Below are 72,089 nucleotides of genomic sequence, written 5' to 3'. Positions count from 1 at the left end.
ATGATTGGAAGCTGCTCTGACCTGCACTGCTAACAACTTGTCCTGGTTTTGTTAAAAACAAGTTTCTCTTTTAGTGAATTTGCCTGTCAGCTAAAGCTTTCACATTAGCTGCATTTTCCTGGAGAAATAGATACATGTTTTGGTAAACATCGCAATGGAATGCAATCTTATTGATAAGCACGGAAGTAATCATTATATAACAAGAAACTGGACAATGATCATGATGATATTGTGTGGTTTGTCACTGGTTTATTTCATTATACTGCAGCCGCTAATGAATTTCTACTCGCTTCTGCTTTACCTTGAAAAGCCTCCAGGAGAGATTAAAGAGCAGTACGGCTCTGTGTTTGCTAATTGGTCAAGCGAATCTTTAGAAAGTCTGACTAACAATACTTTCGTTTTTCCCTAGGACAGTTAGCAAATGGTTTAGAGAGTTTTGAATATCCTTGGAGCTTTGATAGAACGGTGATGGTGTTATCTGGTTTGCTGAATGTGTGTCAGTTTGTGTTACTCTTAAGAGAAATGGGGTTCAACAGGAGGTTTGCGTCTCTTTTTTTGTCCTGAGATTTGTGGTGCGTCTTCGGAAGCTTTAGCAAAAAGCACTCCTGGCCGCTCGAGAAAGAGCAGAACAGCGAAAGCTGCCGCTGCAGCCACTGCCCTGCCAACGTCTGCTTCGCAGGCTGAAGCTGCAGCTCCTACGCAGAGTTCCTCTGCCAAGGTCACTGCAGATAACATTACTTCTCCAACATCAAAGGCTAACAAGGCAGCCCCCACTTCCTCACACACTGGTGACTGTTGCTGCTGTAACCACAGTAATCACTGTGACAGTCATTCAGACTCTGGAAGTGAATCAAATGATGGTGAACCCATATCAGCATCAGTTGCCGGTTGTAAGAAAGTCACACTTTGTAGCTACTGATGAATTTAATAAGAGAAAGAGGTGAGAATCCCTATGTCCTCTTGTCTTCCCTCTTCACCAGCCATGTGTCCCAGGCCACTGTGGCTGGAGGCAGAACGACCAGCAGTGGATGTGGATCAAGTCAGGGGTCACTGGAACTAACACAATCCTCTCCAGTCTATGGGACAGCAGGGGCAGCATCCCAGGAGCTGGGACAGCAGGGCCATGTCACAGTGAGGCCACTCTCCACCATCTTGGAAAGCTCATGGAGACTGGGGGGACTCCCTGACCACTGGCAGCTCACACACAGTGTGTGCACTTTTCAAAATGGCCAATGGGCGAGCAGCAGAACTAAGGGCTGTGCCCCAGAGCATGTCCACTGGGACCCCATTTCGGGGTGTCTGGAAGAGAAGGTGACGGGGTTTGCCCAGGGCAGGTTGTGCCTGTCCATCCTCTTTGCTTTCTGTGAGGAAAGGACAGGGTTGTGGACGTGGGCAGGGCTGTGGTGGTCTGTTACCTGGAAGTCAGCAAGGAATCCAGCATCATCCCCCACAATATTCTTGTGCCCAAGGTAGGATATTATGGTCTGTGTCAATGTGCAAGTAGATGGGTAAAAAGCCATCTGGATGGCTGGGCTTGGAAAGGTGCTGTAGAAAGGGAGAAACTTTCCAGTCATGAGGACAGTCCAGCACTGGAAGCTGTGTCCCAGGAGTGCGCACCCACTCTGTCCCAGAAAGTGACCAAGATGTGTTTGGATAAAGCCCTGAGTAATGTGGTCTGACCCTGCTGTGAGCAGGAGGTTGGTCAAGACACCTCCTGAGGTCCCTTTGAGCCTGAATGACACTGTCCTTCCTTCCCCTTCATGTTTTCAGATTCTCCCTGAGCACATAAATCATTCACATGAGGTGCAGGGCTGCTTTAACAAGTAATCGTAAACAGTTCTGACCACATCTTTTGCATCCCTTTTCTTTTGCCCCAACCCAGCATCTTTTTTGCTGTCCTAATACCCTTGCAGAACAAACACACCACCTTGTTCCTCCTTTCAGAGCAGGTTGTTCAAGAGGTGTCAGCCTCCATGTACAGAGTCTGCACATCAGCCAGGCAGCAAAGCCACCGTTACAGAAATGGAGACAAGACACTTGATCAGCTCTTTGAAGCCAGGAATCAGCGTGACATGTCTGCTGAGATTCCAGTGAACCCCTAAACTTGAAGAGCAGTACATGTGAGTCCTCCTTGGGAATCCTAGCTCAAATTCTGACCCTTATGGTGCTTCAGGTTTTGAAGAGAATCAAAAGCAACTTTTTGATGGGGTTAGTTTATTTTACATGTGTCACACAGGGCAGATGAAGAGAGCTCGCAACTCCAATCTCTGCTGCACTCTAAGGTTTCATACCACATCCATAGGGATATATCTAAATGGTTCTGATAAAGTGTGGTCTTGCAAAAGTCACCCTTTGTGTCCCCAGGTGCATGGACACTGCTCATGTGCCTCTGCAGAGAATGACAGAGACTGAATCCCTTTCTCAGGAGAAACTCCTTGCCAGAAAGATACAGCTATGGGGCTGGCTCAGCCAGGTTTTATTGCATTTCACTTGGTATCAGATTTTTATATATTGGATGCTTTTCTGTGGTAACACCTGCGCAGTTGATCACAAAAAGACGGGCAGCTTTGGCATATTTTCTGCATCCATGGACAAGGTTTCTAAATTCCTCCTTTGCAGCTTCCCCTGCTTACACCTCCTGTGTGCTGCCTTTGTCCCCTGCAGCTCCATCGGTTCAGATCAGCAACCTCATGAAATAAATGCTTCTGTTCTTAGGTACTTGAAGAGATCATTCTTGTGCTTGGAGCAGCCTGTCCTGTAACGCTGATCAGATTTCCTTAGCAAATTCACCCTTCACACCTACTTCCGTGTCACCACTTTGCCCACCATCCCCCATTATATCCAAGCCTTCTTCTCTGGAGTCGACCAGCCTGTGCTCTGCTGCTGGCCTTCCTCCCTCCCCTCTGGTGCCAGGCACCCCACTGTGTCCTGGTCACAACAGCCAAAGTGGACACTGATGTTCACATCCCTTCCCAGCTCTTTCTTGTTTCCCAGTTACAGATTCAGGTGAGCATCACCCTTGTTGGCCCACCAGGCAGCTATGTTAAGAAGTTGTTCCAAGATCTTCTAGAATGTTGGCACCTACAGCTTTGACTGGTCAATGAATGCCAGGGCAATTACAGTTTCCCATAGGAACCTGCTCATTGACTGCAGAATTCTTCAGGTTGCTGACAGAAGACCTTTCCATTTCTTCCCCATGATCAAGTAGTTTGTAACACCCAACATGTAGTCACCCTGTACCTGGTTTACATGGCAAAGTCTTGGAACTGGGAGTGAGTGTGGGTGTGCTACAGTTGTCACCTCTCTGAGAAGACAAGAGGAGTTTGACCGATGTCAGACAGAGCCAATTTCAGCTGCTCCAAGATGGACCCACTCCTTGCCAAATCTGAGCCACTCAGTGATGCTGGAAGCACCTCTGGGATACAGTATTTGAGAAAGGGTAAAAAACGCTGCAAAACAGCAGGTGGGACAGAAAAGGGAGGAGATGTGAGAGAAAAGCACTGCAGACACCAAGGTCATATCCCACAGGACCCAAGCAGCTCCCTCAGCAGGCCAAATCCTGCTCTCCTGAAATCCTGCTCTTGGCCTTGTTCTCATCTCCCAGGAGCCTCAGCTCCACTTTCCCATCCCTGACTGTTCCATCCTGACCAACTCTTTCTGGTTTGTAAGTGTGAAGTCCCACAGGGCACCTCACCCCACTGACTCCTCAGTCACTCGTGTCAGGAAGATGTTGTCAATGAGCTCCAAAACCCGCCTTGTCCCCAGCCAGGAACCTGGGAGGTGTGGGACCATAGTCCTGCCCTTGGCCTTGCACAGCCCCACATCACACAGTCCAGGGAAGGGCCCTGGGCAACGTGGGAGGGACAGGATCTGACTTCCCAGGGCTAGGGGTCAGGACTTGGCCCTTTGGTTAATGAAACACATCCAAGTTTTCTCAGCATCAGAGAAACCTATATTTTTCTTTTCCTGACCTGTCATCTCTGCCTCCAGTTTTCTATTCTAACCAGCACTGGGGATGGTTTCTCAGTTGTGTCCCTCAGTGGGACCCATTAACCTTACAAGAAACTTTGGAGTTTGAATCTGAGTTTGACTTCCTGAGAAGATTCATCAACTTCCTCCAGGGTCTGAGGTCCATGCACTCAGCACCAAACCCACTAGAGGGGTCATTAAATCGCCTTGGGCTGCTCCTGTGATAGTGAGCTGGGCTGGGCTCCTGGGACACAGGGAGCTCATGGCAGCGGCAGCGCTGCAGAGAGACAGCTCTGCCCAGGAGCAGCTCCTCTGCACACGCAGCAGGGCTGAGGGCTCTGCCTGGGGATCTCAGGAGATGAGCAAGGCAGGGAGAGATTAAAGGTGGTTAGGACTGGAGGATGACTGAGAGCTCACTGGAGGAGAAGCCTTTGCAGCCCTTGCCATGGTAAGTCTCTGGTGCAGGGCAGTGCAGCTGTAGCTCCTGGAGGCATCTCCTGAAACTGGCACAGGCACAGCTTGTGGGATCTGTAAGGACGGGGCTCTTGTCAGGCCATGTTGAACAGCTGTGAAGCCGGGTGAGCACCCAGGGGTGCCCAGGGCTGTCCTGCAGAGCAGGGTCCCTGCATCCCAGGGCTGTGCCGGGCAGGGACTCTGCCGCCTGCCAGGGTCAGCGCTCAGCCTGCCTGGGAGATCCCATGGCAGCAGCTGTGGGGGGAAGGAGAGACCCCCGGCAGGGCAGGCAGGGAGCTTGTGGGGTTGAAGGGGGCTGTGTGGGTCAGGGCTGCTCAGAGCTCCAGATCCCCCCACAGACATGGCAGAGGGTCCTTCTGAACAAGGACATGGAGACAGGAACAGCCGCAAGGGAAGGAGTCCGTGCTTTCAGTTTTCCACTCTTGCGCGTCAGGGTGTGCAGTGGGAGATGGGGATTTATTTCTCTCTTTGGAGAAGACACTGAGACCCCAGTTCTCGTTAGGACGTGTCTGAGCTGCTCCTGAGCCCCTGCACACACAGAGCTGCCCCTGGGCAGTGCCAGGAGTTGTGAGGAGGACAGAGCTGAGCACACAGCGGGTGGGACGGGGTCTGTGACACTGACAGGGAGCAGACCAGGGAGAGACACACAGCTGCAGGCAGCACAGACATGGGCAGGGAGAGGAAGATGGACAAGAAATGCTGGGGAGGGGATTCAGGACCCCCCTGTCATCCCCTGCAGTGCAGACACATTTCCCAGTGCAACCCCTGGTCTCCTCTCCTCCCCAGCAGACCCTCTGCCCCAAAGCCATGGGCTCCAGGTCACGAGCCTCCACCTCAGCAGCTGGACCTCCAGGTGAAGGGTTCCTGCAACGTTATACACAAAAAAGGTGCTAAAAGTACTTGCTCTACAGTGCCATTATGTGAGTGGCAGCAGCACAGCCGGATCAGGAGAAGGTTCCTCAGCATGCCCATCTGCCTTTCTGTCCGTGCTTTATTTAGTGGTAGCACTGCAGTGTCCTTCCCTGTTTCTCCACCTGTCCCTGATGCTCTTGCTCTCTGAGGTTGGGGTGGGAGTGTGGGTCAGTTTTTGTCCTGACACCAGCACAGGAAGTCTTGCCCCAGAGGTGTGTTCATGGTATCTAGATGCCCAAGCTGCATTTTGAACTGTGATGAACTGTTTTCTTCAGCTGGTAGAAACAGAATGAGCGGAAACATCCCTCCATCGAGGAGGGGGTTTTCCATGAGAAACAGCATGTTTATTTTCCTAAGAGAAGTGTCCCCTGATGTGCCACTGTCTTTTTCTCCTATGACAGGTCCTCATGCTCATAAGCAGCAAATGTCCAACAGCAGCTCCATCACCCAGTTCCTCCTCCTGCCGTTCACAGACACACGGGAGCTGCAGCTCTTGCACTTCTGGCTCTTCCTGGGCATCTACCTGGCTGCCCTCCTGGGCAATGGCCTCATCATCACCACCATAGCCTGGGACCAGCACCTGCACACCCCCATGTACTTCTTCCTGCTAAATCTCGCCCTCCTCGACCTGGGCTGCATCTCCACCATTGTCCCCAAATCCATGGCCAATTCCCTCTGGGAAACCTGGAACATCTCCTATGCAGGATGTGGTGCCCAGCTCTTTTTTTTTTTTCTGTTTAATCACAGCAGAGTATTCTCTTCTCACCATCATGTCCTATGACCGCTACGTTGCCATCTGCAAACCCCTGCACTACGGGACCCTCCTGGGCAGCAGAGCTTGTGTCCACATGGCAGCAGCTGCCTGGGCCACTGGGTTTCTCAATGCTCTGCTGCACACGGCCAATACATTTTCACTGCCCCTGTGCAAGGGCAATGCCCTGGGCCAGTTCTTCTGTGAAATATCCCAGATCCTCAGTCTCTCCTGCTCACACTCCTACTTCAGGGAAATTTGGCTTACGGTGGTCAGTGCCTCTTTAGCTTTTATGTGTTTTGTGTTCATTGTGGTGTCCTATGTGCAGATCTTGAGGGCCGTGCTGAGGATCCCCTCTGAGCAGGGACGGCACAAAGCCTTTTCCACCTGCCTCCCTCACCTGGCTGTGGTCTCCCTGTTTGTCAGCACTGGCATGTTTGCCTACCTGAAGCCCCCTTCCATCTCTTCCCCGTCACTGGACCTGCTGGTGTCTGTTCTGTACTCGGTGGTGCCTCCAGCAGTGAACCCCCTCATCTACAGCATGAGGAACCAGGAGCTCAAGGATGCCCTCTGGAAACTCATATCTTAGTGATTTCTGAAGCAATAAACTGCCCAACTGCTTCTACATAGGAGTTTTAGTGTAACTAATTACAGGCTCAGCCTGTCATCTGGATTTTCTGTTGTTGTTGGTAGTTTTTTTATTGTGATAATGTTGTCATCTCGTTTCTAAATTCTCTGTCTGCTTTTCTGTTATAACCACTGGCTGTGTAAATAGGGAGCCGTGTTCTCCTTTTCTTTACGCAAAATAAAGGGCTCTTTAGTGACTTGTTCTTCACTATATCCTTCCTGCAAGGCCTTATGGAGCTGCAGGAACAATTTCTGTGTCCATGGTTGGAGGAGAAAAGAGTCCAGCCTGGCAGCACTACCAGGGAGCAGCAGCGCTTGATCTTCCAGAGCTGTTCTGATTCCACTCCCACACTCTTTTTCTCATCCCTTGTGTTGATGCAAGGCCTAGGAGAGGACAAGTTGTCCTCATGACACTGGCCCTCGGTGCCTCCTTGCAGCCCCATGGGGATGCTGGAAGTTGTTGTACTAGTGTTGTCCTTCCCTGGGTCTTGCACACCCACATCCCACGGTCCCAGGAAGAGCCCTGAGCCGTGTGTGAGGGACGGGATCCCCCTTCCTATTGCCTGCAGGTCATGGCTTCTCCTTTCTGCTTAAGAAAGCAAACCCAGGGGTTTCTGAACATCAGAGCTGAAGAAAAGACTCAAAGGAGACCTCATGGTGGCTACAGGTTCCTCACAATGGGAGAAGGAAGGGAAGTTATTGATCTCTTCTCACTGGTGACCAATGACAGAACCCGAGTGAATGGCAGATGTACAAGGGGAGCGTCTGTTGCACATGACGAAAAGGTTCTTCCCCCAGAGGTGCTGGACACTGAACAGGCTCCCCAGGGAGGTGTCACGGCCTCAGCCTGACAGTGTTCAAGAAGAGACTGGACAACGTCCGCAGACAGATGGTGTGACCTGTGGGATGTCCTGTGCAGGGACAGGAGTTGGACTCCATGATCCTTGTGGGTCCTTCCAACTCAGGACATTCTAAGGTTCTATGAAAAACTAGGTCAAAAGTCCATGTTTTCATTGTGCAGATGAGTTGTAAACATGCACATCATCTGCATGTCCAGCGTATGCATGTGGTGAGATGAACCCAAGGGAGCACAAACGCCATCAGCTATTCCTTATGGTGCCATAAAGGTCAGTGGGACAGAGATGGTGTTCAGGGGTCTCTTCCAACCTGCGTTATTGTAGGATTCCATGAATCTTTTCCATGGAGAGCTCTTTCACGTCAGAATAGACAGAGGAAGAAGAAAACAAAGAGGCAGAAGCAGAGATGTAAAATCTGGGGGTGTTGATTGACAGCAGCTGAACATGAGCCCATGTGTGCCCTGGTGGTCAAAAAGGCCATTGGCCTCCTGGCTTGTATCAAGAATAGAGTAGTGGACAGAAACAGGGCAGTTATCGTCCCCTTGTACTTGATGCTGGTGAGGCCACAACTCAAACTCTTGGTTCAGTTTTGGGCTCCTCACTATTGCAAAAGCCTTCAGGTGCTGGAGCGAGTGCAGGGGAGGGGGACAAGGCTGTTGAGGGTCTGGAGCACAAGACTTCTAAGGAGCAACTGAGGAACAAGGAGGTGTTTAGCCTGGAGAAAAGGAGACTGAGGGGAGACCTTCTCGCTCTCTACAACTGTCTGAAAAGAGGTTGTAAAATGGAGGGTGTTGCTCTTCACCTGAGTAGCAACTGAGGCACCTCATGGCCTCCTTGCACACCCCCAGTAAGGCTGGGAACTGTCACACCATTGTCCTTCACTCAGCACTACACAGCCCACATCCCCTGCCCCAGGAAGAGCCCTGAGCAATGTGTGAGGGACAGGATCTGCCTTCCCAGGGTGTGGGAGTCAGGCCTTGGCCTCTCTGCTTCATCTAACTAAACCAGGGTTTTCTCAGCACCTCAGCTGCCTGCACGTTTCCCTTTGTTTATCTGCCATCATGGCCTCCAATTCTCTGCTCTAACGAGTCCCTGGGGAGGTTTTGCTGGTACTTGCCCGCAGTGGAACTCATTAATACTTCAAGGAACTTAGTACTTTTTTCTTCTGGCTTTGACTTCTGGAAAGGTTTGTGCAGTCTCCTCTCAGCACCTGAGTAATGTTCAAGGACTCTGCACCAAATGCACCATGGGGCTCATTACACTCAAGAAAGCTCTAACAAACCATGTCTCTTCTTCTAATGTCTTTCCAATCTTATATAGTTAATTAGAGAGTTTTCTTTGTGTAATTATGGAGAAAGATTTCAAAAAGCTTCTGATAAAAAAGTCTTTCTATTGTAAAGGGTGTATTTTAATACTTTTCAGTTTGGGGAGGAGGTGATTGCAGCATTGTCTGATGTTGACCCAGGGTCTCTCCTAAGGAGGTCTGGACTGGCTGGAGAAGCTGTCCCTTGAGGTCTCACACCGTGTGGACAACCTTGCTCCTCACCTCCCCAACCCCATCGTTTCTCTCATTGGCCCCCTGGGCCTTGCATCCCTTTTCCTCACACCAGACTTCACTGCAGTCTGCAGCTGGATGTGCCAGCTCCTTTGCACCAGCTCCCACCTGCTCTCCTTGGAGACCCAAGTGCACACAGCAAAGAGGGACTTTGCTTTACCCTTGAACAAACAAAATACAACTGATGAGAGTCATGATTAAAAGTAAACAGACTCCTCAACTGTACACCAAGGACAAGCTGCCACCACTGAGGTTCACCTTCTCCAAGGCAGAACCATGCAAGAAATGTTTTAGACAGAAAGGAAATTATAAAATAGACACAATAAAAGAGGTGGCTAAAGACAGAATTAGACAGACTACTGAAAGACAAGGAAGCTTTTAACTCCTTGAAGCTGAAAGCAGCAACTGGGTTGTTGACAAGTGTCTGAGTGATCAAACAGTAAGAGGAAGGGGAACCCAGAGAACAATCACAAGTGTTGTGTGCAGATCAGCTGCTGGAAATGGGACTTCAGACATGGTCAGTTTAGTCAGGGCAGGAGGAAATACCTGGAGGATGAGGGAGATGAGATGCACAGATAACAGAAAGAGTGCTGAGAAGGCAAATGTAGTGGAGTATCAGAAGTTCTCCTCTTGTTCTTAATGCACATCCTAAAAAGTCTCATTTTGATCTAATGGGAAAACAGATATTTAAAATATTCAAAAGAAAGAAAGGAGAATTATAACACCAACAGTGTTTGATGTTTAAAGTTGCAAGAACATATTTCCTTCACTCTACATCTTTCATTTGGTTTCTTTTTCCCTCCATTTATAAAAAAGGTTCTCTAGATTTCTCTCCTACCAAAGCCTCCAGCATTAAGAAAGATAATCCTTGTGCCTTGTACAGAGCCGAAGGCACCAAACAATCCACAGCCATGGGCTGTCAGTGCCACTTTTTACCCTTGGCACACAGTGAGTCATGCTGGAAGCTGTTGGCCACTCTTGACTGATGGAGGAAAGAGGGATAAAAAGGTTAATTGAGCTGTTCTCTTTTTAGATGGCCATGTTGACAGTGATCTCAACAGACCTGTGTTGTCTGTCTTTCTATGTGATCATAAGGAAAATATTATATTTATGTGTTGGTAAATATATAGTAACATGTATAAGTGTGTCCAGTTATATTTCCCACCAGCACTCTCCAAGGAAGAATCTTTCTTCAGAGAAATTGCTGTTTTGATATTGTCTTTGTCACCCATCCCCTGCCCCACTGGCCACTGAGACCAGGGTGCCCTCAGCCGCCTTCCTTGTGCTGACCATATCTTTGGAGAAGCCCTCCTGGGTGCCCTTCCCTTGCACAGCCATTTCAGCCACTGCTCAGCGTTGGCTTTGATGGCTCCATCCCTGCACCCCCAGGCCAGGTGTCTGTCTGTCTGTCTGTCTCCTGGGCAGCCTGTTCCCCTCCAGCCTCCCTGCACGTCCTTCTGCTGTTTGATTTCCTAAGTCAGGAGGTCCCTGTTCATCCACGCTGATCTCTTGCCAGGCCCTGCTGGACTCCCTGGCCATCAGGCTGGTTTCTTCCTGGGCTCTGAGGACATCGCCCCTGAACAGGGACTCACAGCCTGTTTGTTCTCCAGGACAGCCAAAGCAGATCCTCCAGTAATGAAATCAGCTCTCCTGCAGGACTGCACTCTTGTTCTGCAGTTGTCCTGCTTCTCCACCATCTCATGATCACTGCAGCCATGGCCACTGTCATCCTTCAGATCCCCGGCCTGATCCACCTTGTCTGTCAGTAGGAGACCAGCCCTAGTCAGCTCATCCATGTTTGTCTCAAAATGCTGTATTCCACACCTGCAGGAGCCTCCTGGGTTGTTTGTGCCCAGCGCTGTAGCCCTCCCAGCAGACCAAGCCATGGTCCAACTTGCCATGTACTCGAGGACCTGTGACCATGAAGCTTCCTCCGAGGCAAGTCTCTGTGCACACCAGGCTCCCCTCTGCACAGAGCTCATCTCAGCTCCTCATCCACCCGCCTGCCTTCCCGAGGAGCCCTGACCACCCCTGACTGCCCTCCCACCACTAAGCTGTCCCACCAGGGCTCTGCAGTCCCCATGGGGAGCACGGTGCTGCCTGCCCAGCAGAAACGACAGTGCTGGGTGGGAAAAAGGAGAGGCAGGTGCAGGGGAAGTGTCTGGAGGTTGGCTGTGAGGTGACCCCTGGTGCCAGAAGAGGATGGTGCAAGGTGAGGCATCATGGGAAGGAGGTAGATTTTGAAGTCACATCTTTGGAAACAACCCAACTGGGCACGTGGTGAGTCAGGCCTAGTGATGTCACCTGAGTGCTGGAAAACACATCCAGCAGTGCTGAGAGCCTGGGAGATGGGAGATGCAGGAGAAGGGGAAGATGATACGGCTGGAGGTGGGTTGTGATGCCACTTCTATTGCAGATACATGGGGTAGATGTAGGCCAAGCAAACACGGATGCATTATTACTTGTGAGGTCACCTCATGACAGCACTGTGATTGGCCAGAGTTAGGCAGGCATGATGAGGTCATCAAGGACACCAGATGGGAAGGCTGCAGACAAATGCCTGTGCCCCTGGTGAGGCCCTGCCCTGGGTGAAACCACCTGTACTTGCCATGGGAAACTGTGGCACCTGCGTGAGAAGCTGAGGGATGTGAGGAGGGACCAGCAGTGTGGGCAGCTCCGTGTGTCCCAGCTGGGCCTCACAGGCGGCTGTGGATGTGACCAGGTTGGCCAAACGGCACAGACGGGAGCACTTCCCACAGTCTGGGCAGTCAAGTCTTGCAAGGCCATCAGTGCCTGGAGGAGCCACCAGTGATGCCACTGAAGTCCCAGAGGAACAAGGCAATGACATCCAAACTATCAAATTTGAGTAGAAGTGGAAATAACCTGAGGAAAACTGGGGAAAAACTAACTGATGATGGTTATGAATTGGGGAGGAGACTGGAGCAGAGAAAGCTGGATCGTGGAAGAAGCAGCCTGTGGAAGGGGGAGAAGGATTCAAGGGACCAGCTGCCCATGGGGAGGTGGCTGCTCAGTGCTGCTCTGGCCAAGCCCCCTGCCTGATCACCAGGGTCTGTACTGCTTACTAGACTGGTTTCAGCTGGGATAGAGTTACTTATCTTCACAGCAACTTGTATGAGTCCATTTTACATTTGTGATGGAAACAGTGTTGATCCCACCGCATGTTTCAGTCATTGCTGAGCAGTGCTTGCACAGTATCAAGGGGTTTTCTGCTTCTCACACCAAACCCACCAGCATGGGGGCCGGGGACAAGAAATCGGGAGGGGACATGGCTGGAACATCTGAATCAAACTAACCAAAGGGATGTTTCACAACATATGATACCATGGTCAACAATAAAATCTGGGAGCGGAAGGGAGGGGAGGACATTCGGAGAGATGGCGTTTGTCTTCCCAAGTAACAGTCACGTATGATGGAGCCCATCTTTCCTGAAGACAGTTGAACACCTTCCTGGCAATGATGCAGTGAATGAATTCCTTAGTTTTTGTTGACTACATGCATAGATTTTGCTTTACCTATTAAACTGTCTTTATCTCAACCCATGAGTTTTCTTTTGTTTTTCTGATCCTCTGCGTCATCCTGCTGTGGGGCAGTAAGTGAAAGACTGTGTGGTGCTGAGCTGCCTGTCAGGGTTAAACTACAGAACTAATTAAACTGCTCCTGGCTCTTTGCTGTGTGAGTGGGCTCACTAGAGTGTGTGCGTTTGGGGGTGATGGTATGCACACATCTTCTTGGTCAATTCTAAGAGGCTAGCAAGAAGGAGGAGGGCCCAGGATCTGGAGAAACCCAGGATTAGGATGGCTAAATGTGTAATATCTCTTAGTCTGGGCTGACCCAAACCCCAGGTCCACACTGGAGGGACCACAGGAGCGTGTGTGAGACTGTGAGACTGGGATGTACAGACCACTAATGCAACCTTCACACCAGATCAGGGAGAACTGGACACGGTCAGTACTGTTGCTCATGGTTGTGTAAGTGCTGCTGTTGGAGTGGTGGATGTGAAGGTGCTGTTGCCTGTTGGAGCTGGTCTGTGTCAGATTATCTGTGTCCATCTTTGTTTCCCTGCAGATACCTGTTTCAGTGTGACAAAGAGGATTTTTCTCTGGCTGTTTTTGGAGTGAGACTCCTGGGCTTGTTGTTGATATCAGCTTTAAAACAACAGCCAAATCTAGAGGAAATTCAAGGGAAAGAGATCATTTTATTACAGAGAGGCAATGAAAGAAAATAAAGAGGATAAAACAATCAATAGAGTACAGGACTGCATTGGGATACAGTAGAAGTCATTTGTGTAGAGTCATTGAAAGTTTATCAGCATCAACAAACATCCATGAAATCCCTTTCCTAATGGACTCCTTGAGCTCCTGGTTCCTCATGCTGTAGATGAGGGGGTTTACTGCTGGAGGCACCACCGAGTAAAGAACAGACACCAACAGGTCCAGGGATGGGGAGGAGATGGAGGGAGGCTTCAGGTAGGCAAACAACCAGTGCTGACAAACAGGGAGACCACAGCCAGGTGAGGGAGGCAGGTGGAAACGGCTTTGTGCCATCCCTGCTCAGAGGGGATCCTCAGCACGGCCCTTCAAGATCTGCACATAGGACACCACAATGAACACAAAACACTTAGAAATTACACAGACACTAAACACAATAAGCCCAAGTTCCCTGAGGCAGGTGCCCGAGCAGGAGAGCCTGAGGATCTGGGGGATTTCACAGAAGAACTGGCCCAGGGCATTGCCCTTGCACAGGGGCAGTGAAAATGTATTGGCCGTGTGCAGCAGAGCATTGAGAAACCCAGTGGCCCAGGCAGCTGCTGCCATGTGGACACAAGCTCTGCTGCCCAGGAGGGTCCCGTAGTGCAGTGGTTTGCAAATGGCAACGTAGCGGTCGTAGGACATCACTGTGAGGAGAAAATATCCTGCTAAAGCTAAAAAGACAAACAGAAAGAGTTGTGTAGCAGACCCTGCATAGGTAATGACTCTGGTGTCCCACAGAGTTGGTCATGATTTGGGGAGAATGGTGGAGATGGAGCCCAGGTCAATGAGGGAGAGGTTTAGCAGGAAGAAGTACATGGGGGTGTGGAGGTGCTGGTCCCAGGCTATGGTGGTGATGGTGAGGCCGTTGCCCAGGAGGGCAGCCAGGTAGATGCCCAGGAAGAGCCAGAAGTGTAAGAGCTGCAGCTCCCATGTGTCTGTGAACGGCAGGAGGAGGAACTGGGTGATGGAACTGCTGTTGGACATTTGCTGCCTGTGGGCATGAGGACCTGTGCAAGGAGGAAAGTCAGTGACATGTTAGGGGAGTCTTCTCTGAGGAATATAAATATGTTCTTTATCATGACCACTTGCCATGAGCTCCCTGTGTCCCAGGAGCCCAGCCCAGCTCAGCAGCACAGGAGCAGCCCAAGGCACTTTAATGACCCCTTTGGTGGGTTTGGTGCTGAGTCCATGGACCTCAGGTCCTGAGGTGAAGATGAAGAAACCTCTCAAGAAGTCAAACTCAGATGCAAACTCCAAAGTCTCTTGTAATGTTAATGGGTCCCCCTGAGGAACACTACTGAGGAACTGTAGGTCGGGTTACTGTGGAACTGAGGTCAGGTTAGAGATGAGAGGTCAGGAATAGCAAGGTGAAGGTGTTTCTGATGATCAGTAAACCTGGATGTGTTTCATTAACCAAAGGGTAAACCCCTGACCCCAGCCCTGGGAAGGCAGATCCTGTCCCTCCCACGTTGCCCAGGGCCCTTCCTGGGACAGTGTGATGTGGGGCTGTGCAAGGCCAAGGGCAGGACTATGGTCCCACACCTCCCAGGTTCCTGGCTGGGGACAAGGAGGCCATGAGGCCCCTGTGCTGCAAGGACAAGGTGTCTCCTCACAGGCATCAGAGGTGCAGACAACAGCCACAGCCAAGGGGAGAAGGAGCTCATGTCTGGTGGGGCTTTCAGCCTCTTTACATCCCATGATCATCTCCACGACAGCCTGTCCTGTGCTGTGGCATCCCCTGCACCTCTGTCCCTGCAGGCTGGAGACATCCCCCCTGCTGCCCCACCTTGCTCCTGTCTGAGCATCTTCCTTCCTTTGCTGAGATCTCTCCATCCTCCCCAGTTGGTCCTTGAAGCACAAAGCCTTGGGCTGATGCAGACTCCCTCTGCTGACCTGCTCCACCACAGCACTGCCCTTCCATCACATTCCTTTCTGCTCATGGCCAGCCTGGACCTCCCCAGCTGCACTTTGGGCCATTATTTCTTTCTCATGCTCTTTCCCACTATAAAGAAACCTCCATCACCTCTGAAACCGCCCTTCAAGCACTCTCAGGCTACTCCTGCACTGCTGCAGCCTCCCCAGCGCTGCTGGGCCAAAGCAGCCCAGGTCCCTCAGCACCCCACACCATGTGCACAAGGTGCTGAACCTGCCTTGGCACAGCCCTGCACTCTGCAGTTCCTCCCTGCTGCTCCAGACTGGGAAGCCGCACACTGGCACACACCCGTGTGTGTGGGTCACACCAGTGCTGAACCGAATGGGATGAGAACTGCAGGTGTCTGGGTCCCCACGCTCCTCCTCATGCAGCCCCGTGTGCAGCTGCCTTGTTCATGGTGAGCGTGCACCACGGGCTGGTGTGGGGACCTTGTAGTGCCCAGGCCCTTCTCCTCAGGATCACTGCTCAGCGTGTCAGGTCCTGCTCTGTCCTGGTGGACGGGGTTATTCTCCTGTGCCAATACAGAACTGGTCACTTCCCCTTATCAAACCCTAACCTGGGTGAATCCCAGATTTCCTCAACATTGTGACTCTTCCTGGACTGCAGCTCCATTTGCTGAGCTGTTAATGTTTGCACACAGATGGCTTATCCTGATAAGGGTTTCTCTCCCAAGGTAACAGCATGAGGAGCTGCAGGACACTATAAATAGCCCCTACTGGAGAAACTGTGGGGCCTTGGAGGTCTGGTACTTATAATGCCAGAGCTCTAGACTTAGAGGGGAAGTTTCCCTTCATATGGTAGACCAGAAGGAATGTGTGGAGCTCTGCCTGGGGACAGACAATGTCAGCTGAACGTTGAGGAGTCAGCATGAGAGGGCAGAACAACATGGGCAATGTTGTGGTGACTGGACATCAGCTACAGGCCCACTGACGAGGAATAGGAATGAGATGAGCCCTCCTTCAGACAAATGAAAGAAGCCTCATGTTTCCAGGCTGTGTCCTTGTGGCAGACCTGAGATATCCCAATATCTGCAAGGAACCAGCCATCCAGGAGGGTTTTGGAGCCCATTGACAACATCTTCCTGACACGGGTGACTGAGGAGTCAGTGGGGTGAGGTGCCCTGTGGTACTTCACACTTACAAACCAGAAAGAGTTGGTCAGGATGGAACAGTCAGGGATGGGAAAGTGGAGCTGAGGCTCCTGGGAGATGAGAACAAGGCCAAGAGCAGGATTTCAGAAGAGCAGGATTTGGCCTACTGAGAGACCTGCTTGGGTCCTATGGGATATGACCTTGGCATCTGCAGTGCTTTTCTCTCACATCTCCTCCCTCCTCTCTCCCACCTGCTGTTGTGCAGTGTTTTTTATCCTTTCTCAAATACAATATCCCAGAGGTGCTGCCAGCATCACTGAGTGGCTCAGATTTGGCAAGGAATGGGTCCAACTTGGAGCAGCTGAAATTGGCTTTGTCTGACGTTGATCAAACTCCTGTTGTCTTCTCAGAAAGGAGACAACTGTAGCACACCCACACTCACCCTCAGTTCCAAGACTTTGCCATGTAAACACAGTACATGCTGACAACATGTTGGATGTTACAAACTACTTGGTCATGGAGAAGAAATGGAAAATGTCTTCTGTAAACAACGTGGGGAAGTTTCCAGTCAATGAGAAGGTTCCTATGGGGAACTGTAATTGCCCTGACATCCACTGGCCAGGCAAAGATACAGGTGCCAACAGTCCAAAGGATCTTGGGCCAACTTCTTAACATGTCTGCTTGGTGGGCAACAAGGGTGATGCTCACCTGGATCTGGAACTGGGAATCAAGGAAGAGCTGGTGAGGGATGTGAACATCAGTGTCCACCTTGGCTGTCATGAGCAGGACACAGTGGGGTCCCAGTCACCAGAGGGGAGGGAGGAAGGCCAGCAGCAGAGCACAGGCTGGTGGAGTCCAGAGGAGAAGACTTTGACATACTGGGGGACTGATTCAGGTAGTGCCATGGGAAGCAGCTCAGAAGGGTGAATTTGCTAAGGAAATCTGATCAGCGTTACAGGACAGGCTGCTCCAAGCACAAGAATGATCTATTCAAGAACCCATGAAATGAAGCATTTATCGCATTAGGGTGTTTGTCTGAACTGATGGAGCTGCAGGGCAAAAGGCAGCACACAGGAGGCGGAAGCAGGGGAAGCTGCAAAGGAGGAATTTAGAAACCTTGTCCATTGATGTGGTGATGATGCCAAAGCTGCCCTGGAATTGATACATGCAGGGGAGGTTGAGGGCAGCAAGACGAGCTGACATTGCTTCCTTACAGTAAAATAGTAGACAGGGTGAATGTGGGCCTGCTGCTGAACTTCGTAAGAGTAGAATCAGACAGGACTGAGATACTTCATGGCTTCTTTGCCTCCATCTTCACCAGCAAGGTCTCCTGGGACTTGGTTCCCGAAGGCAGGAGTCTGGAGAACACGCAGCAGTGGATGGGGCTCAAGTCCGGGGTGACCTGAGCAAACTCAGACACCATTATAGACCAGGAGGTGGGTCACTTGACCAGCTCCTTGAACACAAGTATCGCTATGCTGTGGCACCTGAGATTCCCAGAAACACCTACCTCTTGGTCCAGAGGAGTGTGACTCCTCTTGAGGTGTCTATCTCCTGATTCACATGGTGATTTAGGCACCCACTTTTCAGACATATTCAGTCTTCATCAGGAGATGCTCCACATCAATATGAACTGGAGGCTGCTGATGCCACCTTTTCTGGAAAGGGAGAGAAGGGTAAGCAGGGAAGGAAATAGAAGAAATTGGGCTTTATTGCTATTTATTATGGAAGTGCTCTCTCTTTGGTTATTCCTAAAATCTCTCTAATAATCCACACCCGGCTGGAAGCCTTTAGGAAAATGATGCACAGAGCATTAGCTTGTAAGAGCATTTTTGATGTTCTACTGCCATGAGCCTGAACTGCAGATGCTGAAAGAATGAACAAAGCTCCAATGAAGTGAAAGGCAGAAGCAAACCCCAAGTTTCTGAGGGTGTTTGGGACCCCATGAAGGGCCATCACTGACACAGCTGTGAAGGAAACAACCAGTGCAGGTCCCTGTCCCTGGAGGCTGGTGAAGGAAAGACATGGAGACACTGGTTCCAGGTGGTGAGGGCCATGTGGAGGTGGCTCTGGTGCAATGTCAGCCCTTGATGCTTGTTCATCACCAGAATGGCTGAGCCCTGACCCCTGGGACCTGGTAGATCTTTCTCCAATGTTTTTCAAGGCTTTTCCTGTGGTCAATGTGAGTGTTTTGTGTTTTGGGGGTGGGTTTTATGTCAAGTGCTGTTGCTTTAACTACAAGGCTCTGGTTTTCTGTGGAGTTGGAAATGCCTGTGAGCTCCTCACAACTCATCCATCTTCTTTCATTCACCTGGCAATGGTGACCAATCACCTTGATGTTCCAGTCCCAAACTTGCTCGAATCTCCTATTTGGATCCATACCCATCACTCCAGGAGGGTCATGGATCTACCAGGTTCATGGATGATTCCTGAGGACCATCCAAGTGTGGGCAGTGTAAGAGAGGAGCAGAGCAGGGTCAGCTCATGGGTCATGACTGAGCACAGCCACCCCAGCAGCAGCCGTTCCCCATCTCCCAGGCACAGCCATGCCCACAGCATGCAAATGGCACTGCCATGCATGATTAGCCCAAGAGAGGCCTTTCTTCCTTCCATATTCCCAGGAAAATCTTCCTCCTGTTCCTCCTCCACCTGCAGACATCAACTGCTTTCCATTGCTGGGCTCAGACATGGCTGGAAGGGTTCACTGAAGCCATCAGCCATCTCATTGCTTCTCCCTGACATGCCCTGACCCTCTCCCACACCTACAATGGCCAATCACGGCTGCTCAGGCCTCCCGCTCTTCAGAAGAGACCTCGAGCTTCTTGGTTCTTCCTGCTGCTTATTATAAACTTCCTCGCTCTCTCCACAGTTCACGGTGAGCTTTCTTGTCCACAACAGCCCTTTATGACCATGTCTTACTAAATGGTTGTGTTTGTATGATCATTTGTGCAGAAAGGGCAGTCACAGGACAGCACCCTATATGTCAAAACTGATGCCCAGTGAAATGCCGTAAAGCCCCGATGAGTTCCCCTGTGTCGGTGTGTCTCCTGGAAGGAGTCTGTCCCGAGAAGGGGATCCAGCTCCTGCCACTCTCTGCAGAGGCACATGAGCAGTGTCCATCACCTGGGGACACAAAGGGTGACATTTGCCAGACCACCCTTCATCTGAACCACTTAGATGTGTGCTTGTGGATGGGGTATGGAGCCTTATAGTGCAAATACCTATTTAATTGTCAATACCAGAGGGGCTGCCACAGATGCAGAGTACTATTTTACAGATATTTAAACATAAGCATATAAAACTGACATTCCTAAACAAATTACACATTTGAAGGACTTTTCGTGCCTTTTAACATGATTATCCACAGAAGTCTCACCAGCTTTGCATCTCAGGAAATGGGATCCAGAGTCCAAGGCCAGGATGGTTTGGGCTCTGTGCTGGGATCTGGAAACTGAAACGTGCTCCCATCTCCCAGCCCCCTGCCCTCCTCAGTGAGGGTGTGAGACATTCTGCCAGCCAGGGCTGAACTCACAGTCATGACCAGTATCTTATGTCCAACTGCAGCCAATGGTGTCCTGCCAGCTCGGGATTGGAGCTTCCATTGCAGGAGGTGTTTTAAAGCTGTGGAGATGTAGCGATTAGGGATATGGTTTAGTGGTGGACTTGACAGTGTTAGATTTACAGTTGGACTCCATGTTCTTAAAGGTCTTTTCCAGCCTCAATGATTCTATGATTTTCTCCTTCTCTGATTTGGGTTGAAACCATTTAAGTTCCATCACCTCCAGCTTCCCTCAGAGGCGGCTGTTGTGTGGCACAACTGTCCTGGCTCTCCAGGCAGGTTGGGCACTGGGTTGGTGCCTGCATTGGCAGTTTTCCCCTTCCTGGGGTAAAAGGCTGTTGAGCAGAGACAGTTGTGGAGATTTGGGTCACAGGGGTTTGCAGCAATCCTGTCAAACTCCGAGCAGGATGAGCTCTGGAGCCCAGGAAAAATGGAAATGCTCTGAAGGATGTTTGTGAACAGTGGTGCTGTCACTAGTAACAGTAACAGGGAACTCCTCATTCTCACTGATGATGATGATAAACTAAACCTCTTTAATTTTAGTCCTAACAGTCATTCTTGCTTTTCCAAGCATCTACTACACCTCAGCAGTTTTGTCTTGAAAGAATTTCTTAGAACAATGCTTTTTCTCTCACTTATTTTTTGTTTTAATAATTTAAAGAGTACACCTCTTGGACAGAATTATCCCAAAATTGTGCTTCTTTCATTACTTTTCTACCTTTAAATTATTTCTTATGTGGTGTGATGTGGAGGTTGCATAGGAGAACAGTTTCTTTTTGAGACAAAGAAGGCCAAAGAACAGATCCCAGGTCAGTGCAAAGGCCCAAAGGAAGCCAGAATCCTTATGTGTGTGCACTGACACACACTGCCACCTGCATTTCCAGTCTCTGCAGTCCCAACAGTGCCGCAGTCTGGAGTTCTGAGCTCCCTCATCTGCCCTGCGTGACACGTGTAAAATGGAACTACCCCAGTCCAATGGCTGGTTTTGATTCTCTTCACAGCCTGAAGCACCACATGGGTCAGGAGACAAGCCAGGATACCCAACCAGGACTCACATACCCTTCACGTAGATTTCAGGTGTTCCCTGGCAATCTCAGCAGACATGTCACGCTGATATCTGGGTGCAAGGAGCTGGTCAAGTGCCTCGTCTCCTTTTCTATAATGATGGATTTGCTACCTGGCTGATGTGCAGACTCTGTACATGGATGCTGACACCTCTTGAGCAACCTACTCTGAAAGGGTTAACAACACAGGCTGTTCTTTCTGGAGAGGCATTAGGACAGCAAAAAAAGAAGACCTTGGGTCAGGGCAAAAGAGAAAGGATGGAAAAGTTGTGGTCAGGACTGCTCGGGGGCATTTGTAAAGCAGCCCTGCACCTCATGTGAATTATTCCTGTGGTCACAGAGAACCTGAGAGCTTTGTCTTAATTGAAAACATGAAGGGGAAGGAAGAACAGCGTCATTCAGGCTGGATGGGACCTTGGGAGGTGTCTTGACCAACTGCCTGCTCAAAGCAGGGTCAGATCAGATTACTCAGGGCTTTATCCAGACACATCTTGGTCACTTGACTTTTTACCCATCTATTTACACACTGACACAGACCATAATATCCTACCTTGGACACAATAATGCTACAGGAGATGACACTGAATGCCTTGCTGACATTCACGTATCAGACCATCGTTGTTACCCCACGTCCACAACCCTGTCCTTTCCTCACAGAAAGCAAAGAGGATGGACAGGCACAACCTGCCCTGGGCAAAACCCCATCACCTTCTCTTCCAGACACCCAGAAATGGAGTCCCAGTGGACATGCTCTGGGGCACAGCCCTTAGTTCTCCTGCTCACCCATGGGCCATTTTGAAAAGTGCACACACTGTGTGAGAGCTGCCAGTGGTCAGGGAGTCCTCCCAGTCTCCATGAGCTTTCCAAGATGGTGGAGAGTGGCCTCCCTGTGACATGGTCCTGCTGACCCAGCTCCTGGGATGCTGCCCCTGCTGTCCCATGGACTGGAGAGGATTGTGTTAGTTCCAGTGACCCCTGACTTGATCCCTATCCACTGCTGGCTGTTCTGCCTCCTTGTTGTTCTGCTTCCAGTCACAGAGAGCTGTGAGACCTTGCTGGTGAAAGTGGAGGACAAGAGACACAGAGAATATCATTTTTCTACCATCTTAAATTAATCAGTGGCCACACAGTGTTTTGTTTGTCCTTTAACTGTTCCTGCACTAGTAACAGCTCATTATGGGCCCCTTGAATTGCCTTACAGATCTAGACTGAGTTCTGATCTGGGCTGTTGCTGTGCTTGGAGGCTGCTGTCCTTGCAGACCAGATGAACTCACTCCTGCCACCCTGCCTGGCAGTTCATTCCATCCGTGTCACAGCTCTGTCTGCAGCACTGACAGCTCCAGCTCCCCCAGTCAGGTCCCTGGCTGAGGACATGGCCTCACATCTGGGCTGAGCCACCCCAGCTGTGGCACCAGCCCAGCTCTGACCTGCACAAGAAACCTGGTACCAAGTGTCCAAGAGCTCATGTGTGCAAAGGCTTTGAATCAGAGCACAGACATGACATGGCCAAAGACTGATGAATGTCTCTCTAGACCTAGGAGTAGAAACCAGAATAAAATGCCTGAACTCATTCAACTGAAGATATTCCTCCCCCAGCTTGGAGGAATTAGATCCTTTGCTGTAATCTTCCTGGTGTCCTGTCTAATGATAGGACAAGAAAAGTTGATTCTCATACTAATTCTTTGTTTAATATAAAGAACACAATGATGTGTCTCTTCAGAGGAGAGAGAATCAATATCACTGATTACTTCAGTTTGTTTGAAAGGATGTGCCCCTGGAGCCCCAGGGACACCAGGAGGAGCCCAGAGGGGACAGAGAAAGGGACATCATGGGCTGCTCCTGTGCTGCTGAGCTGGGCTGGGCTCCTGGGACACAGGGAGCTCATGACAGCGGCAGCGCTGCAGAGAGACAGCTCTGCCCAGGAGCAGCTCCTCTGCACACGCAGCAGGGCTGAGGGCTCTGCCTGCAGCATCGAGGGCACAAGAGCCAAGCACAGGGAGGGGAAAGGCAATGTAGGGGGTTGGTTGTTGAGGGCTCATTGAGAGACAAATCTTCGCAGTTCTAACATGGTAAGTCTCTGGCTGTAGGACAATGCAGCTGCATTTCCTGGAGGGATGTCCTAAAGATGATACATCCCACAATTTACAGGGTCTGTCAGGTCTCTCTCACAGTATTTCTCATGTAGAGGACAAGAACATGGTCCAGACCAGCGCTTCCCTGCTGCACTGTCAGAGGGACGGGGCATGATGGCAGCTTCTGCTGAGGGTGACTGCAGGGGGAGCCCCCAGGGGTGCCCAGGGCTGTCCTGCAGAGCAGGGTCCCTGCATCCCAGGGCTGTTCCAGGAGATCTCATGGCAGCAGCTGTGGGTGGAAGGAGTGAACCCCGGCAGGGCAGGCAGGGAGCTTGTGGGGTTGAAGGGGGCTGTGTGGGTCAGGGCTTGCTCTGACATCAACTCAAGGAGTCTTGCCCCAGAGCTGTGTACATGGAAACCAGATGCCCAAGCTGTATTTTAAGCTGTGATGAACAGTTTTTTCTCACTTGGTAGAAAGAGAGAATGATCTGAAACATCCCTCCATCAGGGAGGGGGTTTTCCATGATAAACAACATGATATTTTCCCCAGAGAAGTCTCCCCTAACTTGTCACTGTCCTTTCCTCCTTGCACAGGTCCTCATGCCCACAGACAGCCAATGTCCAACAGCAGCTCCATCACCCAGTTCCTCCTCTTGCCCTTCACAGACACACGGGAGCTGCAGCTCTTGCACTTCTGGCTCTTCCTGGGCATCTACCTGGCTGCCCTCCTGGGCAACGGCCTCATCATCACCACCATAGCCTGGGACCAGCACCTCCACACCTCCATGTACTTCTTCCTGCTCAACCTCACCCTCCTCTACCTGGGCTCCATCTCCATCACTGTCCCCAAGTCCACGGCCAACTCTCTGTGGGATACCAGGGTCATTTCCGACACAGGATGTGCTACACAACTCTTTCTGTTTGGCATTTTTAGCTTCAGCAGAGTTTTACCTTCTCACCATCATGTCGTATGACCACTACGTTGCCATCTGCAAACCCCTGCACTACGGGACCCTCCTGGGCAGCAGAGCTTGTGTCCACATGGCAGCAGCTGCCTGGGTCACTGGGTTTCTCAATGCTCTGCTGCACACGGCCAATACATTTTCACTGCCCCTGTGCAAGGGCAATGCCCTGGACCAGTTCTTCTGTGAAATCTCCCAGATCCTCAAGCTCTCCTGCTCGGGCACCTACCTCAGGGAACTTGGGCTTCTTGTGGTTAGTATCTGTTTAGCATTTGGCTGGTTTGTGTTCATTGTGGTGTCCTATGTGCAGATCTTGAGGGCTGTGCTGAGGATCCCCTCTGAGCAGGGATGGCACAAAGCCTTTTCCACCTTCCTCCCTCACCTGGCCGTGGTCTCCCTGTTCCTCAGCACTGTCATGTTTGCCTACCTGAAGCCCTCCTCCATGTCCTTCCCATCCCGGACCTGGTGGTGTCAGTTCTGTACTCAGTGGTGTCTCCAGCAGTGAACTCCCTCATCTACAGCATGAGGAACTAGCAGCTCAAGGATGTCCTGAAGAAACTGATGACTGGATGGTTTTCTGAATCATTAAAATGCTCATCTGCATCTGCATAGTTTTTTCAATGTAACTACAGACCCAGCCTGTCATCTGGATTAACTATTGTTGTTAGTAGGGTTTTTATTGTGACAATGTTGTCGTTCGCTTTCCTAATTCTCTGTCTGCTTTTCTTTTATAGCCACTGGTTGTTAAAATGATGAGCTGTGTTCTCCTTGTCTTTAAACAATATCAAGTGCTATTTAGTGACTCGTTTTTCACTATATCCTTATTGCAAGGCCTTTTTAGAGCTTCTGGGATGGTTCCCGTGATGGGTGGAAGGGAAAAGAGTCCATCATGGCAGCCCTGCCAGGGAGCAGCAGCGTTTGGTCATCCAGAGCTGTTCTGGTTCCACTCCCACACTCACCTTGTCATTCCTTGTGTTGGTGCAAGGCCTGAGTGCTCTGGCAGCTTGGTCAGCGTCCTGCTGTGTGTCAGTGCTGTGGGCGCAGGCAGGGACAGGCAATGGGCACTGCTGTGACAGAGCTGGCCCCAGAACAGCCTTTCCAGATAGAAAGGTGACTTCTTCAGTGCAAGGCCTGAAGGTTTGGCTCTTCTTCCAAACCTTCTCTCAAATATATGAGCCAGAAAATGGTAACAGATGAAACCCCAGTGTACAGCTGAACAGTGTGCATGTGCTGGGCTGGCACACAGCAGTGTCCTCTCACAGCCAGGCTCCTGCCAGAGACCTGCAGGACCAGTAGAGCAGGGCTGGGCTGTGCCCCTGTGCACTGGACACCCCATGGAAGGAGCCCCAGGTCAATCACCATGGACTGGCCCCTCACAACCACCATTTCCAGTTCTGACCTCTCACCCCAGCTCAGAGGTCTTTGTCCCTCCATGGAATTACACTGAATGTGCAGGTGAGAGGTTCATGTTTGCATTGTACAGATGAGATATGAACATGCACATCATGTATGTGAGGTGGCATGAACTTGAGTCAGCAAAAACACCATCCTACAATTGCTAACCTAAAATATGTAAATCCTCTCAGTTTTGGTCAGTCTGGTCTGCTAACAAAGATAAAAGTGACGTTTAAAACACCTAATCAGAACCTGCAAAGAATACTGTCCTTGCAGCGCAGACACTCTGGAGCCTGCACAATTAGCTTAGTCTTGTTTTAACATCTGTCTCAAGACGGTTACATACAGTGTCTTTTAGATGAGCTTTGCTCTTTTTACGCTCATTATAATACTAAAACAGACATCCCCAGGATGGGAGCCCCAGACTCAGCCCGAGACCCTCTCTCAACAAGCATGTGTAGTGGTAAAATGATTATGTAACCAATATGCCAATGTGTGAACACTTGGCTCTTTAGGACTGCCGGGGAGGGTCTGAATGTAGCGATAAGATTTGTATATAATAGATGTTCCTTTTCTATCTGTTCTGCTGGTTTCATTTCAGCATCCAGACCTGCACAACTCTGGAATAAACAAGATCTCACCTCTGGGTGTGGGATTGGCTTTGCACTTCAGGTTTCGAATTCACCATGAGCAACCAGGAAGGAGGAAAACAATAAGAAATAAAAGAGGTAGGAGAGGACATAGAAAAGGTTTCAACATTTCACATTCCTGTCAAGAATGCTTCTCCTCTCAGATCTTTAACAGGAAATAGATTTGATCAGTTTGAGAAAACAAGCATAGTTTTATCTAGTCAGGTCACGGCCCATAAAGGCGGGATGGATGGGTGTGGGATTATGATGGTAGTTGAGTCTCTGAAACTCATAATTGAGTGGAAAGATTTTGGCTGTGAAGGGGACAGTGGGGTCAGTTCTGTGTCTGGAGGTGACAGCCCAGCAGCAGGGACATGGCTGGGAAAGAACCTCTGCCCAAGTGCCCACAGGTCTTACTCAGGAAGAGAGATGGGTTGTCATGTCCATCCCACCTGAGAACATGACGGGACATGGGCAGGGACATGGTCGTGTCTGTCAGAGAAGCTGAAAGGCCAGCAGCACTCATGGGATTTAGGAGATCATGGTGAGGTGACTTCTTTCTGGTCAGGTAAAAGACCACAAGAAGCCTAACAGGTTGGGTTCCCTGCATGAAGGACAGTTTATGAGATGGTTGAGCTTTTTTTGATAGTGGGAAGAAGCAGGAAAGAGAAAATGAATTCTATTCGGAAGGTGAGGAATGGATATGAGGAGGAAGAAATGTCACTGGAGGGGAAGTGCTGTAGTGCAAGAGGTGACCCAAAGGGAGCTGGATCAGCCCATGGTTTGTGTTCCAAAGAGCAGCCGGTGAGGGTGCAGACACATCAGTGAAGGTGCAGAAATGCTGGGGTGAGAGCAGGTGGGGAAGCGAGATGGGTGTCTGCAGCCTGCAGGGAAAGAGGGGCAGGGGTAGCACCATGTAGAACAGCCTGTGGTGGAGATGGCAAAGGGCGCTGTAAGGCTGGAAGGGACCCACAGAACCCAGGTCTGTGTCCCCTTGGCCAGGGCAGTTGTCTCTGCCACTGAGGCCCAGGAGAAGACACATTGTCCGCATGGCACTGGGGCCTCGGTGACTCCTTGTAGCCCCATGGGGAAGCTGGAAGTTGTTGTCCCAGTGTTGTCCTTCCCTGGGCCTTGCACACCCACATCCCACGGTCCCAGGAAGAGCCCTGAGCTGTGTGTGAGGGACAGGATCCCCCCTCCCATTGCCTGGAGCTCATGGCTTCTCCTTTCTGCTTCAGAAAGCAAACCAAGGGGTTTCTGAGCATCAGAGCTGAAGAAAAGACTCAAAGGAGACCTCCTGGTGGCTACAGCTTCCTCACAAGGGGAGAAGGAGGGGAAGGTACTGATCTCTTCCCTCTGGTGACCAATGACAGAACCCAAGGGAATGGAAGAAGGGTTTGCAAGGGGAGGTTTAGGTTGGACATGAGGAAAAGGTTCTTCCCCCAAAGGTGCTGGACACTGAACAGGCTCCCCAGGGAGGTGTCACGGCCCCAACCTGATAGTGTTCAAGAAGAGACTGGACAATGTCCTCAGACACACGGCGTGACCTGTGGGTTGTCCTGTGCAGGGACAGGAGTTGGACTCCATGATCCTTGTGGGTCCTTCCAACTCAGGAGATTCTATGATTCTATGAAATACTAGGTGAAAAGACCATATTTTCATCGTGCAGATGAGTTGCAAACATACGCATCATGTGCATGTCCACTGTGTGCATGTGGTGAGATGAACCCAAGGGAGCACAAATGCCATCAGCTGTTCCTTGGGGTGCCATAAAGGTCAGTGGGACAGAGATGGTGTTCAGGGGTCTCTTACATCCTGTGTTATTGTAGGATTCCATGAATCTTTTCCTTGGAGAGCTCTTTCACATCAGAATAGGCAGAGGAAGGAGAAGAAAATCAGAGGCAGAAGCAGAGATATAAAATGCCGCAGAGTAAATACAGCAGCTCCTCTGAGGAACGTTTCTCCACTCAAACCCTTGATAGGAAATCTATCAGATAAATTTGATGAAAGCAGCTTAGTTTGATCTGCTCACACACTGGACCACAAGGAGGGTGATGGTGGGTACGATGTCATGTGGTCACTTGTGTCTCAGGAACTCATAGTGCAGTAGGAACCAATGAGTGTGGAGGGCACTGTGAGGTCATTTCTGCCTCTGCAGGGGATTGGCCAACAACAGGAACATGGCTGGCAAAGGACTGTGAGGTCACACACACAAGACGAGCAATGGGGCCCAATCAGCATGGCTTGATGAAAGACAGGCCCTGCTTGACCACCCTGATCTCCTTCTGTGACAAGGTGACCGGCTGAGCAGATGAGGGAAAGTCTGTCGTGGGGAGTGAATCCGCCCCACAGGCTGTGGGTGTTGTGTCCTTAGACTGCAGTGAAGCCTTTGACACCGTGTCCCACAGCATCTCCTGGAGAAGCTGCAGCTCGTGGCCTGGATGGTGTATGTGCGATGGAGGGCTGGACCAAAAAAATTGTGGTGAACAGATCCAAATCCAGTTGGCGTCCGGTCACAAGTGGTGTCCCAGGGCTCAGTATTTGACTCAGTTCTATTTAAGCTTTATCAATGATGTGGATGAGGGGATTGAGTGCATCCTCATTAAGTTTGCAGATGACACCAAGTTGGGTGGGAGTGTTGATCTGCTGGAGGGTGGGAAGGCCATGTAGAGGGATCTGGACCCGCTGGATCATTGGGCTGAGGCCATTTGTATGAGATTTGACCAGACCAAGTGCCGGGTCCTGCACTTGGGTCACAACAACTCCAGGCTCAGGGAAGAGTGGCTGGAAAATTGCCTGGTGGAAAGGGATCAGGGGGTGTTGATCGATAGCAGCTGAACATGAGCCTGTGTGTGCCCAGGTGGCCAAAAAGGCCACCAGCATCGTGGCTTGTACCAGGAATGGTGTGGCCAGCAGGAGTAGCGTGGTTGTGCCACTGTTCTCAGCGCTGATGAGGTCGCATCCTGAATCCTGTGTTCAGGTTTGGGCCCTTCATCATAAGAAGGACATTGAGGCACCAGAGAGAGTGCAGAGGAGTCGACGAAGCTGCTCAGTGTCTGGAGCACAAGTGTGATGAGGAGCGGCTGAGGGAACTGGTGGGTTCAGCCTGGAGAACAGGAGGCTGAGGGGAGACCTTCTCGCTGTCCACAACTGCCTGAAAGGAGGTTGAACATGGAGGGGGTTGGTCTCTTCTCCCAAGTAGCAAGTGATAGGACAAGAGGAAAGGGCCCCAAATTGCGCCAGGGAAGATTCAGATTGGATATTAGGAAAACAATTCTTCCTGGAAAGGGTTGTCAGACATTAGAACAGGCAGCTCTGGGCCGTGGTGGAGTCACCATTCCTGCAGGAGTTTATATGATGTTTAGACGAGGTTCTTAGGGACATGGTTTAGTTCTAGATTTAGGTTGTGGTTGGACTCAATGGTCCTGAGGGTGTCTTCCAACTGAAAGAATTCTATGATTCTCTATTATCAGCTGGAATATTCTTCTATCACATCTTCTACGTGCAGTTCACATATCTGCCTCTTCACCTACAGTCCTGAAACTTAGCTAATTAGATGCACAAGTGTTGAATACTAATTGTAAATGATGAAAGCACCATCGCTCTATTGGTCTGGTCTGATACCTGCCCGTCCCAGGCAAACACCTCAGGTACACGGGGCCTCTCGAGGTTTGCACTGTGTGCTTATAGTGAGACGATAGAGCTCAGCCCGAAAACCTGATAACTCCCCTCAAAACTGAAAACCAAACCAAACCAAATTAAACCAAAGCAACAACAACAAGAACAAGAAACCCACACTTTTAAAATCAGATTAAATAATTCAATATTTCTAATAAAATGTCTGTGGAATTTCTATCCTTCCAAAATACGAATTTTCAGAATGTATATGGACTGTGGGAGGTGAAACGTTGGCCTTTCCCTGTGCTTGCAGTGCCAGAACTCTGTCTATCACTACATGCATTTAATCCCCTGGACATCCAGGAGTTTCCACCTGTCCTTACCCAGCTCACCATGTCTGAACTCATCTCTTCAGAAGCCTATCTGGACATTTGCACTTTCCATCACTCCCCAGAGGTTCTTCCCCTCTCACTCTTGGCTCATTCAGAGCCTCTCAGCTCTCACTCTGCTTTGAGCTTCAGGCAGGTCAAGTCTTTCAGCAGTTGCTCTCGTACTCCCTATAGGCAACTCTTTAATTATGGCAATGGACCTCACTGGAAACTGCTTAATTTAACCACAGAACTGAGAAATATCATTAAGTTCTATTTTGTTTTGTTTTGTTTTGTTTTGTTTTGTTTTGTTTTTTTTTTTGTTTCCTCTAATTAAAAATTCCCCGGTGCCTGTTTACATCCAGTTCTCTAAGGAAACATGAAGCAATTCCTGCAAAGAAGCTGTAACAATCAGTGCAAACTTCAGTGCAGAATCTGATGGAAAGAAATGTGCTGGAAATCCCAGGGGCCAATGAGCAGAACATGGAGTTTGGGAAGCTGGTTATAGATTTCCTGCTAACAATCTGAGCAGAGAAACATTCTTCGCAGAACTGCTCTGTTTATTTGACACCTTTTAGGTCTCCTCCTCTGCCTGTATTTTTATTTTCTTGCTCCTCCACCTCTTCCTTCTTCCAAAACGTTTCCAAGGGAAAGATTCCTGGAATCACAGATCAAGTCAGGTTTGAACATCATCTTGTCTCGCTGTCCTGCTCAGGGCAGGGTGACCGAGGTGAGGTTGTCCAAGGCCTCTGCCCAGCTTTGCACCATCCACTAAGGAGCTGAAGGTTCACTGCGTCACATCATACAGGGGGAGAATAATGATGTTCAACAGTGTTGGCCCAAGTGCTGGTCCCTGAGGGATCCCACTGGCAACTGGCTCTGTGGGCACTTTGTACCACTGGTGACGTTTGGGCTTCATCATCCAGCCAACTTCCTACTCAGCATCCACTTCTATAGCCCAGAGAGCATTAATCAGATTATAAGGACATCATGGGAAACCATGTCTGACACCTTGTGAAATTCTGTGTGCACAACATGCCTTTCTTTCCCTGACCATTTGGGTTCACTAATCCCTTCCTTGTTTTCCAAGTGTCTGGACATGGCTGCAGGAAGACTTGTCCCATTCCCTTCCCATGGAAGGACACAGGCTGACTAGACCATAATTCTCACAGTGCTTGTTCCTGCCCTTCTTGAAGACAGGTTTGACAACTGCCTTTTCCAAGGACCTCAGAACCTCTCTGATTCCTCTGGCACATCTGAGACCACAATCCAGACTCACGGGTAAGGACAACATAGCAGACAGGAGCATGTGAGATTGATCTGTCTGGGCCAGTGAGGTTTGTTCTGGAGTCACATACAGAAATGTCAGTGTCTGTCAGGTGTCCACATCTGAGCTGGCCTCATGGGCTCCTTATGCACCCAGGGATGTTCAGAGACAGAGTCTGTCCCTTTTACACACAGCAGCAGGAGTCACAGTGTCCCTCCGGCCTCCTGTTGCCACTCCCAAAGGACGGGAGACACCTCAGCCCTGCGGTGTGTCACCTGCTCTGCACTCAGCTGACATGTCCCACGTCACGAGGAATGGACACAGGGACATTGGTTAAAGGAAGCATGTCCCAGTGCTGCATTCAAACAGTTTGCATGCTATGTTATTCCCAATGAGAAATGACCTCGAGACCCTGTCTGTCCCACAGGCCATCATGGAACCCCAAGGAATAGCTGATGGTGTTTGTGCTGACTCAAGTTCATGTCAACTCATGTACCTGTTCTGCATGCTCACATCCCATCTGTACAATGCAAACATGGATTTCTGAGCCACTCATTCAGTGTAATTCCATGGGGGGACAAAGACCTCTGAGCTGGGGTGAGAGGCCAGTGCTGGAAATGGTGGTTGTGAGGGGCCAGTCCATGGTGATTGACCTGGGGCTCCTTCCACGGGGTGTCCAGTGCACAGGGGTACAGCCCAGCCCTGCTCTGCTGGTCCTGCAGGTCTCTGGCAGGAGCCTGGCTGTGAGACAGGCCAACAAGTGCTGCTGCTCCCTGGCAAGGCTGTCATGCGAGAGCTGTTTTCCCCTCCACTCATGCACAGGAACTGTCCCTGCAGCTCCAAAAAGCCTTTGCAGGAAGGATATAGTGAAAAACAAGTCACTAAAGAGCCATTTATTCTTTTTAGAGCTTAGGAGAGCACTGGTGCTCATTTAAGCAGCCAATAGTTATAAAAGAAAAGACGGCAGTGAATTAGAAAGGGGTTGACAACATTATCACAATAAGAAAACAACCAACAACACCAGAAAATCCAGTTGACAGGCTGGGCCTGTAATTAGCTACATTAAAACTCCTGTATAGAAGAAGATGGCCAGTTTATTGCTTCAGAAAACAGAGGGATATGAGCTTGCACAGGGCATTCTTGAGCTCCTGGTTCCTCATGCTGTAGATGAGGGGGTTCACCGAGTACAGAACAGACACCACCAGATCCAGGGATGGGGAGGAAATGGAGGGGGGCTTCAGGTCAGCAAATATGCCAGTGCTGAGGAGCAGGGAGACCACGGCCAGGTGAGGGAGGAAGGTGGAAAAGGCTTTGTGCCATCCCTGCTCAGAGGGGATCCTCAGCACGGCCCTCAAGATCTGCACATAGGACACCACAATGAACACAAAACACATAGAAATTACACAGACTCTAAACACAATAAGCCCAAGTTCCCTGAGGTAGGAGTTTGAGCAGGAGAGCCTGAGGATCTGGGAGATTTCACAGAAGAACTGGCCCAGGGCATTGCCCTTGCACAGGGGCAGTGAAAATGTATTGGCCGTGTGCAGCAGAGCATTGAGAAACCCAGTGGCCCAGGCAGCTGCTGCCATGTGGACACAAGCTCTGCTGCCCAGGAGGGTCTCGTGCAGGGGTTTGCAGATGGCAACGTGGCAGTCGTACGACATGATGGTGAGAAGAGAATACTCTGCTGTGATGAAGGAGGGAAACAAAAAGAGCTGTGCAGCACATCCTTCATATGAGATGGCCCTGGTGTCCCACAGAAAATTAACTGTGACTTTTGGGACAGTGATGAAGATGCAGCCAGGTCGAGGAGGGCGGAGGTTGAGCAGGAAGAAGTACATGGGGGTGTGGAGGTGCTGGTCCCAGGCTATGGTGGTGATGATGAGGCCGTTGCCCAGGAGGGCAGCCAGGTAGATGCCCAGGAAGAGCCAGAAGTGTAAGAGCTGCAGCTCCCGTGTGTCTGTGAAGGGCAGGAGGAGGAACTGGGTGATGGAGCTGCTGTTGGACATTTGCTTTTCCTGAGCACGAGGTGCTGTCATGAGAAAAAAAAAGACAGTGAGAAGCCAGGGAAGAGTCCTCTGACAAAAATCAAACCAACTCCCATAGACCCTCCCCTGTCACACACAGACACTCTTTTTCAGCACAGTGCCTGCAGCCCTGCTTGGTGCTGGAAAATGTGCAACCAAGAGCAGGGGCCTCTGCCCATGGGCTGTCGATAAGTCAGCCCAGCTCTGCAGAAGTGGGGCCATCGGAACAGTGAGGACTGTTCTGCTAGTTCGCGGCTGAGGAAAACATGCAGGCCGACTCAGTGTGAGTGATAAAGCATGATTCAACTTTATTGCCTGAGGATAGCGCGTATTTATACCAAATACCATACTCATGCATACTTGTCTCTATCTAATAGGCTAAGCACTAAAAGGTTACATTCACTTACTCCACCTATTTGCAGTTAGCTAACTATACACATTCCGCACTCTTCTGACTCCTACTTTCTCAAGTTGTTTATCACCTCTTCAAAGGACATGCTGACCCTGCTTTAATCAGTACTTTTCCATTTCTCCTTTTCCCATGGCCTACTAGTAAAGCAATCTAAGGCCTACTTATGTCAACTAGAACGGACTCTGCTCATACAGTTGCTCGATGGACTCATGCCCATGCTCCTTAAGCCAATTCCTGACAATTTCCCCTTTTTCTTTTTGTACGAGAAGAGTTTGTCTCAACGTGCGCTCAAATATTCTCTTAATACAAGATAAAGCACAGCTTAAACACAAAAGCCCAATAACTGCAATAATCACAATAGCTAACAGACTTTGCAAAAGGTCTTCGACCCATCCTCCCAGTCCCAGCCAGTTCGTCAAACGTTCTAGGCCGAAAAACCTCATATTCTTTTGAATCTTTTGGGAGTAGTCCATAAGTTGTTGAATTTCCTTATGGATTGAAATCTATTTATCTTTTAGGTCCATACAGCAGAGACCATCACATCCTTCACACCCATGTCCTTGAGCTAATAACAAAAGTCTCCTGCGACTGTATTCTGCAGTTGTAGCATGTCTTACAGAATCTACGTCTAACAAAAAGTCCACTTAAAGCCTTAGAAGTTCTGTTAGTTTGCTTAACTAGCCAGCATCCTAATTTTTCTAAAGTATTTAAAGCTTTAGTTGTACCAACACCAGATACAAGAGATCCTAAAACCCTTAACCCTGATCCCCAAAAATCTACATTATCATCACATTTTGACTCATATACATGCAAAAAGTGTTTTTCTCGTCTTCCTCTTCTGTGTTCTATTATCATAGGTACATTGGGCATTAAGAGAGTTAATAGTCCAAAATACACAGTCCTCCAACAGCATTAGAAGGAATTCCTGGTCAGGCTCTATCTTCACAGATCAAGAATACACCATACAGGAGGTTTTTGGGGTCGCTGTCCCACATTATCAATGACATCCCTTGGATTCTCCTGTGAAGCATTACACCATCGAGTTTCATTTCTGTAGTCACCAAGGGTAGCATTAACATTTTGCAGTCTTATCCATTCATGTTCTTGTATATTGTTCTGACACTTTTCACAAACCGGCCGGATACAAGCATCCATGGGCATAGATGCCAGCAATTCCAGTTCCTGTGGTTCGATATCTGCTTCCAGGAGAAAATTAATTCCAAGTGCCATGTTGGTATTATTACAGTTTGTTGCAATGCTTCTGCACCGACCACTATTTTGAAACAGTTGTGTGCTGCTGCTGTAGTCATCAAGGGGGATGCCAACCAAGCATGTGTGGAACGGGTTTTCTGGAGTTGCCACAGCTAGACATACAGAGTCTTAGTCAGTCATATTGGCTAAAGTACTCCACATGTTAGTCTTTGTCTGTGCAGGCATCCAAAATGCAACAGCTGCAGCAATCATTGTCAGGAAGATAACACAGGTTTCACATTTCGTGCTGGCAACCATTGCGGCCCTTGATCTGTAAAGACACAAGCATAGCCTCTCCTCCAAGTTATCAATTGATGTGGCCTTTTCTATTGACCGTTAACTAATGATTTGACCATAACTAATGTAGGTTCTTTCTGATTTAGCATGGTTTTGGGTCATACTTGCAAAGTGTTTCATCACGTACAATGCTTTTGACAAGGGGTTTTGTGGTGTTTTTCCTACTTTTCCCCCCTTTTTGTTTTTTTAAAAAACAAACAAACAAACAAACAAAGTTCAGAACCAGATACGTGCGTTGGACCTTGACTACATACTCAGAATCACAAATCAAATTTAGAGGTTCCTCCTTAAAAAGGTCTAAGTAATGTAAAGCTGTGCCAAGTTCTCCTACTTGAGTTGAACTTTCAATAATTTTCACAGAATGATGCTAATTGTTATCTCCACACCAAACCACTACAGCTTTATGAGACTTCCCAGAACCATCAACAAAAATTTTGCAAGTGTATAGGATCAGACCAAATACAAGTATGGCCTATGACCTGATGTTAAAGACTTGCAGGTTCTGCAGCAATTTACATTTAGGGCGTGTCGAAAGCGGTGCTGTTAAGAAAACCAGCTAGTGCAATTTACAAAAACATAGATTACAAACAAAATTTTAAAAAATCAAAATTAAATTTCACAAATGGTACATATATGAGAAAAGGATCATGGCCTATTGAAACTTAAATTCATTCCCTGCTTTTCTTGATCAGAGCAACAATCAGTATAGCAACCTGCTAGCAATCTCATCATACTGTCCCACAATAGCCACTGGTTGTGTCTATGTTGTAGCTATAGATAAATCTGCAAGTCCAATCGAATGCAGTCAGCCTGTAAGGTTGTCATAAATTTATTCCTCAAAATATCTAAGTCCATTTTTGTTGTCATATTTATTGGATATTGTTTTCCCTTACCGGATCAAAGTCCTGTTTCAGATCTATCAGTGTAGTATTTGCTTCATCGAAACATTGGCTGTTAATACTAGTGGAAATACAGCATTCAAAATTTCCTTGGAGATTTCTCACTTGCACAAGCAGATCTGCACCATCTAAGCAGCTTCTTGCAGGACATGCAACTAAACAGAATTCTCATAAAAACGTTATTAGAGCTTACAATTTACTTAACAAATCTTAACCTAAGAGAGGTATAGGACTTTCTGGCAACTATGAGAATTCATATATTAAAACTTTGTTCCAAATTTGGCATTCTATTGGTCTCAAAAAACGGCCTTTCTTTCGTTCTCTCTCATGACCTCAAAAACTAGCATGGTGAATTTACTAAGAAGCCTCTTACAACTAGTTACCATAGAATAAGTCTATTAACAAATATTTGGTTTAATTTTCTAGTTTCATTAGAACTATGGATCCACTGGTGATGCTTTTAAATTTCACCCTCAGACTCCTTCATGTAGTATTATAGCTCTCTAGCAGTAACATTGCTTGGGGGAGGGGCACGGGGGGGAATAAAACTTCCCTCTCACCCCCATCTGAGATGGCAAGATGTCCAGCCCAGCATGAAAACACATCACAGTTGCTCGGTGGACTCATGCCCATGCTCCTTAAGCCAATTCCTGACAATTCCCCCCTTTTTCTTTTTGTACGAGAGGAGTTTGTCTCAACGTGCGCTCAAATATTCTCTTAATACAAGATAAAGCACAGCTTAAACACAAAAGCCCAATAACTGCAATAATCACAATAGCTAACAGACTTTGCAAAAGGTCTTCGACCCATCCTCCCAGTTCGAACTCCACATCAAACCAATCTGGCTCCACTCCACACTCAAATCAGTACCAGTCTGACCCAGAGAAGCACTGAACACTGTGACCCCCCAAAGCTGACCAGTGTGAAAAGACTGACTTCAGCAAGGAGGTAAAACTATGATCTCTTTCCCCAGATGTGTCAAAACCTAGGAAACAAGACAGAAGCAAAACCAAAAAACACCAACAACCCCTGATTCAAAGCTGAAAAGCAACACATTGTCACAAAAAGGATGGATGACAATACTTCAGGAAAAAAAAAAAAAAGACAGAGCGGGGGGAGTAAAGCCCCCCTTTCTCTGCTTAGCAGAGGGAAAACAGGTTTTTTCCATTTTTTTTTTTCTTTCTTCTTCCTTCTCTTCTCACCACAGTTCAGATATAGCCAAGGCCATGCAGCTGGTGTAATCACTGGTACGAAGTGGGAGGCTCTGGCAAACTCTTCAGTTACAATGAGCTGCACACAGGCCTGGAATATTTTGCTCTTTTGTGTTCCCATTTCATTCCAACTACACTTTATATGCAATTTCAAGTAGCTCAGAAATAGTTACATTCCTTAGCTCCATTTACCTGTTACAATTTACAGATGTCAAAATACAGTATATTAAATGTCAATCCATTCAATGCATTATTCCATTTTCTCCGATCTAAATCAGTTCACATTCCAACAACCTTTAAATACAACTTCATAGCTTCATACAATACCAAGTGCACATCCATTATAGCATTTAGGGGGTTTTTTGGGGTTTTTTTGGGTTTTTTTTGTTTTTCTTTTTTTTTTTTAAAGCAGAGTTTAACAATTAAAATTCTTTTCTGGTCTCAAAATTGGCAAATTAACTTACAGTACCACACTTTACCAAATTTTTTCCAAAGTTCTGCATAACAACATTAATTGCAATACAGCACTAAACCCCAGAATTCCACATTTAAGCCACATTCAAGTAAAGTATCATTTCAAGTTTTTCTTTTTTTCTGAATATTTCCCCTCAAAGTTACTCTAACGTGTAAGGATGCATCCTAAGGGGAAGCAAGGCAGAATTTTAGCAATGGAACCGGTTCCCATTATAAATATTCAAATTAAAATACTGAGCTCAGATGTGAAAACCAAATACCAAGGTCAAATATGCAGATAGATCACAGTTACACTTATTCAAGACAGTATCTCAATTTTTGCATTGCACCTTTGAACCACTTACTGCTCGGCCAGGTAGCAGTACTGCTGGGTCTCCCTCACAAAACAGGTCAGTGCACGCTGGACCCCAACTGGCACTTGCCCCCCCCGCCGCCGCAGCAAGCTGGACTGGGCAAGGCTTTTATTAGTGTCTCATCTGGTGTGCTAAAACTGTTATTCCAAAACCAGGATTTTTTACTTGATGTCCATACAAAAAAGCCAAATTTAGTGCACCGAGATGAGAGACAGCCTGTCAGAGAGTTGCGCAAGTCTGGATATTGGAATAAAGCTAGTATGCTAAAAAAAAAAAAAGTAACAGCTACTACACACAAAATCTTAACACCATGTTCACGCAGTAAGGAACTAAATTACTCATGATCTTTTGTACTATCACAAAACACACCTTCTGAGTCAACCGATTCTCATGATTTAACAGTCTGTGAACTTACTGTACCATATAGCACAGACCTACCAAAATTGCAACATACTTAAACAGATACCCACAAAGAAAACAGGTTAATAAGGAAAGCATCTTGCAGACTTTAACAAGTTTTCTGACCTGTGTGTTATCAGCTAATTCTCTCTCAGCTTGTTGAAGTTCAAATCACCCCGCCTGTAAAACTGTCTGAAATGATTTAATGATTTCTCGTAGAGATTTATTTTGTCCTGCTCTTCTCACCTTAAAAACAACATTAATTGTAACAAGGTGTTATACTTCAAGATTCTATTCCCCGGACACTTTTCCCAATCATTTAACTTATACCGCAGCCACCATTAATTACAATATTTTACAAGATCTTCCTTCTTCGTATTTCCAAGTGCTTTCCTATGTTTTAAAACACCTCTCAATACCAATTTTTTATGAACATGACTGAAAACCATTATTCCTGACCCCATCTTGCAAGTAAAAACCTTAAGAAGATGACTGGGAAAAATGGGGAGAAAGTTTTACGGCGCGCTTATACCACAAAGAAACAATTCTAACAACAACCAGTAAAACAATTAACTCACATTCCTGACAAGCTGCTTGATTTTCAGAGGCGCAATATACAGGAGCATTTAATATGTGCTGTAAAACTTGCAAATAGCATGTTGATAGCAAACACTAGCATTCTCTGCTGCTAATTTCAACATCAATGCTTCCTTAACTTCTTAGTTTTATACCCTGAGTCCCCAGGAGCACCCCCCCTTCCGTCACGATTATCATGACCACATTGCCGACTGTCGGATTCACTTGCTGTTAACTGATCTAATCTGTCACACAGTTCTGCTGTCCAGTTCCCATCCAGTGACCTCCTCTGTTCTCTCATGGAAGCCAGAGGGTCAAAATGCAGTAAAAGCAGATTGGCAAAATTGGTAAAAGGACTGATAGTACACTTGTTTATGACTTTAGCATTCTCAGCTTTCACAGGTTCTTTGGGCAAGTTGTCTGACTCCAAATCCTCTGGACTTGCTGTTCTCACCAGGGTTAGATGATGGTACAGGAGGCCACCCGCTCGGCATTTTTCCTCCCCCCGCTCTGGACTGCTGAACTATCGAGGGTGCCGAAAGCACAGCAGGGGATGGAGTAGGGAGGGTATCACAGACACAAACCAAGTGAACTTCACAGCAACTTTCAGGATACTTATCAGGCTGCAACGCTGCAAAAATTCCAGCAGCAGCAGACCGTTCAGCCTTAAGATCTTTTAAGGTAGTGATTATAAGCTTCCATGTAGTTACTAATGATTTAGCTTCTTTATCTCCATTGCTGACTTTATCCCATAATTTCTGCTCTATATTGTCCCAAAGTTCAAGTTTAAGTTTTGAGTCACTAATGCTCGTAACAGTCTTTTCAGGTTTTAATTGCTTCACTGTAGTAATTATCAGTTTCCAGGTGGTTACAAGGCCGAGAATATATTTTTCACGGTGACTAATTGCCTTCCACAACACAGTTGCCATTTTTTCCCAAGTCTCTATTTGAAAAACTCCTGACAGGTCAGCAGGATACCCATTGCCTCTGCACCAAATTAATAGTCTTTTGAGGTTCTTTGCTGATTTATCATCATCTATAACCATATCCCATAACACATCCCCTAATTTTCGCCATTCACTAACATCAAAAGGAGAATCTGGATTCTGAAAACAACTCTTAACTTTACCTAACATTACTAACCCCGTTAAATGCTTGATACAATCTACTCTCTGCTTTTCTAAAAAGCGCTGTAATAAATTTAGGGCTACTTCTAAATCCATAGTTCCGTTATCCATATCCTGATACCTGCCCTTAGGCAAAAGAAAGGTGCCTTACCCTATAATCCTTGGTACCTTGTAAACCTGGCACCACCTGCAGCCCTAGCCCTGTAGCCCACGCAGACGGCGAACTCCTGAATTCAGTTCAGGTCCTCAGAGACGACACACCGACGCACACATGCAGTGTTCGGTCGCTCTTGACCCCCCGGTCACTGCTTCCCGGTGCCCCTCTGCTTCAGCCGCTCCTTCAAGAGTCCCTGTTCAGGCGCCACTTGCGAGTTCGCAGCTGAGGAAAACATGCAGGCTGACTCAATGTGAGTGATAAAGCATGATTCAACTTTATTGCCTGAGATAGTGCCTATTTATACCAAATACCATACTCATGCATACTTGTCTCTATCTAATAGACTAAGCACTAAAAGGTTATATTCACTTACTCCACCTACTTGCAGTTAGCTAACTATACACATTCCGCACTTTTCTGACTCCTACTTTCTCAAGTTGTTTATCACCTCTTCAAAGGACATACTGACCCTGCTTTAATCAGTACTTTTCCATTTCTCCTTTTCCCACGGCCTACTAGTAAAGCAATCTAAGGCCTACTTATGTCAACTAGAACGGGCTCTGCTCATACAGTTGCTCGTTGGACTCATGCCCATGCTCCTTGAGCCAATTCCTGACATGTCCTGGTTCTGCTAACACAGAAGGGCTATCAGCACTTGCTTTCCCAGTGATAGGGAACAGAGATGGTGAAGGCAGTTTAGGAGTTTCACGGTTTTTTACATCTCCCCCCATATTCACTGCGGAGTGTTCTTGGGTGTCAGAAATCCTCAGCATTTCTGCTGCACTCAGGGAGAACAGAGCGAGTCCTGCGAGACCAGAGGGTGCCTGTGGGTCAGTGCAGAGTGAGGGCAGCTGCTCTGTCCCTCTGTCTTGCTCCAGCTGCCCTGGGCTGGCACCTTTCTGAGATGGAGGCTGATGACACTCCCATGTTACCCTGAAAAGCCACCAGGCACTGCTGAGAGCAGAGGGATCCACCTCAGACCATGACAGGTCTCACCCTTTCCTAAGGTCTCAGCACCCAACGTTTAGCCCAAGACACACACGGCTCATTCCCCAGCCCCACAGACTGCATTGCCCACAGCCCACAGGTCAGAGCAAAGCTGGGACACGTGTGCCCATGGACACACCTGCAGGAAAGGACCCACAAGATCAGGCTGTGACTCTGCAGCTGAAACTGCCATCCCCAGAGAGCCTGACAGCAAGAACAAGATCCCAACAGCAGTGACCCAGAGCAGGGGAGCAAGAAGGAAAATGCGGTGAGGGTGGGGGTGAGAGAGGCCAGGGCAGAGGCAGCCGGGCACTCAGACAGCGTCCCCCTTCCCCAGCTGTGCAGCCACCTCCCAGACACCAACAGTGCCGGGCAGCTGCTCTCAGCCCCTGTGCTCTGCAGAGGAACTGCAGCTCTGGCTGCACAGGAGCTGCTTCATGCCTTGGAGCCCCCGGCCCTGAGGGCAGAGGCTTTGCTGGGTGGGACAGGAGGCCAGGGGGCTGCTCACAGGAGGGATCTGACCTGCAGGGGGTCACAGGGACTTTTCTCTCTTCTCCCTCCCATAACAATTCCGGGTTCAGTTTCCTCTCATTTCTGATCATTTCCCTGCTGCCTGGAGATTCTCCCCTGGGAGGTGTTTCCCTGTCCATGTCTGTTCCCTGTCAGTGCTCACAGACCATCCCACCCTCTGTGCCCTCCCCCTGGCCCTACAGATCCTGCCTGTTCACAGGGCACTGCCTGGGGGCATCTTCCTGTTTGCAGGATGGAAAACAGGACAGGTCAGACTAAGGCTGACGGGTCCAGCCAAGGTGATGCTGTTCCTGCATAGGCAGAGGAGTGGCTGAAGGCATGACAGGATTCTCTTGAAGACCTACTGATCACACAGTTGCAGTTCTCAAACATTTGTTTAAAAATAACAACTCCTTTTGCTTTTATCCCCACCCATTCCCAAGAGTAGGAGACTGAAAACAAAGACTCAGGGAAGTTCCTTGACTTTAAAATACTCCTTCTCTTGGTTTTCTCCTTGAAACCTCTTGTAAATATTCCGGGGGTGATCAGGAGCTGTAAGCAGCCCTGACCCACACAGCACCCTCTCCACAGCAGAAGCACCTTTCCTGCCCTTATCGGGGATGCTCCTTCCCCCCACAGCTTGTCCCCACAGCACCATGGGGATCTCCCCCAGACAGGGACCCAGCTCTGCAGGACAGCCCTGGGCACCCCTGGGTGCTCCCCCTGCAGTCACCCTCAGCAGAAAGTGCCATCATGCCCTTTCCCACTGACAGTGCAGCAGGGAAGCCCTGCTCTGGGGTGTGTTCCTCTCCTCTACAACAGAGATACTGTGAAAGAGACCTGACAGATCCTGTAAACTGTGGGATGTACCAGCTTAGGGTCTCCCTCCAGGAAATGCAGCTGCATTGTCCTACAGCCAGAGACTTACCGTGTTAGAACTGTGATTTGTCTCATTGAATCCTCAGCAACCAACCGCCCCACATTGCCTTTAATAAATATCTGCCTGGCTCCTGTGCCCTCGGTGCTGCAGGCAGAGCCCTCAGCCCTGCTGTGTGTGCAGAGGAGCTGCTCCTGGGCAGAGCTGTCTCTCTGCAGCGCTGCCGCTGCCATGAGCTCCCTGTGTCCCAGGAGCCCAGCCCAGCTCAGCAGGCCAGGAGCAGCCCATGATGTCCCTTTCTCTGTCCCCTCTGGGCTCCTCCAGGTGTCCCTGGGGCTCCAGTGGCACAGCTTCGAAATTGAAGTAATCAGTGATGTTGATTCTCTCTCCTCTTCAGAGGCACTTCTTTCCAGCATTGCATTTTTCATTTTAAAAAATGAATCGGTATGAGAATCATCTTTTCTTGTCCCATCATTAGACAGGACACCAGGAATGTTACAGCAAATTATCTAATTTCTCTAACTTGGGAGAGGAATATGTTCAGTTGAATGAGTTCAGGCATTTTGTTCTGGTTTTACACTCGTAGGTCTAGAGAGACATCCATCAGTCTTTGGCCATGTCATGTCTGTGCTCTGATTCAAAGCCTCTGCACACATGGGCTCTTGGACACTTGGTACCAGGTTTCTTGTGGCAGGTCAGAGCTGGGCTGGTGCCACAGCTGGGGTGGTTCAGCCCAGATGTGAGGCCATGTCCTCAGCCAGAGACCTGACTGGGGGAGCTGGAGCTGTCAGTGCTGCAGACAGAGCTGTGACACGGATGGAATGAACTGCCAGGCAGGGTGGCAGGAGTGAGTTCATCTGGTCTGCAAGGACAGCAGCCTCCAAGCACAGCAACAGTCCAGATCAGAACTCAGTCCGGACCTGTAAGGCAATTCAAGGGCCCCATAACAGAATCACAGAATCCGAGAATGTCAGGGATTGGAAGGGACCTCGAAAGGTGATCCATTATAATTCCCCTGCCGGAGCAGGAATACCCAGATGAGGTTACACAGGAAGGTGTCCAGGCGGGTTTGAATGTCTCCAGAGAAGGAGACTCCACAACCTCCCTGGGCAGCCTGGGCCAGGCTCTGCCACCCTTACTGAGAAGAAGGTTCTTCTCAAATTTAAGTGGAAGCTCTTGAGTTCCACTTTGAACCTATTACCCCTTGTCCTATCATTGGTTGTCAGAGAGCCTGGCTCCGTCATTGTGACACTCACCATTTACATATTGATAAACATTAATGAGGTTAACCCTCAGTCTCCTCCAAACTAAAGATCCCCAGCTCCCTCAGCCTTTTTTTCATAAGGGAGGTGCTCCACTCCATCATCTTTGTTGCCCTGCGTTGGACTCTCTCCAGCAGTTCCCTATCCTGCTGGAACTGAGGGGCCAAAAATGGACACAATATTCCAGGTGTGGTCTCCCCAGGGCAGAGCAGAGGGGCAGGAGAACCTCTCTGACCTACTGACCACCCCCCTTCTAATCTCCCCCAGGTACCATTGGCTTCCTGGCCACAAGGGCCCAGTGCTGGCTCATGTCACCCTGCTGTCCCCAGGACCCCCAGGTCCCTTTCCCCTGCACTGCTCTCTAATAGGTCATTCCCCAACTTACACTGGAACATGGGGTTGTTCCTGCCCAGATCAAGACTCTACACTTGCCCTTGTTATTTTTCATTACATTTTCCCCGCCCAACTCTCCAGCCTGGCCAGGTCTCTGGATGGCAGCACAGCTTCCAGTGTCACCCACTCCTTCCAGCTTGGTGTGTTCAGCAAGCTTGCTGACAGTCACTATATTTCCTCATCCAAGTCACTGATGAATTTATTGAATAGTACTGGCCCCAGCACTGCCCCCTGAGGCACTGCACTAGATCCAGGCCTCAACTGGACTCTGCCCCTTTGACCACGACTTTCTGGCTTCTTCCCTTCACCAATTCGCAGTCCACCTCACTACCCGCTCATTCAGTCCACACTTCCTGATTTTGGCAGCAAGGATGCTGTGGGAGACTGTGTCAAAGGCTTTACTCAAGTCAAGGTAGACCACATCCACTGTTTTGTCATCATGTATCCTCGTTATGTCTTCATAAAAGTCAATGAGGTTGGTCAAGCACGACTTCCCCTTGGTGTAGCCATGTTGACTGTCCCTAATGACATCTTAAGTCTTAGTGGTCTAAGGGGTCCAGGGATAGAATATTTTAGGTATTGGTGGCCCAAAGTTTCCAGAGATGGGAAATCCTACATCTTGTTGGCCCAAAGTGTCCAGGGATGGGACATCTTGGGAGCAGAGATGGGACATCTTGATCTGAGTGGCCCAAAGTTTCCAGGGATAGGACATTAGAGGTCTGACATGGGGCAACCTGGCTTGCGGTGGCCCTAGGGGTCCAGAGATGGGACATTATAGGTCTTGGTGGCCTAAGGGGTTCAAGGATGGCACATCTTGGCCTGGGTGGTCTAAGGGATCCAAGGGTTGGGACATTTAAGGTCTTGGTGGCCCGAGATGGCTGCAAAAGGGACATCTTGAATCCAGAGTTGGGACATTATAAGTCTGGGTGGCCCAAAGTGTCCAGGGATGGGACGTTTTAGGTCTTGGTGGTTTAAGGGGTCCAGAGATGAGAGATCCTGGGTCTTGGTGGCCTCACGGGGTCCAGGGATGGGATATCTTGAGCTTGGTAGCCCAAGAGGGCTGGAGATGGGACATATTGGGAGCAAAGATGGGACCTGACTGGGGGAGCTGGAGCTGTCAGTGCTGCAGACAGAGCTGTGACACGGATGGAATGAACTGCCAGGCAGGGTGGCAGGAGTGAGTTCATCTGGTCTCAAGGACAGCAGCCTCCAAGCACAGCAACAGCCCAGATCAAAGCTCAGTCCAGACCTGTAAGGCAATTCAAGGGCCCAAAATGAGCTGTTACTAGTGCAGGAACAGTTAAAGGAGAAACAAACTCATTGTCTGGCCACTGATGAACTTAATAAAAGAAAGAGGTGAGAATCCCTATGTCCTCTTGTTCTCCCTCTTGTCCAGCAAAGTCTCCCAGGCCTCTGTGACTGGAGTCAGAACAAGCAGCAGTGGACGGGGATCAAGTCAGGGGTCACTGGAACTAACACAATCCTCTCCAGTCTATGGGACAGCAGGGGCAGCATCCCAGGAGCTGGGACAGCAGGACCATGTCACAGGGAGGCCACTCTCCACCATCTTGGAAAGCTCATGGAGACTAGGGGGACTCCCTGACCACTGGCAGCTCTCACACAGTGTGTGCACTTTTCAAAATGGCCAGTGGGTGAGCAGGGGAACTAAGGGCTGTGTCCTAGAGCATGTCCACTGGGACCCCATTTCTGGGTGTCTGGAAGAGAAGGTGATGGGGTTTGCCCAGGGCAGGTTGTGCCTGTCCATCCTCTTTGCTTTCTGTGAGGAAAGGACAGGGTTGTGGACATGGGGAGAATGTTGATGGTCTGTTACCTGGAAGTCAGCAAGGCATTCAGTATTATCCCCTGCAATATTATTTTGTCCAAGGTAGGATATTATGGTCTGTGTCAGTGTGCAAGTAGATGGTTAAAAAGCCATCTGGATGGTTGGGCTTGGAAAGGTGCTGTAGAAAGGGAGAAACTTTCCAGTCATGAGGACAGTCCAGCACTGGAAGCTGTTTCCCAGGAGTGCGCACACACTCTGTCCCAGAAAGTGACCAAGATGTGTTTGAATAAAGTCCTGAGCAATCTGGTCTGACCCTGCTGTGAGCAGGAGGTTGGTCAAGACACCTCCTGAGGTCCCATCCAGCCTGAATGACACTGTCCTTTCATCTCCTTCATGGTTTCCATTTAGACAAAGCTCTCAGGTGCTTCCTGAGCACAGGAATAATTCACATGAGGTGCAGGGCTGCTTTACAAGTGCCCCCAAACAGCCCTGACCACAACTTTTGCATCCTTTTTCTTTTGCCCTGACCCAAAATCTTTTTTGTTGTCCTAATGCCTTTCCAGAAAGAACTGCCCATGTTGTTAACCCTTTCAGAGCAGGTTGTTCAAGAGGTGTCAGCATCCATGTACAGAGTCTGCACAACAGCCAGACACAAATCCATCATTACAGAAATGGAGACAAGGCACTTGACCAGCTCCTTGCACTGAGCAATTGGCACAACTCGTCTGCTGAGATTCCAGGGAACATCTGAACTTTAGGAAAGCGAGAATTTTTAGTCCTCTCTGAGCATCCTGGTTCATCTCCTGACCCATGTGGTGCTCCAGGCTGTGAAGAGAATCAAAACCAACTTCTTGACTGGGGTAGTTCCATTTTACATGGTGCCAAACAGGGCAGACGAATGGGGCTTATAACTCCAATCTCTGCTGCACAGTTGGGACTTCAGAGATTAGAAATATAGGGAATTATGGTGTGGGAGTGCACACCACATAAAGATTCTGGCTTCCTTTGTGCCTTTTCACTAAGCTGGGATCTGTTCCTTGGCTTTCTATGGCTACAAAGGAAACAACTCTCCTATGCCACCTGCCCCTCACACCAGAAGAAGAAAGGAGAAAATGTATGGAAGAGGGATGAACTGGGAGAAATTCTGACTAACAGGTGTATTCTTTCAATAATAAAAAAGGAAGAAGTGAGAGAAAGCACTGTTCTAAGAACTTCATACAAGAGGCCAACTACTGAAACACAATATGTATTTTGAGAAGAGAGAATGACTGCTGGGAGCTTTAGTTCCTCACCAAGAATACGGAGTGTTCTGTTACTGTTATTAGAGATAGAACTACTATTCAAAAACATCCTTGAAAACGTCACTGTCATCCCTTGGCTCCAAAGCTCAGCCCACTTAGTATTTGACAGGACTGCTTCAAACATCTGTGACCCAAGTCTTTTACCCAAGGAAGGGAAAAACTTCCAGTGCAGGCACTACACCAGTGCCCAACCTACCTGGAGAGCCAGGACAGTTGTGCCACACAAGAGCCAGCCTGGACAGAAGCTACGGTTAGTGAGAATTGAAGTTATTTAAACTCCAATCATAGAATCACAAGAATCACAGCATTATGGAATCATTTAGTTTGGAAAAGACACATAAGAACATGGAACTCCAACATAAGAATTCCACAATAAGAACTCCAACAATAAACCATATCCCTATGCTCCACATTTGCCCACCTTTTAAATAACTCCAGCAATGAAAGCTCCAATCCTGAGCTGACAGGACACCATTGGCTGCAGTTGGACATAAGATACTGGTCATGGCTGTGAGTTCAGCCCTCGCTGGCAGAATGTCTCACACCCTCACTGAGGAGGGCAGGGGGCTGGGAGATGGGAGCACGTTTCAGTTTCCAGATCCCAGCACAGAGCCCAAACCATCCTGCCCTTGGACTCTGGATCCCATTTCCTGAGATGTAAAGCTGTTGGGCCTTCTGAGGATAATCATGTTAAAAGGCACGAAAAATCCTTCAATGCTTGTGTAATTTGTCTAGGAATGTCAGTTTTATATGCTTATATTTACATATCTGCAAAATTGTATTTTGCATCTGTGGTCGCCCCTCTGGCAATGACAATTAAATAGGTATTTGCACTATAAGGCTCCATACCTCATCCACAAGCACACATCTAAGTGGTTCAGATGAAGGGTGGTGTGGCAAACGTCACCTTTTGTGTCCCCAGGTGATGGACACTGCTCATGTGCCTCTGCAGAGAGTGGCAGGAGCTGGATCCCCTTCTCAGGACAGACTCCTTCCAGGAGAGACACCGACACAGGGGGAACTCGTCGGGTCTTTACGGCATTTCACTGGGCATCAGTTTTGACATATTGGGTGCTGTCCTGTGACTGCCCTTTCTGCACAAATGATCATACAAACACAACCATTTACTAAGACATGGTCATAAAGGGCTGTTATGGACAAGAAATGTAACCATGAACTCTGAAGAGAGCAAGGAAGTTCATAATAAGCACCAGGAAGAACCAAGAGGCTCAAGACCTCTTCTGAAGAGCAGGAGGCCTGAGCAGCCGTGATTGGCCATTGTAGGTGTGGGAGAGGTCAGGGCATGCCAGGGAGAAGCAATGAGATGGCTGATGGCTTCAGTGAACCCTTCCAGCCATGTCTGAGCCCAGCAATGGAAAGCAGTTGATGTCTGCAGGTGGAGGAGGAACAGGAGGGAGATTTTCCTGGAAATATGGAAGGAGGAAAGGCCTCTCTTGGGCTAATCATATATGGCAGTGCCATTTGCATGCTGTGGGCATGGCTGTGCCTGGGAGATGGGGAACGGCTGCTGCTGGGGTGGCTGTGCTCAGTCATGGCCCATGAGCTGACCCTGCTCTGCTCCTCTCTTACACTGCCCACACTTGGATGGTCCTCAGGAATCATCCATGAACCTGGTGGATCCATGAACCTCCTGCAGTGATGTGTATAGATCCAAATAGGGGATTCAAGCAACTGTGAGACTGGGACATTGAGGTGACTGGTGACCATTGCCAGGTATATGAAAGAAGTTGGATGAGTTGTGAGGAGCTCACAGGCATTTCCAGCTCCACAGAAAACCAGAGCCTTGCAGTTAAAGCAAGAGCACTTGACATAAACACCACCCCCAAAACTGAAACACTCACACTGACCACAGGGAAAGCCTTGAAAAACATTGGGGAAAGATCTACCAGGTCCCAGGGGTCAGGGCTCAGCCATTCTGGTGATGAACAAGCGTCAAGGGCTGACATGGCATCAGAGCCACCTCCACATGGCCCTCACCACCTGTAACCACTGTCTCCAAGTCTTTTGTTCACCAGCCTCCAGGGACAGGGACCTGCAGTGGTTGTTTCCTTCACAGCAGTGTCAGTGATGGCCCTTCATGGGGTCCAAACACCCTCAGAAACTTGGGGTTTGCTTCTGACTTTCACTCGTGTAGAGTTTTGTTCAGTTTCAGTAGCTGCAGTTCAGAATGATGACACCAGAGGGCTCATAAACATCCAAAAATGCTCTTAAATGCCAAGGCTCTGGGCATCATTTTCCTAAAGGCTTCAAGCCGGGTGTGGATGATTAGAGAGATTTCAGGAACAGTCAAACAGAGAGCATTTCCACAATAAATAGAAGTTAAGCCAAATTTCTTCTATTTCCTTCCCTGCTCGCCCTTCCCTCCCTTTCCAGAACAGGTGGTATCAGCTGCCTCCAGTCCATATTGATGTGGAGCATCTCCTGATAAAGACTGAATATGTCAGAAACGTGGGTGCTTAAATCACCATGTGAGTGAGGAGACAGGCCAGGACACCTCAAGAGGAGTCACACTCCTTTGGACCAAGAGGTGGGTGTTCCTGGGAATCTCAGGTGCCACAGCACAGTGACACTTGTGTTCAGGGAGCTGTTCAAGTGACCCATCTCCTGTTCTGTAATGGTGTCTGAGTTTGCTCAGATCACCTCGGACTTGAGCCCCATCCACTGCTGGGTGTTCTCCAGACTCCAGCCTTCAGGAACCAAGTCCCAGGAGACCTTGCTGCTGAAGATGGAGGCAAAGAAGCCATGAAGAACCTCAGTCCTGCCTGATTCTGCTCTTTTGAAGTTCAGCACCAGGCCCACATTCACCCTGTCTATTCTTTCACTGCAAGTTAAGCTCTGTCAGCTCATCTTGCTGCCCTCAGCCTCCCCTGCAGGTATCAAGTCCAGGGCAACTTTGGCATATTCTCTGCATCCATGGACAAGGTTTCTAAATTCCTCCTTTGCAGCTTCCCCTGCTTACACCTCCTGTGTGCTGCCTTTGTCCCCTGCAGCTCCATCGGTTCAGATCAGCAGCATCATGAGATAAATGCTTCTTTCCATGGGTAGTTGGAGAGATCATTCTTGTGCTTGGAGCAGCCTGTCCTGTAAGGCTGATTAGATTTCCTGAGCTCCTTCACCCTTCGCACCTACTTCCGTGTCACCACTTTGCCCACCATCCCCCATTATGTCCAAGCCTTCTTCTCTGGAGTCGACCAGCCTGTGCTCTGCTGCTGGCCTTCCTCCCTCCCCTCTGGTGCCTGGCACCCCACTGTGTCCTGCTCATGACAGCCAAGGTGGACACTGAAGTTCACCAGCAGCACAGACATGGGCAGGGAGAGGGAGATGGACCAGAAATGCCGGGGAGAGGATTCAGGCCCCCCTGTCATCCCCTGCAGTGCAGACACATTTTCCAGTGCAACCCCTGGTCTCCTCTCCTCCCCAGCAGACCCTCTGCCCCAAAGCCATGGGCTCCAGGTCATGAGTCTCCACCTCAGCAGCTGGACCTCCAGGTGAAGGGTTCCTGCAACGGGATACACAAAAAAGATGCTAAAAGTACTTGCTCTACAGTGCCATTATGTGAGTGGCAGCAGCACAGCCGGGTCAGGAGAAGGTTCCACAGCATGCCCGTCTGCCTTTCTGTCCTTGCTTTATTTTCTGGTAGCACTGCAGTGTTCTTCCCTGTTTCTCCACCTGTCCCTGGTGCTCTTGCTCTCTGGGGTTGGGGTGCGAGTGTCAGTCACTTCTTGTTCTGACATCAACTCAGGGGGTCTTGTCCCAAAGGTGTGTTCATGGAAACCAGATGCCCAAGCTGCATTTTAAACTGTGAAAAAGTGTTTTTCTCACTTGGTAGAAAGGGAGAATGAGCGGAAACATCTCATCATCAGGTAGGGGGTTTTCCATGAGAAACAGCCTGTTTATTTTCCTCAGAGAAGTCTCCCCTAATTTGTCACTGTCCTTTCCTCCTTGCACAGGTCCTCACACCCACAGGCAGCAAATGTCCAACAGCAGCTCCATCACCCAGTTCTTCCTCCTGCCGTTCACAGACACACGGGAGCTGCAGCTCTTGCACTTCTGGCTCTTCCTGGGCATCTACCTGGCTGCCCTCCTGGGCAACGGCCTCATCATCACCACCATTGCCTGGGACCAGCACCCCCACACCCCCATGTACTTCTTCCTGCTCAGCCTTGCCCTCCTCGACCTGGGCTGCATCTCCATCACTGTCCCCAAATCCATGGCCAACTCTTTTTGGCATTCCACGGTCATTTCCTTTGCAGGATGTGCTACACAGGTCTTCTTTGTATGTTTCTGATTTGGTGCACAGTATTTTCTTCTCACCATCATGTCCTACAACCGCTACGTTGCCATCTGCAAACTCCTGCACTACGGGACCCTCCTGGGCAGCAGAGCTTGTGTCCACATGGCAGCAGCTGCCTGGGCCACTGGGTTTCTCAATGCTCTGCTGCACACGGCCAATACATTTTCACTGCCCCTGTGCAAGGGCAATGCCCTGGGCCAGTTCTTCTGTGAAATCCCCCACATCCTCAAGCTCTGCTGCTCCAACAGCTATCTCAGGGAACTTGAGCTTCTTTTGTGTAGTCTCTTAGTAGGAGTTGGTGTTTTATTTTCATTATTTTCTCCTATGTGCAGATCTTCAGGGCCGTGCTGAGGATCCCCTCTGAGCAGGGACGGCACAAAGCCTTTTCCACCTGCCTCCCTCACCTGGCCGTGGTCTCCCCGTTTGTCAGCACTGCCATGTTTGCCCACCTGAAGCCCCCCTTCATCTCCTCCCAATGACTGGACCTGGTGGTGTCTGTTCTTTACACAGTGGTTTCTCCAGCAGTGAACCCCCTCATCTACAGCATGAGGAATCAGCAGCTCAAGGATGCCCTGAGGAAACTCATGGCTGGATTCTTCTCAAAGGCATTAAACTTCCCATCTTCTGCCTATCGCTCATGACATAACTCATGACAGGTCCAACCTTTCTTTTTTATATTTTGTAGTTGTAGATGATGGATTGGAGTTGGGGGAAGGCTTGTTTGGTCGTGGTTTTTTAAACTATGATAATATTGCCCACAAAGAAATGTCTTTAATCATCTCACTTCTAATTCTCCATCCACATTTTTTGTTGGAGTCATAAACCCTGAAAATGAGAAGTCATGCCCTCTGTGTATTTAAAGAAAATAAATGACCCTGCAGTGAACTGTTTGTCTCAGATCTTCCCACCTTTGTGAAGCTCAATACGAGGTGTCTGTGTGCGAAGATGGAGGAAACAGTTACAGCAGAGCAGCTCTGCCAGGCAGCGCCAGCCTTTTCTTTCCAGAGTCCTTCTCTTTGTACTTCCGCACGCTCCTTCTCAGCCCTTGTGTTGGTGCAAGGCCTGAGTTCCCCCAAGGCTTGGTCACTGTCTTGCTGTGTGTCAGTCCTGTGACTAGAACAGGCAATGGGCACTTCTGTGACAGCCTCACTTTCTCTTGCTGGGATCAGCTGTTCAGGACCAGGGTTCTTTCTTCTTCTGGGCTGCCTGTTCAGAGCAACTGAAGTTCTGTGGGGGATTGCACTGAGTATCATATATTTTACTTTATGTATATTTTAGTATATTATTAATAGTAGTGTAAAGCCATCAGAAACTGCAGCTCTGGAGGTCCAGAATGGAGCTCAGGATAAAAAAATGTCATTCTGAGCACAGTGATGTGGTCATTCAGAGGAGTCTGGATCAGCCATGGCTTTGTGTTTCCAGGAACAGCTGGTGAGGATGGAGGGACAGCAGCACAGGTGGGGATACACCAGAGTGAGAACAAGGTGGGGAAGCACATGGGGTGTCTGCAGCCTGTGGGGAAACAGCCCCAGGTCTGGCACAGTGTGGAATGGACTGTGGTGGAGATGACCAAGGGTGCTGGCAAGGCTGGATGTCCCTGAAAGAGCCAAGGTCTTTGTCCCCTTGGCTATGGCTGATGTCCCTGCCAGCGAGGCCTAAGAGGAGACACATCGTTGTCATGGCCATGGCACCCCATTGCCTCCTTGCACCCCCAGGGAGTGTCACACCATTGACCTGCACTGGGCATCGAACTCCCCACAGCCCCAGAAGGAGCCCTGAGCCACACGTGAGGGACAGGATGTCCCTTCTTGAACAGATTCTTCAGTCTGTTTTTGGTATCTTTACAAAGAACTGAGAGTTGACCAGAGGATCTCAGTCTCCATCTAAGAAAAACCAATAAAACTGAGTGTAAATCTGGCAGCAGGTCCCCATCTAGCAAGAACCTCAGGATGGACAAATGTGACCTGGAAATAAGGCACATATTTTAAGGATAATTAATCTTTGGAATAAACCACCAAAGGACACTGCTACCCATATCCAAACACCACAAACTACTTTTTCCCCTTGGTATCTTCAAATGAAAATCAGATGAGCCCGGTGGTATCAGAGAGGAGAAAAACAAACACAAAAACCACCCAAACAAAAAAACCACGAAACACCACACATACAAAACCACAAGGATACATGCATAAAATACAATAGCCTGTGATATACAGGGGGATAAATCAGATTATCTCATGACACTATTGTGGCTCTGTGAAAGCTCACTTTTAAATGAACACACAATATTAACCTGCTACACTATTTCACTTAGCAGAATTCAGTTATTTGAACTTTGAATCACACTGTCCTATGGCATGTACACAGCTTTACAGTCAATGTTTAATGTAACAAAAAGAAAAACATTACATTCGTGTCAGAGCTGTTCTTACCCTGGAGCTCCCATTGTCATGTGTGCCAGAACCAGAAAGTAAAACCACAGTATTGATAGATTTGTGCTCTGAAATAAGTTTTATGCCACCTAAAATTCATGTGAATGCTTAATATTGACTGTCTGTGTTCTATTATATGTTGTACAAGAACATTTCACAGCTAAATTAAGTAACTGTCAAATCTTTAATTGTTTCAAAAATACATTTGATTTTAAGTATCTTTTTTTTCTCAAGGAAGCTCCTTTGCTTTATTTCTTTTGAGCTGTAGGTTGGTAATTTTTAGTGGTGGTGGTGTAAGATTTTGCTCTGTTTTCTCAAAGATCTGTGTTGAAAATGCTCTATCGTTGCAATTGATGGGGTATCGTCTCTATTTCATTAAAAATTAAATAAAGACCCAAGGGGTTGAAAGAAAATGGATTTTTCATTTTTCTCCCTTTTGCTCTTGAGAATGACTTATGAAGTACAGTGCATTCATTACCTAGATACTATACCCTGGAGAAAATAAACTAGATATTATTCAATTGTTGGTGGTTCATATTATAAATGGTCACCACCACTTTTACATTGTTTGCTGAAATAAATTTTAACGACATAAGTTTCACTCAAACCACGAAAATTTGGATTGAAAAGTGCTCCGTATATCAGCCACATCAAAATGTAAACTCGCATGTCTATATAGTTAAATCCAAAATTATACTGTCATGTTTTATTCCATTCATTAAAAGTTACAAACACATAGAGACAACATATTGTTACAAAAGCCAGTCATTTGTTTGTCTGCCAGATGTGAGAAGCACACACAAATGTAGACCATTAGGTAAGACTTGGTGTAGGATTTCAGCCTTTGGGCAACCTGGCCCTCAGCATCCCACAGCTCTCAAATTCCACCTACCTTTAACAACCTTTCTGTCGGGAATTAGGACAACACAGAGTGGCGGTGAGACATCCCTCATGGGCATCATACCTGTAGGGGATCTCTCCTGAACAGGGCAGTGTGTGCGTGTCACTGTATTCAAGCAGGATTTCGGATGCTCGCTGTCAAGAGTAAGCCTTGTGAAATTAGTTGTGCTGCTTTCTCGGTTACGTGCACTTTTCCAGTTGTCCTCCAGAAATCTGTAATACCCACATTCTTTTGAATGACTCATGAAGCACCCATTAAGCCAAAGTGGAGGAAAGTGTAAAGATGGATCCTTAGATTTCACTAAACCACATTTGTGGGCAGAACTGACACTGGCAGGATTACACTCCTGCCAGTGTCAGTTCTAAGGAAGCAGGGCTACCCAGTGTGACACAGAGGTGCACACAAGCTGGGGTAAAATGAACCCGCACCCTTGAAATATTCTCCAAATCTTTGAAAATAAAATTATATTATATTAATAAATTTATAAGCCATGCCAAAAAGAAGCTGATAGATACTGCTACTTCATAACCATAGCAATTTCAACAGACACTGAATGGGACTTTCGCTGTTGTGAAACGTGCAGTCAAACTAACAGAAATCTGGGTTTTTATGCATCTCAGTTTAATAAACACAGGTGAAAATACAGTTTTTAATGATTTTAGAAAAATGGTTTAAAATCTAATGAGACTCTGCATTGTATTATAGTGCTTGACTTGTTCTGTCTTGCCATCTCAGATAATACTACTGACAGACAGCAGCTACACATGTCTCAAGTCCAATATATAGCCACTGGCAGTAGTATTGCAAGGAACTGCATGTAAACACCACCTCTGGAGTGCTTCGTTTTCACTCCTTCCCAGCTAGAGAGCTACAGCTACTGCAGCAAAGCTTTCAAACAGGGCACACCTGTTGCACCTATGTTGGAGAACATAAATACCCTGCATTAGCCTTATATAAGCACATCTCTGAAGTTTAATTAATGGTGAGACAAAGAGCGCACTAAGCACTCAATTTTTAGGAGACAAAGTGATCCTGGCCCCATTACATAAATATTTGCTAGCTCCAGGAACACGTGCAAGGAGCCCAAAGGGGAAAAATGTTGAGATTCAACCAAGCTGCCTAACCTCCTTGGGGTTAGAGGTATTCCTAGCTTCACAACATCACGGTTTCACTGAGCTGAAAGGAAGATGGCACTTCTTCATAACTGTTGTTCAGTCTTGTTCAGTAAACTCTGGAAGCTGTGGCACATGTGAGGAGGAGGCATTTACGCAATGTAAAATTCTGAGGATACCTACACCTTGTCACACTGGGGAGGAAGCTTGACTGCAATACAATTAGCTGTCTAGAGAAGTCGTGTTTGAGACAGGAGCAGAAATACCAGCAAGAGCCTCTTTTCTCCTATTAACAAGACAAGTCCACTGAGAACCAATCAACCCTGCCACTGCACAGCCCGTGCGAGGATTGTTCTGCATTAATAGACTGGAAGAAAGTAAATAATGACTTTTTAGTATTCTGAAAGCTCTCTCTAAATCATAGAAGGCTCTAATAGCATAGTTACACATTTAAAAGTAATATTCACATTTCAGTAACACAAATGCTGGGAATGATTAATGAAGTAGGTTTCAAAGACTTCCCATCCCCCACTACAACACAAAATAGCAAGCAGCTGTTATAGAAAACACTTTTTGCTTTACAAACATGATAGCTTTTGTTTAGTGCCTCACTAGTCGGCCTTTAAACAATTACTGAAATAGCATTTTTAAACTGAACACTAAATTCAGCTAAGTATTTTAAGAAAGGCAATGAATTTGGGAAGGATGCAAATCACACATTCAGTGTGCTTATATTTCTTCCTCAGTAAAAAGCCTGGAACAAGCCCAGGCAAAAGTGAAGTAACTGTTTGCACACAGATGGAGCAAGGATGCATCTCTGCAATGTCTATCTTATTTAGACCTGTCGGAAGCATTCACTTGCACACCAGTTTGCCACAGCTCATTCTGCTGAACTTCCATGACATGCCAGACACATCAAAAAATGAAGCCCACATTTTACAAGAAACAGAGAAAGAAAACACATTTGAGTAACACGAATGTGTGTTAAGTGTTGTGTATATTATGGTATGGAATAACATGGGTTTGTTTGTAAACACAAATCTGGTAGCATTCCAGGATCTAAAAGCGAGCCCAAGAACACATCTCCAGTGGGACAGGACGTTATTTTGAACAAGACATACAAAAAAGTCTAAGGCTGCTCTACTACAAGAAAGGGACAAAGCAACACTTGGGAACTGGCTAAAAAACTTTTGTGATCAAATACAGTGGATTCTTAAAGCAACAGACAAGTGATTTCAGATGGAATTGCTGCACGTGCACACTAAGGTACAGCACAGGCTGGTTTCAACAGTAAATTTGTCATATTTGTAACAGACATTATTTGTAAATACTTGAGAGCAACTGCTGCATGTCCATTTATATTATACTTGTATGTCATTTAATAATGATAGCATGTGTAAGTACTATTTCATGTGTTTTTTTCTCCAACTGTCAACTCAATGTTTTCACATCACATCAGAAATCTTGTCTAGAGTTGATTTTCTAAAACAAGCAGAGAAATGGACATTAATCATACCACATGAAACAGTGAAGTTTATCAACACCAGTATATTTGGACTGACTGTGCAACAATGCATCCTGTGCATAATTGTGCAACAACACATTCCTTTGGAAAAGACTGGGTTATTCTAAAAAGAATATGTCCTCTTCTTCCAACCTACACTTGCCTTCCTTCTCCAGTTTAATTTTCACAGAAGCTCTTCACTGAGCTAGTTTGTTCTTTTTGGGGGCAGCAGCTTTGATAGGTATTTCTGAAATGATACAGGAGTGATTTTCAGGTATGATAGTGTAGGTTAATAGTCTTTTAAGCTGACTACTAAATTAGGATAGTACACAATAAAACTTCTGCTCTGCAATTCCAGAAAGGCTTCACTATGAATGAAGAAACAAACTTCTCAGGAAAGAACTTCTTGCTTCAATGAACAACCACTGCAGCACAGCAAAAAAATGAGAAGAGGGTCTACACCTTAAATCATCTAATTGATTATATCATCTACAGCTTTGAGCTACAGCTGCTTTCTTAAAGAAATCCTATCCAACCCAATTCACTTACACTTTTATTTAAAACATGTTACTGACAGCCTCTTTCTCCAAACTATTAGAATAACACTGAGTGCAAAAAAGTAACAATAAAAATGAAATGGTCTAGAAAATACAGCTTTCCTCAGATTTTCACAGTTAAAGCGTGACATTCCAATAGGGAGATACAGAACACAGTAATTTACAGCCACAGCCCGTACGCTCCTTCCTGCATCCTCCTCTCCTTCTGCCAGATTCATACACTACATTACTTTGGCATTGGACAGGTACTCCTTAAAAGCTGGCCTTCAGCCTGGATTCTGTTGGCAATTAAGCCACTACACTGTTCAGATCTATATAAGCCAAACTAGGCATAAATGAAAACAAAACAAATACAAGAAAACCAATAAATCCCATTAGTTGTGTAACTCAAAATAGAATTGCACAATGGTTATTAAAATATTCCACACCTCTTCTGTAAGAGATAGAATCTAATATATCACTGCCTGTTTCAGATATACAGGAAGCCAAAAAAGCCATGAGGCATGTGGTGTGATTACTCAATAACTTCATTAACTTATTTAGAAACTACACAGAGATAAATTATACAAGGCAGAATATCACGTAACTCAAAATAGGTTATATTTTTCTAAGAATGTTATTAAAAATTATAAACATATTTTTTAAAAAAGATAACTATCTCAGAAGAAGTAACAATTTAATGCCTAGGCGTTTTGTGTCACCCAGCTGAATATGTAGCATAGGTACCAAACTGGGCCAACAGAAGAGGATTGGCTGTATCTGCTGACATCCATCACTCCTTCTCCTCCCCAAACCAAGGAAATCCCAACAGGAAGAAAACTCTATTCTTTATTAAGAACATCTGTGTTAAAAATTAGGTGAGTCAGGAACTACTGTAACTTTGTAACTCATCTGCAAAGTTTTGTTCCTCAGGTTCCCTCAGAATCTAATTAGGGATGTTTTATTGTATATCATATCATATCATATCATGGCACTAAATCATCACATTGAAAAAGCTTCTGAATGGCACTAGTTGTCACCATCGAAGTAATTGCTTCAAATTATTTGTGTGCAGAGAATCAATGACTATTCAACCTTGTTTGGGGTGTAAGAGACAAGCCCTCGGCTGCAGTGTAACGTGTCCTCCTGCATATGGCAGCCCCAGCTGCTCTCTTCACACCTTGACCACCACGTGCAAGAGGCAGGAGAAGCGCAGTGACAACAGAACCATTTGGTTTGTAATAATAATAATATTGAAATATCGGTAAGTTCTATTTTAAGACACAGGATACAAAATCCAGTGACCAGGGAGGCCCACAACATAGTTTTTAAGTACTAAAGTAAATGTACACTAGATTGAAAACCACACAGTCAATCTCTTTCACAAATAGCTTATTATCCAGTAAGCTAGGATACAGATTCAATAATGGAGTATGTGAATGTATAAGGAGGATTAGCGATGGCTCTGAGGAATGAATGCTTCAAAGGGTAGGAGCAGAAAAGGGTTAAAATACAGAAGTATGGAATAGTATGGGAAAAGAGGCAAAACTAAAAGGTAAAAACCTAATTGGGAAATATATGCAAAGGGTAAGCAGGATAGATTAAAGGATCTAATAGATAAAGGAAAATTATATCAGGACTTTGCAAGATGCTTTGACTGCCTGGATTGGATGCAGTAAAATTCTGCAATGGTGCAGAACCACTTAAAGAGAAAAACTAATAATGTTTGAAGTGTGGGAATGGAAGATTTCTCATCAGATCTCTACAAAGCAATTACCAAGGAAGGTGAAGGACAGGAGAAGAATAAAGAAAAGACAGAATTTAACTGTATTATAGAATGAAAACCATAAGGCTTAAGTAAAAATGAATAGGAAAAAAAACCCCACACAGGTAATATGTGAAGTCTGGAAAGGAAAAGTACATTCATCGGTGGTAATAAAAAAAAAAAAGGTAATTGAAAAATTCAGAGAAAACATGATGAGAAGCCAATTTTGAAAACAGAGCTGTGTAGCCACGTATTTGCTTTGCTTTCTCTTCCTTCCTTCCTTTCTTTTGTTCTGGTTTTATAGTAGTCTGTCAGAATATTCTCTAAGTGTTAGAGAACAAACATCATTTGCATGAAAAGACTAATTCATTTTTGGAGTATTTATCAGAGAATATTTTTCCTAGTATCAAAACAATTACCTTCTTGCATTAAAATATGTCATCAATACCTAAATGATGATGTATTGTGTCTTCTCTGTCTGTCTTTCAATTTATTCCAGGCAGAAATTGTACCATTTGTGCACAGAAGATAATACCATGTCAATAAAGGTTTTATCTACACACACTGTCTCTCTCTCTCTCTCTCTCCTCCATTTAATTTGTAAGGGTGAGAATTTTTGTGCTGTACTCTGCAAGTACACACACTATTGTACAAAATTGATACTTTAGCCTTTTCAGCATTCTCTTTAAGAAACACAAGTGTAGTGTCTCTGCAGATACATTATGAAATGATTGATTCTGTAAGAGTATTCATATATACTTTTGAACATTTTAATGGTACAAAAATAAATTGAGTTTTGAACTTTCCATCCTTTTTCTGTCTTTTCTCTCTGAGGGGAACACACAATTTTTTTTCTCAAAAAAACAAACAAACAAAAAAAACAAAACAAAAAAAAAACACCCAATCACACTTCAGCCATTAGTGTTCTTACTGAAATTGCAAAGCATCACACTAAATGTACCAGCATCCCTTTGACAGATATATAAGAGTACCTATTCACTAGTGTAATGGAAAATGTTAGTGATTATATATACCAAAGTGACTGAGCCAACGAGTCTAATGGAGGAAGAAAACCCCTTGATTAATAACAAGTACCGCTAAAAGAACAGATTGTTTTAGGAGGAATGAATGACAAAAAGTAGCAGCAATACAGTATGTCCTTGTCTATTGGCTGAGAATTGGTAAGGGAAAGAATAAAAAGACAACTGCCTAAAAATCAGTAACAGTTTTGCTAGAAAGATTTTTAAATAAATTTCTTCCTGTTCTCCTCTGATTCACAGTATGCAGATATATCAGAATAGGTATTATGTCGTTATATGTTTCTGGAAATCTCTCCCATGTTAACTATGCTGTTGTTTTCATGGGTGGTACTTAACACATATGAAAAAAAGGAAGATGCAGGATAATGTACCAAAAAGCATTGCTTTTGTACCTTAAGGTAGCATATCACATCTATAAATTAAATACTGTGTGTTTATATATTCATAAACACTGAAATGTACATACACAACCACCCTTGAATAATGTTGATCCAGTTAACACACAGGGCAGGAAACCCTTTTCATCACTAAAGAAGACAAAGCTCCAAGACAGGGTTTCAACACATGTTTTCATCTAATGCCAGACATTTGCATGCAAACAATGCTCACTAGCGAAGAAAACAAATCAGTGTCTAAGTGAAACATTTACTGTGTTTCCATAAAAACCTTTCTACTTTTATTTAGACAAGCATCTTGATTTTTCTAAAAGAGAAAATGTGTTGGCTTAAGAAACAATCATAAAACAGCAGCATATCTCAGCAGTATTGGTAATCTCATGATACTGTTAGAAGCACTGTACCAGCTAAAGTTTGAGAACTGCCCAAAACAAGAAATCCATACAATTAGTAAAACTCTATATAGCCATCAGCAGAAGACTGATAGAGATCCTGCTGTAAATCAACTCGCTTGCTATTTATAGAAAATACTAGCAAATGGAACTTGAGAAAGATTTTCAATTTAAAAATTAAAAAAAAAGGAAAAAAAGCCCAAAAAGAAAACCCCTAGATATTTTTTTCCTCTGCTTGTGTTTCTTACCTAAGAAATAGTTTGGGGTTAAGATCTGAATCAGAAATTATAGTTTCAGAGACAATATTGTTCTATGATGTACACAGATCCGCACTGCAAAATTCATTTTAGAAGTCACCATCTCTGACTCCAAAATAATCTTGCCATTTCACTATAAAATGGTTGATCATGGCTGACACCCTATAGAGAGATTTTACAACTACCCACGGGAGACCGAGGCAACACAAAACCATAAGCCACCACTCTTCTATGACAGCAAGGGATAAATATGCTTCCTCTCTCACCTAACTCCAAGTAAAGCCATGAACTACAGCCACCAGCACCAGCGGTACCCACAGTTTCCATTGGTTTGGTCCTTTACTAGAGCATCTGAAGTGTGGATTTAGAGATACAACAGGGAGCCCCTGAGTTGCCAACAGTTTTGAACTGATAGTGCTAAACATCATAACACAAATCTCATCTATACGTTCTTTTGCCACTTCTTCTCCACTTATCTGCTACTACACCAACATAAACCAAAGCAAATACTACTGAAATTCAGTTCTTAGTCCATCTCCTGCTTGTGTCTGAACACTGTTCTGTCCATTCAGTGCACTGCATCCCTCACTTCAAAATATATTCACAACAGAAGTTTCCCAACTACTTTATCTGAAAAGTTATGGAGCGAACAGGCTGCCCACACATGGTAGAAACTGTGACTGCCACCAGTAAATCTGGCATCACCAGCAGCAAACTATAATGGAAAATCACCTGTGTTGCTACAGAGTGCAGTTCTGGATATGGACTAAATCAACCCGTTCCATTCCTCCTATTTTTATCAATTTTTTACTTGTTAGAGTGCTTAAATGAAATAATCATGGCCAGAATGACTTATTTGGTGCACATTTGTTTCTAATCTTCTCAGGGGAATGAACAGATGTAGTTTCTTAAGAAAGACAATCCTAACCTCTTTAGCAATAACACTAACCAGATATTGGCTTTTTTTCCTGAAATCATCAAGATTAGTTGCTCTACAACAAATTGTTTCAGATGCTTTGTCAGACTATTGCTGCTTGAGAAACCTATTTGGTGAAAACAAGAAAAAATCTGACTGCAAATAAATTAATAATTAGGCTTATCCTACTGGTGTTGCCATTATAAATGCACCAGTTGCAGATCAATGCCTGCACACTTATTGTAGAGACAATACTAATTTATAAATCAAGAATACAAGAAACAGCTGAAGTTAATGATGGAATATTAAGGAATTTGGTAAAGAGACTGCAAATGATACACTTCTGATGTGACAGGCTTTGCGTCTGCAGACTGTTTGAATATTTTGGCTCTGAATCAGCAGAACACTTAAGTAAGTGTCTTAATAGGATAATTATTCCAATAAGTATAAAAGTGATTCCATTGATTTTAGTGGCATGACTCAAATCTAAGTGCATGTAAGCATTTTTCTGCATAAAAATAATGGACCTTTAGTGTCCATCTAAATTGGAGCATATGCTTAATTCCACATTTGTAGTTATTCCTGACCTCAAACTGAAGCTTTATATTCCACAGATATATCTATATTTTATTTTGAAAAGAAGGTAATAGGTTTCCTTTCACTGTCGTTTAAAACCGACCTTCTTGCTGCAGCAATAAAACAGACCAGTAGGCTCAACAGAATAGAAATTCGAATTGGGTTAAATCCATATTGATGACACTGTATTATTAATAAATTACCTACTGTGAACTTTCCATGAATTATTAAAACAAATAAATCCTATTTTGAAGTGTTATAGATACTGGATAATTTATAAATATGGGATATTTGAATTATAATTCAATCTTTTCCCCTGATCTCTGTCTGTATTTCCATTTCCAAATGGCTTTTAAAATGTCCATGCTGTATTATTGGGTATAGCTGTTTATATATGAATTTGAATGCTCCTATACTTCAATGCAGTGTTGTCAAGCTTGCTATATACCTGATGCACTGCAGGCCCATAAAAGGACAGTTGCTTATCCAGAATCTGCTCTCTGCTATGAAATGCTTCTTTGCATCACGCTTTCTAACAGGACACAACACATGCCCTTCTACACCGACACTTAAAGCTATTTCTGGCCCTCACACCTGGACAGTGACTGTAATTCTATTTTAAAGAGACTGACAAGGGAAAAGGCAGGCAAAATGTGCAGCCAAGTACTCAAACAACTTTTACTGGCAACTTACCTTTCTTTTAGGAGTTTATTTCTGCTCTCTAATAGCTGACAGCTTTGAGCAGGTCTGCCATCCAGTTTCTGGAAGGGAATCTCCAAGTGCTGCGAGGAAGCTCTGGTTGCAGATGTGCCCTGTCTTGGGCTCTTTTGGGGAGGGCACAACACAGAGCAAAGGCTGGTGGCCAGTGCTGCTGCCTGAGCTCTGCTAAAAGGTGCTGTGACGGGTTCAAAATTCCTACTTATAGAGCCACCCTGCACATATGCAGAGATCCTCTAGACAAAGGTTGCACAGAAACTGCAAGTTTTCTACATCCCACAGATGGAAACGAAGAGCTGGGTGACTGAAGTGGGTTTATACCTATGCAGTTGAAATAAAGAGTCTTCCTGACAGTGGGGGTGAGATAACAAATTTCTCCAGTGGGGTGTCTGAAGAGGTCAGGGAGAGTAATCTGACAAATCTCGATTTCCCTGAGTTTCTATCCCCAAACTTCCTGACACTGTAAGGAACGAGCCACTCTGCTGAAACAGTTTCGATATATCCAGTATTTCTACCTTGTTGTGCTTTTTAATGTTGAAAATGTAAAACCTCCTTAAATGAAGGAATAGAAAATACACGGACAAGCTGTCTAGGCTTGTAAACCTACAGAGAGCTTAATGGAAAATATTGTGTGTTGGAATGATCTATTTTTATTCCAGCAAATGTAATTTCTCTCTCTTCTGCCTGCTGTGTTTCAGATACAAATCAAAATAAATCTTTGGTAATTAAATTAAGAGCTTACACATGCTGTTTTGCTTTGTTTTCATATAGGTTTTTTCCATACTTGACACCTTCTTATATCTTTATTTTTCAGCTGAATTTAACATGTATCACAAAGGATGGTACCACCAAGACAATGTTGCCACTGTTCATATTTTCCCACTTACGTAAGTCCTGACCTGCAGCACTTCTTTTTTTTCAAGTACTTAGCTACTTAGGTTAAAAAAAATATATGTTATTTTGACGTGACCGCATTTCTAGTTTTAAGATTTGGAAGAATGCCTACCAAGGATTAGGATGAGATCAGTACTTACAGAGAGTTTTATCTAACTCTCTGGAGGCAGACGTTTAGTATACTAAGCCACCTGAAACCTACATACCAATTAGTATCCAAGAAAATCTCCAAATAATGTTTCTGGGAATAAAGGGAAGCAGAGGTTTCTGCAACTGAAGAGAGATGTTCAGAATGTTAATTCTGATATTATTATTTTTCTTAGCTGTTAACAAAATCAAATTATCACTAAAAGGCACTGTTACATGTAGTTTTAAGTGAAGTTGTACTTGGCCTTTGGTGATCACATGCTACCAAGGAACAAAGCCAATGCTGTGCTGCTCTGTCTCATTGCCCCAAGTCTAGGATGCAGTGCACAAACAGTTTGAGTAAAAGATCATAAAAATATTGTCTTGCTGCAAGCCTGGGGTAAGATTTCACCTTTGGGGTAAGAGGCACCTTTGAGCCCCTGTGCCTAAAATAATTTGAGGTCCTCTAACATCTTCATATTTCTAGCCTTGCTGTTCGTTGACAGCCTAAGAAGGACAATTCAGTGCTGATTTCCTTCTGAGCAAGGTAACAAAGGTTCAAATCCAGCAGCATTCCAATAGTCCGGGAACTGCTGTTTGGAGCCACAGGCCTCCCCTGTGCTGGGAAGCACTAACAGTCAAAAGATAAAAAGAGCAGGCTATGATCACTTTTGTGGAAGCATAAGTGAAATGTGTCAGGCAGAAGATATATATTTAATCATTTATTGCCTTTTTGATCCCAGCAAAATATATCACAGAATGTACTCTCACAACCCTTCTAATGCTGGTGGAAGCACATACTACTATATTTATAGATATAGTACAAATTGATCAGCTTTATTTACTCAAAAATATGTTTTATCTGTAAAATTATGGCCTACGAGCACAAAACCAAAAATATATTAATACTCTAAGTATCTCTGGTCTTTTGTCAACATTGATCTTTTGAATTATTCATTTTATCTTTCCTGTTACTGATTCACTGGTTTATAGAATATGTTGGAAGAAGTAAGAAACATATCTACCACATATGTGCTTTTGCTAGACTAAACTCAAATGATTAAGCTAAGTTAATACATCAGTGATTTGTAAAATGAGACTTTAAAGATTGTAAAATAATTTGGATTGCATAAGAATACATTTATCTTAAAGGACAGAAATCTGGGATATTGCAAGAAACTGTCTCCATGGTGAATCACCGAGAAATTACATTTCTGGAATTCTATAGTATCTTCGAGTTTTTTATTTTATGTATATAATTAAAGGTATAATGATACTTTACTGCTTGATATTTCAAGTTATCTCTAATAAATGCTTAAATTCTATCTTTAAAAATAGTGTTCTGATATTATAAGTAGAAACAAGGAGAGTACGTGAGATCACGTTTCAAATGGTAGGGTATATGTTCATGTGATTTATAGTACTGGACAATGAGAAAAATGTCCCCTTTGCATCATGGATTTCCATTGATATCAAAAGGAGCATTTCTTGCACAAAAGAATAAGGAATATAGTGTACTATTGTCTACCTTGTCTACTCTGTGACTTAGATTAACTCTGTAAACTTATATTGGAATCACTACAAAATATATTGCTAACACATTTTTAGCCTGTGAAAGCTGGAATGAGGTTCCAGTGAGACGAACTAATGAGATACAAGCATAATAATTTGCTAGGCACTTTCTGACAACAGATAATTCAGTAGTTCCTACCCTACATTAAACCATCTTGGCTGGGAGTAGTAAATACAGAATGGAAGTTTCACATTAATATACAGAACACACTGTAAAATTTAAACAAACATTTTATGGAATTATGGGAGAGGGAGGAAGAAGGAAAAAGGAAAAGCCTGTCAAACACAGCTAAGGCTTTGCTCTTTGATGTTTGCAAATGTGGCTATTCCTCCTTATCCATAATTCACAATTGTTGGGTCTAGCCTTTCAACAGCGTAGAACAGATTGAATGTTGAACACAATCATTCTAACTAAGAAAGTTTCTACACCTAGGCAAGGTGAATTCTGCTATTAGAAAGCTGATTTTTTTCTCAGAAGACTCAATGAACCTGTATTTCCTCTACATTTGGTGTCTTTCTTTCTTTTTGATTATTCAGATTCTTTCAAAGTTTAGGTCGAGTTAATAAAAAGCCCTGACTGAAGAATCAAAGCTCCGCCTGAAAAAGTAGACTCCAGAGCTGGGAAGCTGCAACCTGTGGACATTTTTTGAATTAGAACTTTATGGATGTCCAAGAGCATCTACAAAAAATGAAGCCCAGCAAAGGATCGGGTAGTTTGTGCTGACATAGCATAGCTGTTACCCGTTTTGATCTCAGTTTAAGTTTCTAGAACTCAATGCTCACATAGATCCAGCTTCGGGAGCCTACCGTAACATGTTATTAATGTTTGTAAATTGCTTTCAAAACCTTTAAGGAAAGTGAAAAGGACAGTATTGTTGCACAGTATTTTTCCTTGATTGCCTGGAGATTCCCAGCAGTCAGTCTCCTATTTCACTATGGCAATATTAATACAGAATCCCTGATATGAGAACCAATAGAAATGAATGTTTAAGATCCTCAGAGCAAACCATTCATTGTATGGAGGAGAAGCCTCAAGCATTTTAAATGGTGCTATATCTAAAATAGAAACTGCAAAGCATGCTTTATCTTTTATAGCTTGTAAATCCAAATGCATCTTGAAACTATGAATACCTTAAAGGTGCATTATACAAATTATCCAAGAAGCCACATTTCATCTTGAAGGCCTGTAATACTGTCAAAGATTTGGCAATGTCTAGGAGCCATGTGCTTGACATATACTACATCTGCTTAAGGACTTCACTGCCGAACACTTCACTGCTTGTACAAGCTACCAGGAATTTGTAAAGTAGCAACATAAGACATGGTTTATGAGAGTAATGTCTAATCACATAGCTGGTATACTTAATAACGCAGACAAATCAAGTTCTTCCATTCATACCATAAGGTTTGTTACTGTTCAATAGGAACGATAAGCTGCCCCATAAGCAAAATGGATATTTTTCTGTGTTTACAGTTGAAATGCAAGTATAATAAATGGTAAAACACGAAGCCTGCCAACCACATGTATGATAATGCTTTTGATTTTAAACACAAAACCTATAACCCGAAAGTAAATGTTCCTACTGCTGCAAGACTGAGGCCCTGGTTTTAATACCAAATATGAGCACCTTACAAAGAAATAAGATGTATTATATGTACCCAGAAGAAAGAAGGAGATACTCAGAGCACACAAGGAGGAAGGCAGTCTGATCTCCTGAGCAGAACCCTCAGAAAATTCCATGCATTCACAAATTTTCTTTATGGATCCTGCCATATTCAAGAGTTTAAGGTTCTGATCGAAAACTCCCTCCAAACTTGGCACATTAATTAGGTTTTCTTCTGCTGTAGAATCTTTTAGAGTAGCTTACGAAGTGGCTTTTCCTTAGTCAGGGTATTTTAAAGATCCTTTTTCTTATCTTCCTGCAAAGCCATGTGTTTTCGCTAGAATGTTGGGAACATAATTATCTTTTGAAACTCTGTCTTCTTGTTAATGTCAGTCATTGGGCTAAAAAAACCTCTGATGTCAGTCAACAGGTTAAAATTATTATTGGGGAATAAAGACCTGCAGACATCCCATTCACCCGCATACTTTACTGTAATCATATAAGCCTTTTTTTCATTAGAAACCACAATAAAACTTTGACCATTTTCAGTATCAGTAGGGGTCCCAATTAAACTGCATACACAATTAGCACATTACTCATTTTAGGTACTAATTCAGTGTAAGTTTTTTTTTGTTTGTTTTTTTTTTTAATGTCATCTCATAATGATAAAGTAATTATGCTTATAAAAAGCTAATAATTTCCAGGATTATTTGTTTTAAGTTAACGTACCTCACTAATAGGGCTCTGAGGAAGCAGGAAGGTTTTGAAGGTGGAAAAGCTAATTTTTCAAACAAGAAAATATCAGAGAATCTTTAAGGCATTAAATTTGGGATCTCTGTGTATTGAAAGAAGAGCTTTGAAATGCAATTATATGGCACTGAAAAAAAAGTTGAGACGCTACAGACAAATCAAGTGTGCTTTTTTTCAAATCCTATTAAGAGCAGTTCATTTAAAGTTTAAATATTTTTTTTCTGAAGATGGACCATGTTGGTAACTAATTCTATGTAAGCAGCTCATCTTGCTTCTGTAAACAATGCTAGGAAGTAATTTTTATTAAATTATACACATGTTCTTCATCTCATAGTCTTTTCCAGTCTCAGAGCCCAATACAATGAGATCCGTACTGTAGCTGCTCAACAAATGGATTATTCAATCAAATTCTGTAAGCTTGAATGTTGGTCAAAATGGTTTTGTGCAAATGTCCGCTGCTTTTAGCAGCTATGATGCCCTAGATGGGGAATATACAAGACAACTTTGCTGTAAGACACAGTTATAGTAAGACAAAATTGAGAAACTATGAAGTTATTTGGCAAGCCATGGCAAGCATGACTTATCCAACAAATCTACATATGTAAAAGTAGTTTCTGATACCAATTGCAGAAATTATTTTAGGAATGCTTGTGACAATCAGATATTCACCTTACCAACTCTGGATGTGGAGGTACAACTGCCCCTCAGCAACATGTATGCTTTAAAAACACACCTACTAAACCTGGTTTTACTTATTGCTGACAGCTACCACCAGCTATTTTCTGCATGGCATATGGCTGTCAATGGTCTGATGATGCCACATTCAACATTATCTTCCCATCTGCTCAATGATACTCTTGATACAGCTAGAAAAGCAAGATTATAGATAGTTATCTTGAGAGAAACTCTAGATAGGGTGCATGCTTAAGAGTCCCAAACCAAATACATGATGTTTGATGTCGAAAAGGCGAGAAGCCAACAAGCTTTCTAGCCTGCTGGTTTTCAGGTAAGGAGGCTGGGGTGGAAGGATATTCAGGAGCAACTGAGCCTGGTCTGCATCAGCTACTATTAGTTTTAACCTGACCCTAGGCAAAAATCTGAGAATGTAGACAAAAAAATGAGTGAACAGAAAAAATAAGAACTGAGATCCCAGTATTCTCTCTTGGTGGAAGTCAGCAGTGACTACAGAGGTGGTCACTGCAGGCTGTACTTTTCAGACTCAAAAAAGGTCTATATTTTTCAAACCACATGTTCCTTACATCCTTATCCCACCAAGGTTAAATCACTGTACTACTCTTCTTTGTCACCTCCAGTTATGTCTACCTTGTTGTATATTATTGCAATCCTAAGTGAAATAGCAAAAGTCAATTCCAGGTATTTTAGGAAGATCTATTATCAACAACAAAGGATAGCACAGCTCTAAGTGCTGAAATAGCTAAGTCTCTTAATGCAGTACACAGTATTGCATTATGCATATTTGGAAAATATAAATCTAGACTGACCCAAAACTGAATTTTAAATAACTTCAGAAATGTTAATTCTATTCATAAATTTAGCAACAAGATGTCAAACAATCTTCCAAAGGACTCTATAGTACAGAGAGGTGCATTTAGCAATTCCAGAGCATCTATTTTGATCAGTCATTTGTATCCTGTGGCTACATCAACAGTAAATCTCTTAAACATAAACAACCAAACCCTCAGTGTACGCAAGAACATAATGGTAGTTACAGATCACTTAGAATTGAGATGCCTAACATGAACACATTTAGTGCTCAACAAATAATTTTTTTAATGTCATTGATCCTGAATATTTTTTTTTAAAGCTACTTTCTGTTCCTTTGACAGATGTGCTATGCTGCATTTCATTACTCTCTCTCCTCACCTCGTTCTTCTTTTGTTTCAGATAAGTGATGAGGCTTTCGGAGAAGATTAAGTACTGGCAGGCAAAGCAATGGCCCAAACACAGTTTTAATTGGAACCTCAAATCCTGTGGAAAAAATAAGAAATTAAACCATTAATAATTTAATTTTACTAGCAGACAGATTAAGTTCGTGTATTCTGTTTTAGGTAGCTTTTACCATATTTCTTCATATTTGATTTCAACAGGCATACAATCTGTTAGTCAAATCATGTTAAAAGCAAAATTATTATCACAAGATTTCAGTGAGGTATGCACAGCTGCTAAGTGCTGATGCAAATAGTTCTCATCTACGAAAGCAGTCTGCTGATTACTAGTAATAAGCCAGAATTCACTTGATAAAGACTTCAGCCCCAAAACCACTTTCTTCTGTAAAATCTAAAAATCTTCCCATTGCTGTATAACATTCATAGTATTGTTTTTTTTATGCTGCTACAATATGCTCTTTGCCCCATGAATGCTTGACAGAGTGCAACCATTATACAGCAATATGACTCAAATGCAACTAAGACACAATGCTAAACAATTCAAGCTTCAAGACAAAAGATGATGAAAGAAATTTCATTTCTCTTGAGACTGGCAAATGCTCTAAACACAAATAACTTCCTAAAAAAAACCCATAAAAGCAATTTTTTAGAGAGTCAGAGGTTATATGTTGTAGTATTGGGCAAGCAGCAACCAAATAACCAACAAAAT

General features: G+C 45.9%; 1 protein-coding gene and 2 pseudogenes across 3 annotated transcripts; 1 reads left to right on the top strand and 2 right to left on the bottom strand.

Annotated features, from left to right (window-relative positions):
- Positions 1 to 5,779: 5,779 nt before the first annotated feature.
- On the top strand, positions 5,780 to 6,695 carry LOC308043850 (olfactory receptor 14J1-like; annotated as a pseudogene). The gene has a single exon. The product of its transcript is annotated as an olfactory receptor 14J1-like (transcript).
- Positions 6,696 to 13,443: 6,748 nt separating this feature from the next.
- Positions 13,444 to 15,933, bottom strand: LOC308043849 (olfactory receptor 14J1-like; annotated as a pseudogene). The gene is made up of 3 exons: positions 15,906 to 15,933; positions 14,173 to 14,351; positions 13,444 to 13,782 (listed from the first exon to the last, which is right to left on the bottom strand). The product of its transcript is annotated as an olfactory receptor 14J1-like (transcript).
- A 16,534-nt stretch (positions 15,934 to 32,467) lies between these two features.
- LOC308043848 (olfactory receptor 14A16-like) lies at positions 32,468 to 33,382 on the bottom strand (the record flags this gene model as incomplete). The annotated part of the gene is made up of 1 exon (XM_080350164.1): positions 32,468 to 33,382. One exon carries the CDS (start codon positions 33,380 to 33,382, stop codon positions 32,468 to 32,470), a length of 915 nt encoding a protein of 304 aa, XP_080206290.1.
- Between the last annotated feature and the right edge of the window lie 38,707 nt (positions 33,383 to 72,089).

The sequence above is a fragment of the Nesoenas mayeri genome (assembly GCF_963082525.1).
Source record: "Nesoenas mayeri genome assembly, chromosome: 9".
Classification (NCBI taxonomy): domain Eukaryota; kingdom Metazoa; phylum Chordata; class Aves; order Columbiformes; family Columbidae; genus Nesoenas; species Nesoenas mayeri.
This window is presented reverse-complemented; position numbering and strand designations above follow the sequence as displayed.